Source organism: Cryptomeria japonica, chromosome 7 (genome assembly GCF_030272615.1).
Source record: "Cryptomeria japonica chromosome 7, Sugi_1.0, whole genome shotgun sequence".
NCBI classification, from domain to species: Eukaryota; Viridiplantae; Streptophyta; class Pinopsida; order Cupressales; family Cupressaceae; genus Cryptomeria; species Cryptomeria japonica.
The window spans coordinates 804,556,452-804,628,540 of NC_081411.1; the positions used below are offsets into that span (position 1 = coordinate 804,556,452).

The 72,089-nt window shown below is 35.4% G+C and overlaps 2 protein-coding genes across 2 annotated transcripts; both read left to right on the forward strand.

Annotated features, from left to right (window-relative positions):
• Positions 1 to 28,953: 28,953 nt before the first annotated feature.
• LOC131038626 (antifungal protein ginkbilobin-like protein 1) lies at positions 28,954 to 29,972 on the forward strand. The gene has a single exon (XM_057971114.2). It carries the CDS (start codon positions 28,963 to 28,965, stop codon positions 29,710 to 29,712), a length of 750 nt encoding a protein of 249 aa, XP_057827097.2. The 5' UTR covers positions 28,954 to 28,962; the 3' UTR covers positions 29,713 to 29,972.
• Positions 29,973 to 48,418: 18,446 nt separating this feature from the next.
• Positions 48,419 to 48,802, forward strand: LOC131857011 (antifungal protein ginkbilobin-like protein). The gene has a single exon (XM_059208994.1). The coding sequence runs from the start codon at positions 48,419 to 48,421 to the stop codon at positions 48,800 to 48,802; it is 384 nt and encodes a 127-aa protein (XP_059064977.1).
• Positions 48,803 to 72,089: the final 23,287 nt, after the last annotated feature.

A 72,089-nucleotide genomic window follows, 5' to 3' on the forward strand; every position in this document is an offset into this window, starting at 1 on the left:
TCATATTGTTCTTTGTTTTGACATGTCGACTGTATTGGACATGTTGATCCTTGAATACATGTGGATTTCTAGACTTATGACTTTTATACTTGGCATCTAAATTGCTTGGAGGGGGAAAGGAATTCATGGATGGATATGAATGAAATGGAGTTCTTTTGGATGGATGGAATTTACTCAAGGATGTGTGCCTTTGCTGACCTTGCATAGAGGATGAAGGGATATAAGGACCTAAGATGGATGGAAGGTATGATGGGGAAGGTGTATGTTTTGATTTTGATGGAGGGATACCAACGTCTTGAGAGTGAGTTGTGTAGACATGACCCTTAAGATCTTCTTTGATATGGAGGGGTTCTTTCTCATGAAGGTCTACTCCTTTGCCTTTATGAATATCTTGACTTGTAGGATACTCTTTTCTTTGGGAAGAAGACACAAGTCCATTATGAGGTGGATATGATATGAGAGAAATAATGAGATCTTGAAGTGGATCAGATTGGACCAAAGTGGAAGAACCCATTATGCATGTCAAGGGTTCATGAACATCTTGCACTGACATGTTAGAATCATGAGGAGGATTAGGATTATGTGGTGGACATGGTTCAATGACAGGCTCTTCAAGAGATGGAATGGGAGAAATAATGGGATCATCACAAGAAATATGATCTTGGAGTGGATATGCTGGATTAAGACAAGGAGATGGAGGAACAAACGGATCTTGTGGAGGATTTAAAGGAATAGTTTGATCTTGACAAGGAGGAAGATCATTGGAATCCTCTTTAAAGTTGCTTTGCTCTTGACTTTTAATGGGATCATCAGAAAGGATGGAAGGGATATCTTGATCTTTCTTAGGAAGTGGAATGCCAATGGGATTTGAAAGGACATTTTTTTCATGAAATGGAAGGGGATCGTTTGGGATTGGAGGGACTGGGATATCTTGATCTTGCTCGAGAAATGGAGTGTCAATAGGACTTTGGATAGGATGGAAAAGAATAGGGGAATCATTGCGAGTGTCTAGGGAAATGGGATCCTGGTCAACAATTGGATGGGATGATAAGGTTTCAGGATCTTGATCTTGATCTTCTTTAGGACTCATTTCTTCGTGCTCTAAATTATCCTTTTGACATGAGGTTGGACTTTGGATATGCATGGAGGATTCTAACAAGGGCTCAGTGTTTTGGGATGAAGGAAATGCACCTTGAACATTTGTGATGGATTTTGACAAGGAATCAATGCTTGAACATGAGGAAGAGGGACTTTGAATGGGGTCCTCTAAAATAGGTAATGGCAATAAAGTGCATGGTGGCATTGGGTCTTGTATTTCTGAAACATGACAAGGATGTGCATCATGAATTGGATTATCTTGGCAATCAATTATGGATAGCCCTTGGCTAATTGCATCCTTGGGTGTATTATTTGATGAGGACAATATGGAAGGTTCTTGTGAAACTTCTAGAGGTGTAGGGATAGATGCCACTGGAGAGTCAATTTGTTTGTGTGGGGATGAGGCATTGCTAGACATAATTATATTATCTTGATCTTCTTCAAAGAACTCACTTGGTAGTTTCCTTAAGAGCATTGCAATAAAGCCACCTTTCTTTCGAGGTTTTGACATAGTTGTATTTGGAATTTGAACTTGTTTGGCAAGAATTTGGTCTTGGTTTGATGTCGTGTTTTGATATTGGACTTGATGTTGATCAAATTGGTTTGACATGTTCAAAATTTGGCTTGGTGCATGTTGCAAGTTTTGTTTTTGAATTTGTGATTGTGGTTGTTGACATTGATATGTTGATTGAACTTGTTGATATTCCACCATTGGTTGAACTATTTGTTGACATTGTATAGCTGGTTGGACATATTGTTGAAATTGGATCATTGGTTGTGTTTGTTGGAAATGTTGGAGCTATTGAACAATTGGCTGTGATGGTTGAAAATCTGATTGATAGTAAACACCTTCTTGTTTTTGTTGTGGAGGCACATACTGTTGAAATCGATGTTGTCTCTTTTCTTGAAATTGTTTCATCATCTCTATTTGGGAGAGGAGAGCTAGTATGTCTGATCGTTCAAGAAGAGATCTTACATCAATTGGCTCAATCTTTAGATTTCAACCTGGAAATTTTTGAAACATTTTGGACATTTGTGATCTATTCTTCTCAATGTTTTTCACTCTTTGTTCCAATATCTCCTCTTCTTGAGCTAGTTTCTCCTCTAGTTTTTGTATTTGGAGACTTGTTTCATCATAAAAAGTTTGATCAATGTTGCTTTATTGTTGGGTTGGATAGAATTATGATTGCATTGTCGGTTGATATGTCAAACTTTGTTGCATCATTGGTGCTTGGAACCTTGTTTCAATAGACATGTCACTATGCAAATGCAATATTTTTGAAATTTTTCAAGGACAATATATGATATGGAACTTAAATGCAAACTAAATGAATGAGAATGCAATCTATGGCAAGAATGTAACCTATGTTTTTGGTTGTTTTTCAAGATTTTGACAAACTTTTGAAATGCAAATCTAAAAAGAGACCCTTAGGAAATTGAAATGATGTCTAGACCTCAAAGGACAAAAGGACCAAGTGACAAAAGGACAAAATGACAATGTCTCCCCTATATGCTTGGATACTAAGCTAGGTTTGACCAAATGACAATGATGACAAAAAGACAAAAGGTTTGATAAGGTCTAGACTTTTTAACAATGACTTAGGGTTTATCAAAGATTTGGATTACTCAAGTATGACAAAACCTAGTTTTGACACTATATGCTAAGGGACAATTACTATGCAAATGACCTTAATATGATATGATAATGACCTAAACTTAATGAAGAGACCTAGGGTATGCAAATATGAATGTATGACAATGGTATTACTTTAATGCAAGAGGACACATGCAAATGGATGACCCTTATTGATATGCAAAGGAGTATGACTTAAGATGAAACTAAACCTTGGTACTTGACAATGACTTTGCAAAATGCAAACCTAGGATGAACCTAAATGTAAGTGACATGAATGTTGAGATAAGATTTTGAACAATGTTTGCTAACCATGTTTGAAGATGAGTTTTGAACTTTGTTGAACTTTTGTTGGATGAATGGCTCTTGTGTTTAATCTTATGTTGGATCAATTTGTTTTGTTTTTGAAATGAGATGCAATTCAACTTTTGACAAGTAAAGAAGACAAGATATTTTAACATAGACTCAAGAAAATCATGCTCATTCCCACATTTCTTATGGATGGCAAGGACATTAGGTACTTGAGAGGTAGACTCATTATGGGATTCAAGGAGAATACATAGATGCTTGACCCCACGGGCTCCCCTCCACAACACTCACTTCTCAGGGCAGCCAAGCATTAGTCCCCATGGAAATCTCCCCATGGTGAACTTAGTATCTCTTCCAAGTATCTGAACTTGTCCTTCTCAAGCAACTAGAAGGGTTTTTGGCCTCTAAAAACAAGGTGTTTAGTCAGGATTTCTGTTAAGTGTTACTCCTTGATGTCACGCAAGCGTGATTGAGACATTAAGCCCATCAAGATACCAAAAAAATGTAGTCGCGCAAGCATGATTTAGACCGTGAGGTCCTACTTAGATGTTGATATGAGAAAGAGTTCAAGGGTCATCACTTCCCAAGTAACTGCAATTCCCACGTAACCCTTCCTTCAAAGCTTTCGCTCATCAGGTATTTTTTTATAGTGAGTTAGAATGCCAAGGTATTCTAGCCGTACTCACTTTGGGTCATTCCCTTCTCATGATTATCACTTGCTTACAAAAGAAAAGTGGTCAGGAAGGCAAGCCCTCTAAAGGAGACACACAATCAAAGACACGAGCATGGTATTGAAGATCTGGATTTCTGATCACCCTAAAAAGGATGAGAGCATACTCTCCTACTCCAATGTCACACTCAACAATCAAAGCAAAAACATGTTCATTCCAACCTATTTAGGAATCACTAGGTGCCTAAAACATTAATGACAAACACCAAGTTTAGTTGTTTCTCCAAGGCAACTTGCAAAACCCAAGTTAGAAGTTTGAGGTGCTTATTCTTTGACTATCGATTCTGCATAAAACATGTTAGTAGTTTCATTTTTTGTCTTTGCCATGCATATGCCAAGATGCTGCACAGATAATTAGTACCAAAAACCAAAACACAGAAAATAGAATGCAAAAACAAGACAATTTTCAAGTAAAACACTGCCTTTTTACCTCTGTTCTGGACTTTACACAGGCGCTAAACTCATGACACAGGCGCAGAATGCATGACACAGGCACAAGTTGTCCTTGACATAGGCGCAGAATGCATAACACAGGCGCAGGTTGTCTGACACAGGCGCAGAAGTCCCCAGAAAGCTTTGCACTGCACTGTTTTTGGGTTTTTGGCCTTCAAATCAACTCAAAAGCACTCAAAAACATAGTTAAGGGGTTAGATGGTTAGTGTTCATGTCGGGTTCACCAATTAATGTATGCATAGGAAATAGGAAATCATCACAAACAATATAAACATACTAATCATTAGCTCAATCACAAAAGCAAATTGCAATGATCAATCCTAAACACACTCAATAGAGACATAAAGATAAAACATTCAAAAAGACTATGAAAACCAGATGTTCCCTTCATGCGGCTCCATTGTTCTTCTTTCTTCTCTAAATAGTTTTGTTGTAGATCTCACCTTCAAGTGCATAAACCTAATTGTGAAAGCAAGATTGACATTGACACAAGAATACTCGAAGCGTGATTTGACAAAGTGATTAGAAATTCAATAGTCTGATTAGGGGATTGATTGAAGAAATTCATCCAATTTATAGATAAATTGGAGAAAAGACAAGATTAGCATGATTCAATTCAAATGGAAATTGCAAATCAATTATGTCAATTATGACAAATTAATGACAAATTATGCACCTTCTATGCAAAATTTGTTGATTGATGATTTATGACAAATTATGACAAATTTCTATGTCAAGAATTGATTGATTGTCAATTATGACAAATTTCTATGTCATTTCCATCAATTTAGGAGAGAAATAGGAGGAAATTGAAATTAGGAATTAGAAAATTAGGAAATTGGAAAATTGATGAAAATTAGGAAATTAGAAATTAGGTAAATTAATTAATAATTTGTCATTTATTAATTAATTCACAAAAAGAGGAATAATTAGCCAATTAAATGAACATTTAATTGTGACAAGAAGACTTAGGATAAATAAATAATTTATTAATCCTAGAGAGAGAAATGACAAACAAGGTTAAATGATTAAATCATGAAACCCTAGAAGATGAATTAGAAAATGCAAGAATGACAATTAGGTCTTGACAAAGGATAATTGACGTCAATTCGATTTGATCATGATTCTGAATTGATAAATGATTTGATTGATAAATGCACTGAGGAACAATGACAAATTGATCCAAATTGACATGATTGAGAAGGATGACGATCGATGACAAATCGATGGCAAAATGACAAGATTGACAAGTTGATAAGGATCGACCAAAATCATGACTGAAAATTGGTTATCAACAAGACCTAATTCGAAAGCGAGACAACTGAAAAATGCAGAAGAAGGACTCGATGCTTGCAAATGATAAAGACCAAGTGCGTAACATAGGAGAAATGTTAATGTGACGCAAAAACCTAAAATGAGGCAATGCGCAAATGTTAAAGTATGATTCCGCAAGCGTTGACCATTTTTAGGTGTCTACAAATACACTTATAACATATTATCCCTCTAAGAATATATTTTTCATATAATTATTTATTTCCACCAATAAATCCTCAATTAAATCCTCAAATTATTCCCTCCTAAAAATAAGGTGGGAAAAATAGGAGACCATAAACATAAATAAACATATATATTCCATATTATATTATTTAATACAAACCAAAAGACACATATTAAATACAAAGGGTGGCATGATAATAATTGCACTTAAACTTATAAAATAGAAATTTAATTTATAAATTAATATTAATAATATTTATTCATATACCAAAATAAATCATTAAAAAAACAAATTAAATAAAATAGAATTAATGGGATAAAGCACAATTACTCACATAGCCATCCACAGGATCACATAACCAAAATGGAGACTATTAAATCAAAGGTAAAGAAATCAAGACAAGGTTCAAAACCAACACATGAACTATGGTTAGGTGTGGTAGGGCCTTATCGTCACCTCTGATCAACTACCATTAGGAAAGGAGGCATGCTCAAACTTGTGGAACCAGGTGGAGTTGGTGCTTAGTACCCGCACCTTGCACAACATCAACATTGGACAAACAATATATGTATATATATGTATACATAAATTTATAATAGTCAGGTGAAGGAAGTTTTAACATCACATCCTTCTCATGATGAGCGATGTGATATCATCCATTACACATAGACAATAAAACATCATAAACATAGGTATAACCTAATCAATCAATCATCATCCACATCAAATGAGATTATTAGAATTAGGGTTAGCACAAGATATAACATCATAGGAAGTGAACATAAATCATTGCATGCATGGTTAGACATAAATAATCACAAATATAAAAAACCATAACAAATTGACCTATTGCCTTCTAAAAGATACGAGTATAGACTTGCTCTCAGATTTGTCTAAGCAATACTAGCAACTAGACTACACCAAGAAGAAGGATTTAATCTACATGAGCACAAAATTGAGCTAAATGGGTGCAAGATTAAGCTAGATAAATGAATATTAAGCTAGATGAATTCAAGCAATCATGATTAAACTAATATGCAATAAACTAAGAGGTAATATTCTCAATGCATAAAATCTCAATGAACCTAGAGAAAAAACAACATAATAACAATAGATCTCCAAGGTTTTTTGAATAAGAGATGAGAGCCTGAATTTATAGAAAATCTAGAGAGATACCAATAGTCAAGATCGATTAATGATGAGCAATAGAGATTCTCCAAGAGGAAGCACAATCTAGGTGAATTGATGTGATTGGCTGCTTGTCTCAGCTTTAAAGGAAATTGAACTAAATTTAAGATAAAATTAAAAAAAAATGATTTATTTCATATTTTTATTCAATTTTGATATTTAATTGATTTAATTGTTTTTCTAAGATTTTTCAATTTAATTCCTTTTTTAAATTTAATTCTTTTTTTGCAAATTAATTTCTTTTTTGCAAATTAATTCCTTTTTAATGATTTAATGACAAATTAATTTATTAATTAAATATGCTAGGATATTTAATTAAATAAATAGGATAATTGATTAAAATGATTTACTTGGAATGATTAATTAATTAAATAAATATTTAATTAATATAGATTGATTCCATGTGACATTGATGATTGAGGAATTAATTAATTAGGTGCTCCAAGATTGATTTAATTGTCTTTGGTTAGGACCTTGGTGACGTAGTTGAGATTAGGGGCCCATGGTTTAGGCGACCATTTTTAGGGTATTGCATTTTCCCCCATTTGAATTGATGTGTGAGCAACGCATTGATTCAAAGAATAGTTGATGTCGAAGAGATATCAGTTCTCAACTTGATGGATCAAAAAACTGATCAAGAGCAAGATGTTCAGCTTGATTTGAAGTGATGAAACTGAACAGGTTGATTAGAGCGATATCGATCCTGAACTTGATTGAACTAGGACCGATGAAGAGCAAGATACCGATCTTGAACTTGATGGATCAAGAAGCGGGCACCGATCTAGAACTTGATTGAACTAGAATTGGTTGAGCGAAGAGATAAAATTGATTCTGAACTTGATTGAACAAGAACTGATTAGCGAAATAGAATGTCCAGCTTGATTTGATGCGATGAAACTAAACACCGATTTGAAGTTTGATTCAGATGAGGACAAACTTGATATGCCCTTAGAGATTGACTGAAGTTCGATTAATCTTTGATTGAAAAGATTTTCTGCTCAACTTTAGATGAAGATTTGAAAAATTTCTCAACTTTTGATGATGTAATCACTGATAATGTTGACGCAATGAGTATGCCCCCTCAGGAGCGAAATCGAAAGATAGCGAGATCATAGTGATTTTAGGTAATTTTATTTAATAAAATGATATATCAATGATAATCTGAGCATGACGATTGATTGGAGAATTAATTTGAGATCAGAATTGATTCAGAAAAGATTTGAGCGCAAAGTGATGCGAAGAATGACGCGAAGATGAAAGTGTCAAGCGGTCAATGTTGCAAAAATGTGACTAGAAAATTGACGTTAGATTTCGATTTCAATCCTGAAAATGGACTCAAGACGATTGATTTAGCTATGAGTACAAATTTTGTGTCGACTATATAAGGGGTTGAAAGGGTCATTTTCAATTCATTTTTAGCTCTCAAAGTTCAAAATTTCAAAAACCTTCTCTGGAGCAAAATGGCAATTCCCATTCAGATCACCGATTCGAGCACTAGAGACGACATAATAAACCTCAAAACTACCCAATAGAGGTAAGTGATCGATCTTAAATCTATTCAATTTCTCATTTTATGATTTTTTGTTGAATTTTTCATGCAAAGTTTCATTTTAGTTCGTCCCTAGTCGTTTTCATTGTTTGGCTTACTAGGGTTTGTCGTACGAGTAATTGGTAACTTTTATTTGCCCATATGAAGTCATTAGTTTTGTTGTATGGTGTATACCCTTGAATCATACGAGTGTGTTCTTTAGTAACCATTTTGTCATTTTGTATGGAATAGAAACTCGTATAGGATAGTTTAATCATACGACTCATAACCTTTACTTGTACGAGTTGTTGCTTTTCTGTACTTACTCGTATGGAAAATAGTGTATGTTTTTAATGATCAAAACATCAAATTTTGAATTTTATTCTTGTAAATTTGGATTTGTTAGCACTTTTGACACATTCTTAGCTCAACTTTGATCGCGTAGTGATGATTTCGGGTTCAATTTTGTAGGTTTAGTTGCTAGATATTCAGTTCAGATGTACATATCCACCCATTATGAGATTAGTGCGAGATTTATCAAACACACAAAGAGATCACATCGGTTTGTGTGGATTTGGATAATTGCTGCAGATGCCTAATATCCATGTGAATCACGGGTTGTTGACTATGTTAGTTGAGCGATTTCATAGTGAGAATAACACTCTTCACCTACCGACTACGGAGATGACTATCACTTCTGAGGATGTTTACATGATTCTGAGGATACCATTTGTTGGAGATAAGGTTGATTATGATGCGACTCCACGACAAGGCATTGAGGCACTAACACGCATATTTCAGGATGACACTATCTGGGATTGGGCTATCACTTGGGATGATCTGTTGAGCAGGTACAGAGAACAATTCCCTTTGGTGTGCATTTTGGCTGGCGTTATTGGTTACTTCATGATGCCTGATAGGGGATAATAGGGGTTCTTATGTGGATGAGGTGGGATGCTGGAGAGATTGCTTATTAATCTAGTCAAATTAGTGCTTACTCGCACATATGTACCATGAGATGCATGAGATCTCCTATAGAGGGGTGAAGAGTATGGCGACATGTGTGCTAGTTTTGCAAATTTGGGTCTGGGAGCACATCCCAGTTTGGAGACTGATTGTGGTTGATTCGCGGTAGGATGGCCAACCTATTGTATATAGATATTCTGGTTATATCACACAGCCCCACCCAGGCAAGACTGATTATTAGAGGAGATACTAAGATGACCTGATATAAATAGTATAGAGAGCGTACATGGGTCTAGAGTAGTAGGATGACTGGAGGAGGCAACATAGAGATATGTTTATGACGCGACCACTTTTGGGTAGATCTTCAATTATTATTGAGTGTTTTGTAGTTAGTAGGATTTTGAGGCAGTATGAGAGGCCACAAAGTATCTCCATGCTATGTTCACGGATGAGGAGAGATGAGGATGGGGGCCTAGACTATCATATGCTTTGACCATGCAGGAGTTAGCAAGTTTACAACCGTAGAGATGGGAGTACCTCAAGGATGTTGCAGATGCGAGGGTATTTCCCTAGTATAGAGATTGATTTCAGAGATATCCCTTTCCCCGATTCACAGATCCTAGAGAGCATGCTCCTCAAATAGACGAGGGTGACAATGTGCCAACCCAAGCTCAGAGAGAGATGACAGCTAGGAGGGGTGGAGGAGATCTAGGCATGAGTAGTAGCAAAGAACTAGTAGTAGGGAGACAATAGTGGAGGGGAGAGGGAGAATCATTAGGAGCAGTTGGTGAAGACGTGGGTGGTGATAGGGGAGGAGAGGTTGCAATAGATGTTGAGATGGGTGAGGCAATGAACCCTAGCAGTGAGGATTCTCCGAGATAGGTATGACAAAGGAGAGAGAAGCAGGGTGGTGGAGGTGAGGAGGGAGGAGTAGGAGGTCAGACACCTATGGATATCATCCGTACCTTGAGGGGTAGAGTACGAGTGTTGCAAACATAGATAATAGTGATGCAGGCATATATCATAGAGTGTGAGTGACAACTGCATAGCCCAAGGATAGAGTAGGACCAGGAGATGCAGAGAGTGAGAGTAGAGTGGGACCAGGAGATTCAGAGATTGAGAGAAGAACTAGTTGCCTCTCAGTGTGAGGTCCTTCACTAGTCTAGTCGAGTAACATATTATGTAGCAACTTATAGTGCAGCAATGCTGACAGACAGACATGTGGTGCTATATTCCCAGTACATGGCTAGATCTAAGGGATCATAGGCACCCAGATAGGTTGATGTTCAGCAGGCACCACCTCCTCCAATGGTTGATGAGGGAGAGGGCCATAGCTAGATTTTGGTGTTCTTTGCCATTTTGTTTTATACCCCATTTTTGTAGTTTATACGATTCTTGCACCGATTGACAGTATTTATGACATTTGATATCATTTGTACCCTTTGACATTGATGATATATATATATGAGTCCATGATTTGAGCTCATTTGCACTAGTGTTATTGATATGAGATGATCTATGAGATGTCTTTCTATATGCTATTGTTTTATATGAATGTATTTCTTTTCAGTATGTATGTATGTAGATGAATATGAATGTTTTTGTTTCTTTTCATATGCAAATAAATGAATTAATGACTGAAAATGATGATCTAATAATGCAAATGGTTATTTGTTTATTTTTCATGCAATAATATGAATGCAAATGAATGTGTAATGGGCTTATGGATCTATATGATATGCTCATGTATGCAAACTAGGACATGTATGTAAACTAGGGCTAAGTCACTAGATTTTAATTTCTTTTTATCATCACTGAGCGAAAATGTAGGAATAAACACAAGCACCAAAGCACAAAGAGCCAGGATGACCTAAATGTCACGTCCTTTTTAATATAGCAAGCGATTGTAAGCATCAAGGCATACAAAGCCAGGATGACCTAAATGTTGCTTGCATGCAAACACACCAGACAAAGTGGAGTTCTTTCCTTGTCATATGCAATATTGATTAGCTTGTCTGCAATGACCCTTTTATCGTTCATATCCTAGGACAGATTAAGCATGGATCAAGATTGCATGATAAATAAATTTACTAAAAATAAATAAGGAAATGATGCCAACATCCCTGTAGCATACAAATAAATAGAGTCAAGGTATGTGTGGCGATTCCACCTTGATGTGAAGGCACTTATCACAAACACCCAACTTATGAGATGTTTCTAGATCATCAAAATCACTCTACAAGTAGGAAACAAATAAAAGTATTATGCCCCCAGTCCTTGCTCCTCTTAGTCAAGATAGACTTCCTTGAGTTACTCAGAGGGAATAATAATTGAAAACTAATTGAAAAGACAACACATAAAGAAAATTTCAATCAAATCTCAAACAGTTTTAGTGATTGTTTTCATTGTTCTTGTTTTGCTTGTTTACTTAGTGGTAAAACTCTACAATGGTTTAGAGACAGTTGAATGACTCAGATTGGATGACCTAGTACTACCGACAGAAAGATGACTTAGTTAAACTACCTAGAACATTTAGATTGATCAATCGATTACCCTAAGACTAGGATGTTGATTGGTTTCAAGCCATGATGGTTCCAAAAAGAACCAGGGTGTCACAAAAGCGACTGAAGAATATGTACAAGCTAAAGCAAAAATGTAACACTTCAGTACAAGAAATAAGGCTAACTTGGACAAAATCCAGCAACCATACCGATCTATGTCATTATTTTGATTTGTGTGATCATTGATAGGAATTTCTAGTTTCGAGTGTACCCTTCCTTGTATAAGACATGCTGATGTTTGATAGAGTTTGATAGATTTATTAACAAGACATGCGATAAGTTTGATTGCAGACTTTAAGATTTTGTCTATTGTTTGATTTGGTTTGATGGATGGTCTATGCTTTCTTGCTTAAATGATTTTTCTATTTTTTTGATTTTTGAGTTTTTGATTTTTAGGATTTTGTTCAGGACATTTTATGATTTTTATGATTTTTTCAGCTATGCCCCCAGTATGTAGACCTATATGATAGGATGATCTGCAGAATGCATGTGGAGACAATGAATTTTCGATATGATGTTTGTTAATTATGCAATATGCATGATGAAGATGCATTCCATATTCTAACAAGGATGACTGTGTTTGTTTAGCATTTCATGATACACCAATTGAATCGGAGGTACAAAGCATTTCATAGATAAGCAGTCAATTGATCCTTAAGGTCCCTTGGAACATCCAAATTAACACACTTAGTCACTAGGATTTACAAATGGAGACGCAAAAAATTTCCCCATTGGCTCTTGAAACTTTGATCTTATTTTGCCCAAGTGCATGCAAATGAGTTAATTCCTGCTCTTGTGTTCACTAAAGATCCTTAGCATCCTATATGGTTAGCTACATGGATTATTCTAACTTGAAAAGCATCCTGAATAGAGCCTCGCTGCCAGCAAGCTTTTAGAGCTCTAACGAGGTTATAGACTGTAATTTATCAAATATTGCTCTATTTCCAGTATGCGTCCATAGCCCTGATGGAGTTACTCACATGTTCCCATACTCAAGTTTTTTGTTGCACTTGTATGCGTGATATTGTAGTTATATATCATTGCTCTTTTGCATTGAGATGAATATTTGGCATAACACTTTTTTTCTTTTTCTTGCCTTGACTTGTAAGAAACCTACTTGGGTGTGATAATTATAGCGGCGCTGAAGTAGAATGCTAGATTTTTCAGTAGTCATATGATCAACTAGGTGTCTCGAATGATATAGAGATTTTATTAATATGTTTGAGATATAGCAATTGATAGATTTTGGGTTAACAAGTATCAGACAGTGAAATCACTACCCAACCATAAGTAAAGCATTGTCACAAAGTGATGTTGAAAATGAATGACCTTAGGACCTCAAAGACTTCATGTCTGAATATCTAAGAAAGGATATGACCCTTGTTTGTCTTGAATGCAAACAAATGATAAACTTGGATAATTACCTTGTTTTATTGATGCTGCTATATGCAAATGCAAAAATTTTGCGAATGCGACACATTTAAAAAAAAAGAAACTATATGTGATGCAGTTATTTGAAGAAAATGATATGCAATACAAAAAAAAAGCCTAAACTAACCCAACCCTTAGATATAGTATCGTTTAAGGTGCATGTTATTCATAGGGTCAGGGAGTTTTGTGTAGGTAGTTCATTGGTATTTTTTTGAAGAGTCAGATAAATATGTCTTTCCAATTAGATATAAGGACTCAGTTGAGTGTACATGTTCAACATCTCCAATGTTGATTTATTTAGTTTTTGGATTTTGTGATGAAACTAGGGTAAAGTCTTATGCAAAGGATTGGATGAGGGGGAGGGAAGGGTGAAAAAGAGGTGTTGGATAATGGATCAGATATTGAAAGTTTGGTGCATGAGTGAATGGAAATGTTGACGAGATCGCCATTGGTGCACATCTTGAGGGATGGTGGAGTGATGAAGGAAAAGTGGATCTCAAATTTTGAGATTTAGATGGAGGAACAACCAGGGATTTTGGGACATAAGGATCCAAAATGGATGAAGGAGGTGATAGAGTAATAGATTTGGAAGGTTTGGATGGAGGACCATTTTTGGATGCCAATTTGGATTTTTCCTTAGGCTATTGTGCTTCAAAGAGCTGCTTAGGGATCCACATGGTTTTTGATTTTTCATGCTTTTGTAGTTTCTTTGAACACATTGCTTCTACAAGTGCCTTAGGGACCCATATAACTTTTGATTTTGTTTTCTTTTTCTCTGTGAGACTTTGTGTCCTTTTAGATGGATGGAAGGTGTGCAAAGATGTATGCCTTTGTTGATCTTGCATAAGGGATGGAGGATTACAAGGTCCTAAAATGGATGGAAGAGATGAAGGGGAAGGCATGTATTTGGATTTTGGTTTAGTAGGGATACTGAAATCTTGAGGAATGTCACTGAGGCCATGACCCTTAATATTTTCTTTAATATGGAGGGGTTCTTGCTTGTGAAGGTCTACCCTTTTTCTTTTATAAATAGTTTGACTTGTAGGATACACTTTGCTTTGGGAAGAAGACATGAGTCCATTATGAGATCAAGATAGAATGTAGGGAATGATAGGATCATGAGAGGGATTTGTAGGCATGATGGATCCTTGAGGTGAACATGGAGGATTATGACAAGGAGATGAAGAGATACTTTAATCTTGACATGGAAGAAGACCATTGGATAGAGTAGGAAGGGTGTTTGACTCTTCATTCTGGATATGATCATTTAAAAAGGTGGAAGAAACATCGTCATCTTGCTTAGAAGGTGGATTAGGAATGGGATTTGGAAGGATGCTTTTCTCTTGAAATGGAAGGGGATCATATTGGAACAAATGGAAATGTATAATGGGATCATCATGGGATTCTAGGGAGGTAGGATCTTGGTCAACCATTGGATGGGATGACCCTTGAAATAGCCCTTGAGGGTCAAAATGAGAAGTTTCATTATTAGGTTCATTATTTGAGGGATATGGTATGGATTGTTGTTGATAAGCCTTAGGAGATGAAGGCATCATGGAAGAGATGGAGGCTATATGTGAGCAATTTCTAGACACAGGTTCATCATTTTGATCATTCTTGGTAATGACATATGGTTTCTCCTTAGGTGAATTATTAGGATCTTCAATTTCAATAACACCATCATCAAGGAGGTCTTAAATTTTATATTTTAATTCTATGCACATTGAAGTCTTATGTTTGTTATGCCTATGATATGCACAATAATTACTCAAAATTTCACATCCCCATGTGGTCTTGTTAGGAAATATGATAAAATTATTCTCAAGAATCTCTTCCAAAGCTGACTCAATAGATTTCTTCAAAGGTGTAAACTATCCATCTAGGGGATAGATGTCTTTTTGTCTTGGTGAAAGTGTCTTGTCATCTTGTATGAGATCTAGCTTTTGATTTTCAAGTACTTTTTGTTCCACCTTATATAATTGTTTTAGCATTTCTTGAAGTTTGGCGTTCTTGATATCATGAAATTTGGCTTGAATGTCATATATTTCTCTCTTGAGATCTTGAATTTGTTGGGCCAAGGTAGCCATGGAGATTTATGACAATTTTGATTTGCAAGAAAGGATTAGTTTGTAATGAGTAAGACTATCCTTACTTTTGTCAGAAGAGCTTCTGGTTCAAACGAGCATTTACAATCGACGTGACCGAGAGCTAGAAGTGATACAAAAGTCAGGATTAAATCAAATCTAGTTGTCCGTTTGAGGTAATGATTGAAGAGATGAAGAACAAGTCTGGTTTTAGGAACAATCTATCCTGTATAAGATGTGATCTAAGAAGATCATATTGATCAGATTGATGAGTGGTTGATTGAACTAGCTTAGTTATAACTAATAAAATCGTGTAACACAATGATAGGGGTACACTATCAAGATTTTTTATGATCAAGATTAAAATGACCAGATATACGTTCACTGCAGACTGATTAGGCAAGTATGATAGATCTGGAAAAGTACACAAAAAGACAGAATTTTGGACTAACAAAATCAAAGGTTTGTATGACAGAAAATAATAATCCAAATGACAGTTTACTGACCTCCAGATGACAAAGATAGTTTCTCATACGAGTTGCTCTTTATACTCACATGACAGTTTAGACCTTCTTAGATGACAAAATGACAGCAGTAATAGAGACTCGTACAACAATTTAGTATTGCTTAGACGACAATTATTAGCAAGTAGTACAAAAAACAGAAGACTTGCATGACACAGGACAGAACATGGATGAGTTTCTGACAAGGAAAATTTTTTTACCACTGAGTTTTTGATGTCTTTGATTGTTTTCCAGTTTTAGACTTTTAGTTTTCAATTTCTAGGATAAAAACACAACAAACATGCAAGATCCAAAGTGACTTCAAACACAACATGCTAATTCTAAGGATGTTGGCTGAGAGAGAAAACCTTTTCTTGTAGACTCAGGTACACACCCAATAGCTAATTAGAATATGACCACTAAGTCTCATGCAATAAATTCTCAATGCTATATTAGCCAACTCCAAATGCTAATGGGGGCACAAAATGGCAAGTATCTTGGGAGAGTTACTATCTCTCTTGCACAAAGATTATCCCCCTTTCAGAGGTGAACCAGGTAGCTACTATTTTAAAGTTCTTAGTAAGTATTTCTGTTTGAAATTACCCCTTGAAGTCGCACAAGTATGATTGAGGCCTATAGCCTGACAAGGTACCAAAACAAGATGTAGTCACACAAGCATGATTGAGACTGCGAGGCCCTACAAAATGCTCGATATGAGAAATCTCAAAGAGAAAAATCAAATAATACCATCCCTCAAGACTTTAATCCTGGAAGACCTATTTATTATAGTGAGTTGGAATGCTTGGGTTTAGCTGTACTCACTTGGGTCATTCTCACAGGGTGATTACTTTTTCCCATTGTGATAGGCCCACTAAATGAACACAAATCTCAAAACTAGAAAAGCTTCAAGGGTCTGGATTTCTGATTGTCTGTGTAGACAAGAGAATACTCTCCTACCTTTTAGACTCTTCCCAAACACGAAAAGCAGACTTGTTTATTAACCATATCACAATTTAAATGCCTAGAAATGAATTAAAGAATACAAAATGTTTAGTTGATTCTCCTTAGGCAACCTATAAAAACAACGCATACATAATGTTTAGTTGATTCTCCTTAGGCAACCTATAAAAACAACACATCAATAGTCATGTTGTTTTTAATCAATGGATTATTTGATAGGCGTAAGTTTGATTGATGGATTCTTTGACAAGCGTTCTACAAAAAAATAGTTAGGCTGTGAAAATCTCTCAGACAGACAAAAGACAAATTAGGGTTAGCATTAGTAAATCAAATTCAATTCAAGAAAAACCCTAAAAAGTATAATTTTTTTGAAACAAGAAAATCATAAATTCGTACGACAATTATTACAAAACTAGATGAGTATTCACAGTGAACCAGACGAGTAAATACTGAATAAAATGACAGAAGCAGAATATCATACGATGATTCCCATAGAACCATACGATAAAACTCAAAATCGTACTATGTGATACCAAATCTTGTATGATAGTTTGCACAGACTGTACGAACGAAATCTAGAAAATAAAAGGAAATGATTGCAAGAACAAAAAATTGAATTCTCGGGCCCTACGATGGACGCAAAAAAATTGTGTGTGAAAAGTGGACCTATAAGCTGTAAGACACAAACACTTCAATAAATCATTGTATGCATGGTTAGATAGATATAATCATGAATATTAAAAACCATAACAAATCGACCTATTTCCTTCTAAAAGATGCGAGTATAGACTTGCTCTCAAATTTGTCTAAGCAATACCAGTGACTAGACTACACCAAGATGAAGGATTTAATATATATGAGCACAAAATTGAGATAAATGGATGGAAGATTAAGCTAGATGAATGGATATTAAGCTAGATGAATTCAAGAAATCACGATTAAACTAATATGCAATAAACTAAGAGGTAATATTGTCAATACACAAAATCTCTGTGAACCTAGAGCAAAAACAACATAATAACAATAAATCTCCAAAGTTTTTTTAATGAGAGATGAGAGCCTGAAATTATAGAAAATCCAGAGAGAGACCAACGGTCAAGATCGATTAATGATGAGCAACATAGATTCTCCAAGAGGAAGCACAATCTAGGTGAATTGATGTGATTGGCTACTTTTCTCAGCTTTAAAGGAAATTGAACTAAATTTAAGATAAAATTAGAAAAACTGATTTATTTCATATTTTTATTCAATTTTGATATTTAATTGATTTAATTACTTTTCTGAGATTTTTCCATTTATTTCCTTTTTTCAAATTTAATTCTTTTTTGCAAATTAATTTCTTTTTGCAAATTAATTCCTTTTTAACGATTTAATGGCAAATTGATTTATTAATTAAATATGCTAGGATATTTAATTAAATAAATAGGATGATTGATTAAAATGATTTACTTGGAATGATTAATTAATTAATTAAATAAATATTTAATTAATATAGAATGATTCCATGTGACATTGATGATTGAGGAATCAATTAATTAGGTGCTCCAAGATTGATTTAATTGTCTTTGGTTAGGACCTTGGTGATGTAGTCGAGATTAGGGGCCCATGGTTTAGGTGACCATTTTTAGGGTATTACACTAATCAAGCAATCATCGTCCATATCAAATGAGATTATCAGAATTAGGGTTAGTAGAAGATATAACATCATAGGAAGTGAACATAAACAATACCACCTAAGAAACACATAATCACAAAGTCCATCAAATGTTAAATCCTAACATCATCAAGTAACCCTAAATATAGAATCATCATCATAAATATCATAAGGTATCCACTGATATGAAGAAGTATCTCAACAAGATAGAGAAAATCATGAAAACATGGAGTAACAAGACATAAAAAGAGTTCATCAGTATCCATCACAACCATCAAAAAGTATGAATCATTGAGGGGCACTATAGGTCGCATTCAAGAAACTCCTAACCAAGTAGTTACCATAACCATAAAACCACCTACATGTGTTGTCAATACTTGTAGTGGTTGCATTACTATCTAAGGAGCCCCATCCTAATCCAAATCCGCAAGAAAATATAATCTCCTTAACCACTTAGGAAAAACACTAGAACACATATCCATTTTGGAGCTATTTCACATCTCTCCTATGCATACAAAAATCCTAGAATAAAACTCTTCAAGAGGGTCATATTCCTAATGACATTAATGTAAATCACTTTAAAGACATGATAAGACAATTTTATTGATCATAGTTCCTTACATTTATTGTGAAAGATCATTCTCCTAATCCATCTCGCAACCTACACTCCATATTGAAGCCTTTATATCATAAAACCAAAGTCAAATGTGTCCTTATAGATGGTGTAGCAAGAATTACCATTTGTACCTTGAATCTAGTAAAATAACTGGGACATTTTGATGTTGTTGTTGATCCTTAAAATAATAGTACTAATAAGTCTTATGATAAAGTTGAGTGTGATTCTAAAGGTACCATAAAGTTACCTATATAGGTTGGACTAGTTAAGAGGTGAACAACCCAAGAAGGAGAAGGTTAAGTGTGCAAACTATAAAATACGTAGATATGATTAAGATAAATATTTAAAGAAGTAGATAGATCAACTAACTCATCTTCTAAAATATTTAATAATATCAAGATGCTTGACATAGTCAAAAAAGATCATTAAAAGGGCCTTCTAAGGAAATAGGTAAAAGTAAGGAAAATAAAAAGGGCAAGTCCCTACTTGTAGTTATTTCAAAACATGACACAAGGAACATTAAATTGGGTTATTTGCATCACATGGATTTATCATAGGATGGTTTTGTTGGAGTAAATTAGATTTATTCTATTTTCTCTAATTAAGTTTACCTAGGATAGCTTTATTTGTCACATGACACAATCCTTTAATATTGTTCATGTTAGTTATCTTAGGTTTCATTCTAGATAGAGATGAGTTAGTTTTATGCATTTAATTTTGTTATAGGGTAGTTGTACCTACTCCTACCTACTCTCTCATCTCATTAAGCCACATGGCATTACCTATGCTCTTAATTATCTAGTCTCTTACCTATATAAGCAAGCTCATTTGTACAATGAAACATATCAATTCATATAAATTCATTTTAGGTGCATCTCAAGCATTGCTTCTCGATCTCCATTATTTTTCATTGCTCAAGTTGCAACATTCTCATGTGTGGTTGGATAGTTTCTTGGTTGATCCATTGAAGTGTGTGCAACTCCATGGGCTCATAATTTCTCCAATAGGTTTAATCTCCTTAGAGCCATTGTTTATGTCCACCATACTAATGGATGGTGACACTCTTATGTAAAAACATGTGAGAAGTTCTATCAACATGGGTGAAGGAAATTTTTAAGGCATTCTTTATGTTCCATCCTTGCTAAAAAAAAATATTCTATCTATTTATTAGATCACTCACATTAGCTCTAAAAAGAATTTAGTTCCTTAAAGAGAACCCATACATGAGATATAGCCCCCCTTCATAAGGGTAGGAAACTTCTTCAACTCAAGTGAACCTATAAGTAAAATATTGAATAGATGGATTGATTGGAAAGCATGAAGATCAATTAGTAACCAAAGGATTTTCCTACGTTCACAAGATTGATCCTTTTGAGACTTTTGTACTAGTTGCTTAAATGAATTCCATCTACCTTGTAATGCCGAAGGCGTATTATACTCACATATGGATACAAAATGTTTGTCAATAAAAACTAGAAGTATTTTTAAATCTGATGTATTGGTAACACTTAAATGCATGAAAAGACAAACAAATATTTCAAATTTATTTTCTCCTTTCATACACTCAAATTTTAATTATTTAATGCTAATTATGTCTTAGCTACCACTCACTCTAAGTTCGACTAATGAATCATTTTTGTCTATCAAGATAATAATAATAATATCTTAATAGATTTTTTACTTTGATGAAGAGTTTAATAGAAAAATAAAAGAACAATAATAGTTTGATATTAAAAGTTTTAAAGTCCACAAGAACGACGGAGTCTTAAAAGTCTAATTACGGTTCAAACTTGCTGATTCCTTCAACTTGATCAGGTTGGCAGATTACCCTCTTTAACTTACTTTATATGTTATTCTAGAATCATTTTTGTCTGTGCTCATCAAGAATGAAGTGGACACTGTTAATAACGTCACAGCCTTAGACATGAAACTGCATATGAGACGACCTATTATTACGAATGAACATTCCAAAATAGCAGAAAACTAGAACGAAAAATTTACATTCAATTCAGATATAAAAGAAGGTACACCATCATTGAGTTTTTCATGTACAGCCAAATAAGTCAGTTTAAACATGTACATATTATTTATTTTTAACATAGTCAAATAATACCTTATTCCACAACCTCTTTCTAGAATCCATTTTAAAATTATGTAAAACTAATTCCTAAAAAGACTTGGAGGAGGCATTAAGGTAGATGTTCCACATCATCCTCCTCAGCCTCCTAGTTTTGGGACATAGAGTTGTTTGCTTGAATCAATTTGTGCGATCTAAGAGTTGTAAGAATGTCATAGTCATTCCCACTTAGCATAATACAATTTATAGAATATAGATCTTGTAGCTACCAATTTGATATCTAGTGTTTGTACAACTTGCTTCCATTTTTTTGAGTGCTTAGTGTTGTCTTCCTTCTCATTTTTCTTATCTTCCACTAGATCCACATTAATCTTTGTTGAGTGCACATGAAGGCCAATGAAATTAAATATTCCTCAAGCAAATCAATTTGGAAGGAATCCTCATTTATCCTCTTTATGATTTTGCAAGCTCAAATCTTTGTAGGTTTTTACTTGTTGTAGGCACCTTGGTCATACCTTTCCTTGTCTGGATCTACCATGGTAGTTTTTCTCTTAATTATTTTTCTTCTCCAATGCAAATCAACACTCTTCTTATATTTTTCATTTATGGATTGCAATTTGAGCCTAACTGGTTAATGCACTCTTTGAATATTCTCTAAAAAATTATAATTTCTTGGTTGTTATGTGGGCATATTGGAAAATTAACTAAGTCCATAAAGTTTCTTTAGGATTTGTACCATATACAACTTGAAATGTGGACATACTTGTAGACCTAATTGTGCTAAAATTATAGGAAAATTCATCTTGTGATATCACAAAACCCATTATGAAGGATTGTTACCAACTAAACACCTCAATAGATTCCTTAGACTCCTATTCACCACCTCAATTTGATCATTGGTTTCCGGATGATATGCTAAACTACATTGCAACTCTCTATTCAACTTTTTTCATGAGACCTTTCAAAACTGACATAAGAATTTGCCATCCTTACCAACTTAAAATTGCAAAGACATTACTAAAATATGAATCATTTACATATGCACTGATTTTTTTCTTAAAAAACAACCAACCAATATGTAACATCTCATTCTAAATTTATGATAAATATTTTTAATAGAATTAAACATATTTAAATTGGAACCATATGAACCCTAGGTTTGTATCAATGTTTACCCTCAGTGTTACAAACTTATAATACCTTCCATTATATTAATATTTACACAAAAACATTATCTACCCCTAAATATGCTTCAAAATTCTTTATTTAATACTAAAATAACAAAACATCATTAAATCTACTTGAATCAAGAGCAAAAATAGAAGTTCCTCATTATATTTACATAAATAACAATAAATTACAATGGAAGACAAACTAAAATTTTATTTATGTTAACAATTTTGGAATGCTTTACAAATTTTGGTATTGCAACTATAATAGGTTAAAATACATGTCACAAGAACAACAATCCATGACTGCATAGTCACAAAAAAACTAGAGCTTGCTCAACATTAACAAAAAAAATTAACCATAGATCATCTATTAAATAGAATAAAATTATAAAATGTTACAATATTCTACTATAGCTACTATGAAAAATAGAAAGACAAATTCTTATATCCATGACAACAGTAAGTGTCATACAAACTCAATATCATCGATTTTAGCCATTATTAAAGCTCAAAAGCAACCTCTACATGAGAGCAGTCCTTTAGCTAAAGGAGTTTTATCCTCTGACCATAGGGGCTTCACTAGCTAGGCAATATTATATCACATGCATTTAGATTGGGGGGTTTAATATCCCCCAAAAGAGGGTACAATATATTGCCTATCGATGAAAATAAAGGGGGTTTTTAATTCGGGTTATGAAAAAGTACAATATCTGTTGAAAATAGGGGGGCTTTTCATTCAGGCTATGTATTGGGAGGGGGTGAAAAAAAAAGAGTTTAGGACAATATTTTTTGAAAATAGGGGGATTCTTTAGTATGCCATGAACATATGTTATATAACCCAGGTTCACTAAGCGGAGCCCCTATGCCTAGATGACATGAGATCTATAGGTTTTTTAACCTTTGGCCTCCACAAATCTATGGGTTTTTATCCTCAAATATATATGCTTGAATAATAAGTGCTCATGACGACTTGTAGTAAAGTTTTATGTTGGTTTGTTCAAATATGTTTTTCTTCTTAGATTCTCAACCCAAAACACCTTTTGTAGATGGATTAAAGCTAATATAGAGACCATTGAGTTCCAAATAAGTACATAGATTGGAGACCCCATAGTAACTAATGTTGTTTTCCTTTGAAACACACCCAAATCTATGTACACATGCATAAAAGGTAATAGGGTGTTATGGAAGCATATACTCAAAATTCACAACAACTCCTAGCATTAATGATGTGAAGATTTATGACCACAGACCCTAATTATTGTATTAATGGTGGCTAGGGTAGTATAACTAATTCCCATGACATGAAATAAATATGTAGTCACATCATATAAGTAGATAATTTTCTATTGGCGTCCTCTAATTTTAGATAATTTTGGTATTGATATAGTACCATAGCTAGAGCCATATGTTAAGAATAATCATTATGATGAATTGTGATCTTAGGTGGTAGGTGAGAAGAATAGTGAGAAATGGTGGAGAGATATGATGGTCGATGAACAAGTTCAATAGTGTAATAGGAGAAAATAATGAAGGTAGGGGGTGACAATGAGGTATGCTTGAATAAGGAATTATGAAACTTTAATGGAAGTATAGGATACAATGGAATTGAGAAGAAAGTCATTTACTAAAGGGAAAGTTTTACAACTCCAATGACTTAGATTGACTTAGAAAATTGGCCATGCTTCCACAGTTAGATATTTTGAGGATCTTAAGAAAATACATGGAATTAAAGGGTAGGAAATTGTACAAACATTTGGATTGAGGGGAATGATGGTTGCAGGAAATGGGAATTCTAGACCACATCATTTATTATTGGAAAAGTGGACATGCCAAGTATACCCTAGTGAAATTTTCTAACCAAGCAATTATAAGTGTAATTCAACACCTCCTCCTATCTAAAAATCTTTATAAATTTCACTATTCAATGAGTCTTCCCCAATGGCCTTAGGAAATCTTCTTGACTAAACCAAATAATGCATGATGGCTCCATGTCCCAAACATTTCTATCTTTAGTTTTAATCAAACAATTAAGGCAACTAATCCTCCATATGCCTCTTTTTGATATGGCGATGATGAAAAAATATACAAAATCCCACAAGACTGAAGGTTGCCTCATATGTTCGCCTCCACATTTTTGCTTGTGATTCCTTGCACAAGTATCCACCATTAGATTTATTTCACCACACTAAAGACACACTACTCTTAGTATACATTTGAGGCTCCTCGAGATCTTGTTATTGTATTCATACCTTCCTCAATAAGGTAGATGCATCCAAAATTATTTGTCCTTAACTTTAGATAATATACTTTACTCAATACATAATGGATGGTACCTATGTATTTTTAAATAATGAGGCCCCGTTTTGTAAAAATATTAAAAAAAAAAAAATCATACAAACTCATTTTTACACTTTATATAATGGGCACTCATTACATTTAAATAACAAGGACCCATTATAGAATGGGGCCCCATTATTTAAAATTTCAAAACCAATCCTGCCATGTGCCTCAGGATTTGGGTTGGGTAAGGCTTGGAATGCCCAAACCTAAGCCTTGGCCTACAAGTACAAGGTCGAACTATGCAAGTCACAAAATACTGACTTCTGGCATATCTTTGATGCCCATTTTTACAAAATTATCAGACAAAATTAAAACCCATTAGAGATTACATTGTGTAGATTCCAAAATAATTTTTTTTTAAAGATTTGATTATTTTTTCTACTTTTTAATCAATTTGTACTAGATTTGGTCCATAAACTTGAAATATTAAGTTTTCTTATTTATTTAATAACTTTTTTGTTTTTATGATTTTTGAAAAAAAACTATATGACATCAATCTACAAAGAATTATTTTGATATTAAAATAAACTTAAAAAATGATAAGTTTAGGTCAAATTATGGTGGTCGTACACAAGAGGTTTTTAAAACAACAAATATGACCAATAGAAATTTTACAAAAAAATATTAAAAAAAAAATACAAAACAATATCCTCATCAATATTCAATGTGTTACAATTTTTTTGCCAAAAGGGTCAAGAAAAAAACTTTTATTTGTGTCAAAAAATGGTGGTTGTACACGTGCATGGTTCGGTCCTAAAACAAGCATTTTTAAATACCGGTTTTTAAAAATCCCTTATGAAAGTCAAGTTTTATTATCTGTGTATTAAAATAAATTACATATTTGAAAACTAGAATCCAAGTGTACATTTTGTATTACTAACATTTTTCAATATTCAATCTCTCAGTGCCTCAAATTTTTATGTCAAATGTGGCAAAATCTGAAAATAAGGGAAAACACTTCCCTTTTTTGGCCAAAAAGTGGACTCAATTTCTTGCACACACTCTAAATGTTAGTTCTCAATATAAAATTAGGGTGACACCAACTAAGGTGATTTTTACAAGGAGGCTCACTTCCATAATTTCTCACTATAGGTGAGCTCACTACCCGACTAAAACCGCTAGAAAAAGAAGGAGGGCTCACTGCCTAGAGGAAGAAAGAAAGAATCCACCATAAAGGCACAACTACCACTCTTCTTTAATGCTGAAAGGAACCTTAGGCTAACTACCACTGATACCAAACAACATCAGCAAACAACCACATTTATCAACCACTTTCCATCACCGAAGATAGATCTTCCTTTTACAATCAACTTCCTTCTACGAATCCTTCTATCTTTCTATATGATTTTATATTACAAACACCCTTTATATATATATTGATCTCCAAAATAGATTTTCCAAGTTGGCCAAGGTGATAATAAATCATAATTCAAAATAGGGCTTCACTAAGCATCCCTGTGATGGAAAGGAATGAGAAGTGGATTATTCCACAATGTAAAAACACACTATCCAAATGCCGCAATCACCAAAGTAAGAAGATAGATCATCCAGGGTTAACCGGAGCAGGTAAGAACAATTTTGGAGTACAACAACATGTGCCAAATCAGAATAACAAAGATAAATGCAATAAAAGCATAAATATAGAAATGCAACAAGAGAACTGAAGATGCAGAACAATGCAGAGCTCTGCAAACTCTGATAGACAAACATCATCAGCACAACATCATTTTTTGGAGAACTCTTTCCAGACCACCAAAACATGAGAGAAGAATCTCAAGACAATGTCCATCAATGTGCCAATACATCATGAATATATCTACAATAAGTCAGAACATCCAGAGCAAAAACCAAACACTAAAACAAAATCAATAAATTGACATCAAGGACAACCATATTGAAACATCAAATAACTTCAATTTTGCAACACTATTAAGGAGGAAATTGAATGCAGAAAGGTGAAGCAAAAAAGATTATCAAAGTCTCCCTTTGCAATGGTGGATCCTTCTGACTCACTGGTCAAGGCTACCTCAGGGTTTGGCACTTCGGTCTTTGCAAATAACTCTGATAAAGAGATTTATTTTTCTGATAAAGTCATAGGTTAGTGTAAAGATTGGCAAGAGAGTAATGCCTCTTTCCAGTAGACCAGATCCCTTTGTGTCTTTGGTGGGTGGCTGTTTGGTTTTGTCTTTGGTCTTTGTTTGGTTGTTTAGTGGTTTCTAGCATGTTTTGGTAGTCTATTTTTTGGCTAGTTACATATTCCTCATATGCCCTAAGTGTTGGTGTTTAGCGATTATGTAAAGGTTCAAGTCTATTCCACTTTTTTAAATTAGAACACAACATACAATTATTTATCATTAGTAATGTAATTATTCTTAGCTTTATTTAAATTTTCACTAAAGAAATTCATACATTTTCATTCTTTGATTAGCAATCCCCTATTAACTACCTCTATAGAATCACACTTAACTATAAGAACTTTTTTAAATTGAGGTATACAAAGAATAAGTTCTTCATTAACCTTTCTTTTGAGGTATTCAAAACTCAAAACACACACTATAATCTTTGTCCAAATAAACAACTTCCCTTTCATTCAATTAGCCAATTTTGCATTTATTCTATTAACATTCCTAATGAATATCCTATAAAAGATCACCATCCTATGAAAGCTCACCACCTCACTAATACTTTGAGGAGTAAGAAAATCAAGAATAGCTTTAACCTTTCCTAGATCCATGCTCAATTCATCTAATGTAATAACACTCCCTAAAAAGCTAGCTCATGTTTGTACAATTTACTCTTTTTATGGCTGATAAATAAGATTTATGCTCTAAGTATATCAATTACTACTCTCAGATATCCTACATGCTCCTTTGTATTTTTTCTATAAATCAAGATATCATCAAAATAGACTATGATACATTTTACAATGTGTAATATAAATACACGAGTCATTATTCACCTGAAAGTAGGTAGAAAATTTGATAATATAAATGAGATTAACATTTAAATAATCCATCCCTATTTTGAAGGAAGTCTTCCACTCATCACCCTAAAAAATGTAGATTTGATGGAGTCCACATCTATGGAATGTATTTGAGAATACCTTGATACTTGAGAAGTAATCTAATAACTCATCCATTCTAGGTAACAAACATCAATACTTCATAATGATTTTGTTAATGGCTCTATATTCTATAAATCTCCATTTTTTTTCTTCCTTAAGGGAGGGTAGAGTGGTTGTAGTACATAGACTCATACCTTCTATAGACTCATACCTTCTATAGACTCATACCTTCTATTAATGATAGTTTAGTTTAAAAAAGAAGTCTCCTATTAACATGACTTAGATCACCCATAAAAGTGTGTTCCAAAAGAACCCGAAAAGATACAATCACCTTCCTAGGTAGAGTGTTTCACCTCCCTAATACAAAGGATTTCCATCCTTGGATTTCTTATTACATATCTAGATGTGTGATGGGTAGAAAATAGATTAGGCAACTTCGATTAATGACATATCACATAAACAGTTGACAAAGTATTGTAAACCTCTAGATATTATATGACCTCATATTTGGTGTACCTATTGGCCTTGCCTTCTAAACTAGTTTTCCAGGTTCGAATCGTGTTGGCACATTCCAACTTTATTTGTTAACTCTAGAAGGAGGTGTGGCGGCTGTGACGTTATCGACAGGGTTCGCTTGATACTGAAATGAGCACAAATTAAAGTGTGATTGACTATATTATAGGTGATTACTCGAATAACATAATATCGTATAAGTCAATAATCTGCCAACCGTGCAAACAATCAGCCAGTTTGAACCGTAACTAGGCTTTTAGATTCCGCCGCTCTTATTGACTTTGTGATAATGGAAGCACCTAAAACAAAAATGCCAACTAGATGGTGGTGGTAGCCACGTCCTACGCAAATCCCACTGAGATGGCAATCCCCCAACAAAGATAACTCAGAAATGCAGTGAATTATGAGTTAATATTGCCATGGGTTCGAACTTCGAATTGATCGTTTTGAAGCTTCTATGGATTCAAGTCAGTTATTCTGGCGCACTTACAGCCGGGTCATACTCAGCTCGTTTGCCATCTATTTATAACCTCAATTGCTCATAGTGTTAAACCACATCTTCTTCTCTTCTGTAAGCTGCCCAAATGGATTTCTCAGCGACTGCATCAAAGAGAGTGCTGCTATTTCTAGCGGCTTTGCTAGTGTTATGGACTGTTACTGTTGATTCCGCGTCGGATGAAGGCGAGATATACGCAGCATGTAATGTGGTGAAGTACTCCAAAGGCTCGGAGTTTGATAGGAATTTGGAGGCGCTCTTTAAAACACTGACAGAGAAAGCAGCTGACTCGGGCTTCGGCGCTTCGGTTTACGGGCGGGAGAAGCCAAACCAGCTGTCAGGGCGCCTCCAGTGTAGAGGAGATTTGTCTCCCGCCGACTGCGGCGCGTGTTCAGCGGAGGCAGTGAAGGTCGTCCGCCGCGATTGCCCCAACGCCATTGGCGCACGCGTTCAGCTGGAGCATTGCTTCCTTCGCTACGAGAATTACACCTTTCTCTCTCAGTTGGACACCAACTACTGGTATGGCCTCGTCAACGTTAATAACAATACGGACACCGGTTTTAATGCTGCTGCTCACAGTCTTTTGGCGGATCTGTCGAGGAAGGCCCCCGCCAGTCCTATTAAGTTCGCCTTGGGGTCGTCTGTTGTTTCTTCGAATGTGAGCATCTATGCCATGGAGATGTGCTGGAGGGACATGTCGGGGAAAGATTGTGCGGCCTGCATTTCCAAGGGAATCGAAAAGCTGTTCGACTGCTGCAGCGAAAAGGTGGGCGTTCAGGTGTTCATGGGCAGCTGCACCCTGCGCTATGAAACATATCAGTTTGCCAAGCACTATTAGAGTTTTACCCATCTATCAGATTCTCTTTCTGTATGTGTGGTGAACATGGAGGGCGTACTCGCTAAATAAAGAAATAGTAATAAGAATAATGAAGCCACAGGTGAGATCGTTGCCTGGCCTTTAGTATTTCTATGTTGGATGCTTCAGACATGAATCTGGTAAAAAGAAATAAAAAAGAGAGGATCAAGGGATTTTCTATTCACTAGAACAACATGGAAACATTATAAGTTAAATAGTACGTAAAGCTGGAGATTAAAGAAGAGGAGAGTTCGATTATAACAAAAAATTTATTTGCTTCAAAGACAGTGGGTTAGGCACTGTCTTACTTTGATAGATAGCTATATTGGAGTAGTTATTAAGTTTAAAACCTGATATATTAAGTTTTATAATATAATAGTTTAAGTAAATGATGGATAATATATTTTTAATATTTTATTTCATTTTTATATACAAATATTTTTGATGATATTTTATAATCTATTAAGAAGATAAAATCAGAATCTTTTTAATCATATTATTTAATTTATGGTTCATGAAGTGTGATAATTGAAACAGGTGAAAATATTTACACACTTATCTTAAATGCATTCTAATCATTTTAATATTTACTAATAGATCAACAAAATATTAAAAGCAATATTAATGTGAACATGGATATTAAAATGAAATTTCACAAAATGACTCCTTTTTTAACATCTAGTGATCTATGCATAAGTGTTTATTTAAAAAATTTCAAGAAGAGAACATTTGAACTTAAATGTTTCATTGTAATGAAAAAGTGTACATTATTTATTTTTATATGTTAATTTTATATCATTTAAGTTGAACTTAAATTATATAATAAACATAATATATATGGCGCTGACCCTACAACACAATAGTTGTAATGCTTCATTGGTATACATATTGCTTAAAATATTGCTTGGTGGATGAAGGATGGTCGATTGACGTGGACGGAGGATAGATCAGACATCGATAAACATGCCTTGGATGGCAATAGTAGCAGGTACATTGCAGCAGATGGTGAGAACTTGGCAGTGGTAGGAGAGGTAGGGTGTGATATGGAGATATAGGAAAAAGATTGGAGATTGAAGGCTGATGATGATGAGGAGATCAAAGGGTAGACAATTATGACATCATAGGGATGCCACGTAAATCATATGTAAGCAAGGACAAGAGAGGTGTTAAGGCCTTGATGGATGATGTGGCAAGTGTTAAAGCAATTGGAGGAAGAGGATGATGCACATGGAGGAATGAAAGGTGGAGAAAGTAAAAAGTGGAGAGAAAGAGGACAAGGAGAAGAAGGACAGAGGGAAGGATAGGGAGGATGACAGAGAAGAAGAGAAGACGAGGAGAAGAGGAGAGAGAGAGAAGAAAGAAGAAGAGGAAGAAACCTGCAAAAATTGGTTGGGGTGGTGTTAATGCCCGTTCTTGAGGATGGGGTCCCTTTTGTGGCCCCATTGGTTCATAGCTCTAGTCAAAAGCATTCACCGATCAACAAAAAAGAAAAACATAACATATACCATTTCTCTACAATAAAGGGTGAATTCTCTTTGCATTTCTTTATGCAACTCACAATCCTACACATTAGCTCAAACATAAATTTGTCTTGTGTCATAATCTTCCCTTACCCTTGCAACACTATGTCAATATATTTTTATAAATGAATGAGACTCTTGGAAAATTCTCTCACATGTATCCATACATGAATTGATTTGAATTCTAAAAAAATAATCACAAGACTACTATATGTAAACTCTTTTAAGAATTTTTTGCAAATTTAAAAGTCATTCATTTAGCTTTGGTAACAATATTGTCAACTCCTACTTCAAAATTTAATACATTTTATGTGATCTATATATGGAAAACACCTACACCTACATGAATAACTTCAATTTGGATCAACACCATTATCTCCAAAATTTTGAAACAAGTAAAACCCAAAATCTCATCATATGACCATAGATGCAAGAGCTGCAGAACTACACCCATAATTTATAAAAATAGCTGCATAAATTATAGCACTCACCATCGAAACTCCAATGTGTCATTTTAGCCATCGCATGCACGACACTCCAAATTCCAATAAGCCATCCCGCCGTCACATGCATGACCCTCCATACTATTATGCCATCTTTCTTTGTTTCATACTGTAGACACATAAATTTGTCCACTTAATTAAATGAATATTTAGTATTTATTTGATTATTTAACCATCAATCAATAATTTTTAATTAATTCATCTTAACCCTCTTCTCCTATTAATTAAATAAATTATTCAATTTATTTGATTTAATTCACTTAACCAAATTCAAACAATTAATTAAATAAATAAATCATATTTGTTTAATTAAATTTTCTCTCACATTTAAATAAATTAATATTTATTTAAATCCCCCAAAATCTCATCCCTCACATTTAAATAAATTAACATTTATTTAAATCACCTTTATCCTCCACCCACTTGCATTTTCCTACAAATGCAAGTTGCACAACTATTTTAAATAAATTATTTATTTAAAACCCTATTTATCCTCACCCACTTGAAACCTTTAATGGTTTTCCTTAAAGTCTTCAAACTTAATGGCTTCCTTCTAGAGTCTTCTCAAGCCTTTAATGGTTTCCCTTAAAGTCTTCAAGCTTAATGGCTTCCTTCTAGAGTCTTCTCAAGCCTTTAATGGTTTCCCTTAAAGTCTTCAAACTCAATGGCTCCCTTCTATAGTCTTCTTAAGCCTTTAATGGTTTCCCTTAAAGTCTTCAAACTTAATGGCTTCCCTTAAAGTTTTCTTAAGACTTTAATGGTTTCCCTTAAAGTCTTCAAACTTAATGGCTTCCTTCTAGAGTCTTCTTAAGCCTTTAAAGGTTTCCCTTAAAGTCTTCAAGCATTTAATGCTTTATCTTCCTTTTTCTCATTTAAATAAATTAATATTTATTTAAATATCTATCCAAATGCAAATTAGACTATTTAATTGAAATAAATGATTTTATTTTAATTGAAAATCCCAAAATTCCTCCCACTTGCATTCTCCTACAAAATCCACTTGCATACCTAAATCCCTTCTAGATTCTTCTAACTCCTTCTAATTAGCCTAATCCTATCCTAATCATTGTCACACTCCTAAGCAACTTGGAGTCACTTCTTAAAGCCCTCAAAGTCTTTGAAAGGCATTTAGGGATTTATGTCTTCAAATGGTTAACTTCTAAAGTCTTCCAAACCATTAAAGGCTCTTACATAACCATTTATAGTTAACTCACCTTTTACCTTTGGTTAGAGACTTTCCTCTAACTTAACCATCCTTTTGACTCATGGGTCTCTTCAAAGCATTTATTTCTTTGACTAAGGTAACCATTTAACCCTTGCACATTCATTTATCCCTTGGATAAAAGGAATATCCATTAACCTAACCCTAACCCAACCCCCTAGGGTAACCATCATGTCCCCTCAAGCATTTAATGCTCCTTATTTCTCCTCTCAAGCCTCCTCATGGTGACACTTGTCAACATGGGATTGGGTTGAAAGTCTCACATGGATTGAATATCTTTCAATCCTAACCCTTGTTAAGATTGCTCAATCTTAACCCTTCATTTCCCTATTTCTTCTATAACTAGAACCCTTCTCCTCAAGCAAAGAAGGAAGCATTAGAGTATTGTTGTTATACTGTTATTAGCATAGAGCTTTTTCATAGCATCACTATCTACACTTGCATACCATTTGCTTATCATATGCAACCATCTTGAATCTCCATGTGGCATCCATGGCTAGTGCTAAAAGCTAAGAGCTACACTCATGTGGAACTTGGAGAGGAGAGGAACAAGGGAGGAGCAACTATGAGCATCTTGATTAGCATTTGGAGGAGTATAATTTATCTATTCTATGTTTGTATGCTTTCTATTTCATGCTTAATATCTCTCTTGATATGCCTATTTAGGATAATCTTTTGTTGCTAACACTAACGTTTGTTTCTTTTGCTCTTGTGTGTGTTGCCATCAAATAGATTTTCTAATCCTTTTTGCAGAGCATCATTTGGTGAACCCGACGTGAATCCAACACAAGATTTCTCTACAAAACTACTAACTTTTTTTGTTTAAATTGCCACACAGGTTGTGCTTTAGCACTTTCATGTTAAATAGAGATTCTTTGTTTACACAGAGTGGCGCTATTGTAATAGAGAGTTGTAATTTTTTTTATTGTAACTGAAAATCAAAACCTAGGCTTGTAGAAGCCCACTAATACCTCATTTTATTTTATTTTTTGGACTAACTGTTTGTTTGTTTATGCAGGATTGGAGGAGTTAGATTAGAAAGCATTGAATTCTTTCTTTCACTTTGTTTTCAAAGTTGGATTAAAACAAATTCATTGTCTCTTTTGGCTTAAAAATTGAACCTCACATTTTCATTTTGGATCATAAAAAGAATCATATCTTTAGTTTTGGTTTGTAAAAAGAATCCCACTTGCAAATTAAAAAGAACCACAAACTTCAAAGTTTATTTGCAAGTTAGGAACAATCTTTATTTTGGTGCTTAAAATCAACAACACAACTTTCATTTCTTGCATCAACTTAAGGAAATTCACAATCAAAATTTCATTTTGGGGCCAACTAAAAAGAACAAGCCATTTTTTTCTTCAAAGTTCGAAAGCGATTTTACTTCAAGCAAAAATGTGTTTTTCAATTCAGTTGACCAGGATTTCAAGTTCCTAGTTTACAACACATTTTGCCTTTGAAAGTTAAAAAGATCACCATGATTGTTGGAGCAACGTCTCCAAATAGTTAGATCACATTGCAATGAAAATCAGTTTAAAAAGAACAACTGCTTTTTGTGATTGGCACACTTGTGCAATGTTTTTCGAGTGGTCCTACTTCTAGCACACACTATCCTCTCCCTTGGCTTTCGTGGTCCTAGGTGCAAGAGAAAAGTGTTAAAAACACTCATATTTTATATTTTTAAGAGAGGTCTACCAAGAGACACATCACTCTTGGGAACGACCTCACGCAGTAAATCCTTCAAGCCGCTATAGAAATCAGGTGTGAGCGAAAGATGTAGCCTTGGGTATAGTTGTTCCTACAGTGTAACTTGCCGAAAGGACAAATGGCCCCCACCACAAGTTACAAGGCTCTTAAGTGATTCACTGCAGAATGAACTTATGTCCAAAAACATCAAAAATTACTAAACACCTTTATGTAGTAGCCCACCCGTTCTATTGATTGAGGATATTTTTGATAAATTCAGTGCAAGAGCATAGATGGTTTTGCTCCCAAGATACTCACCATACATATTTCCTTGAGTAGAAACATAACTTTTTGAAAGGTTACTTGTAGCCCGATAAAAGTGGTGAGTCCCCCATCATAGGGATCATCTATTTGTTATGCTCATGAAAGAATTAGTATATCATATCCTTACCTACCACGGCGAGATTCATAAGGTATGCAGTACCAAAGTCGAAGAAATATCAAGATGTGGGCTGAACTTATTGCAACTAACCATTTGACCTTAGGGATAAAGAGTGTTTGAAGTGTTTTCGTTTTTAGTCAAGACCAGTACAAATTGAGCCGACTTTAGGCTTTGGAAAACACCTAAAATACATTTGAAGGAAAGGGTCATAAAAGTCCAAGGATTGAGTTGATCTAGACCCACACTTATTTGTGCCTTTTTTAGACGACATTCTTGTGTTTGTGTGCTTGCTTTGTTTTCTTGTCAAAGAAAAATAAAAAATCAATTCCAAAACAATTATTCATCCAACACAAACATTTTTCAAAAACCAACAAAGGATCAAAATCAAATAGCAAAAATATCAAACTATATGACCATTCTTCACATCTTGAGAAAGAAGAATCTTCATCAACACATCAACTTGAAGAAAAGACCATTGAGCTCAAAGACTCTTATCAAAAGGAAGAAATCTTCTATCTTAATAGACAAATCTTTATCTCTAATAGAGATTTTCTACGTCACATGCATCTCTATCTTCAAGGGAAATCAAACGAGTTTGATCAAGAGTCATTAAACCACCAAGCTTTTATGCAATATCACGCTTTTAGTTATCACAAAAACAAAGGAGGCAAGATCAATCCTGACTTCTTTCCAGATATTTGCATCACATATAACGTAGCTCGGGAAGAGCCACCAACTCCCGAAAGAGAAGAAGAAGAATTTGTCCCATATGTGACACAAAGCTTTTATTGAAGTTAACATTTCATCCATTACCACATTCACATCTCATCAAATCCATTCCAACTCTCAAAACATTAAAGAGGTTTTTGTCCTAAGTTCTATTTTGATATTGCTTGAATCAAACACAATACATCACTTTTTAGAGTGTCTCTACATCTAGGATAAACTCATCCTAAGAGGCATTTCTACGTAGGTTAAAAGTAATCAATGAGTGAATCCTCTCATTACTAGGTAGTTGAGTCTGTAATACATCTCAGATTTCTCTAAACCTTATCACATCAAACTTTGTCAATCAAACACAACAAGCAAATCAAGAAAGAACTTTTGGTAGCATCTACCTTTAGTGCTAGAGATTCATATGCAAAACACCCCACCAAACATCAATATCTCATTTCATCAACAACTCATCATCATTTTCACCCAACTTCAACAAAAAACTGTAAACAAAATGGCTCAAACCAGATCTAGAACAAGACAAATAGAAATTGAAGAAGAAGAGGAAGATAATATCAATGAATTCTAAGAAGCCCCGGGAGGAAACATAAATGACGAAAATCCAAGTACTCCTACTCCTACCATAATAGAAAGGGCACAACACAACCCTCTCTTTAATAAACTGTTTGATGAAATACTCAAGCGTAATGCTGATGCTCACTTTTTAAGACTTGCTCAAGAAGGAGCCAAACTACCCTCTGAATTTGATATTGCACAACTAAGGCAAGCATTAGAATGACAAAGTCACAATGAGGAAGAAAGAGGTCAAGATCACATTAGATACAACCTTCATTAAGGTAATCCACCACCTCCTCCTCCTCCAAATGAAATAGACATGTTGTGGCAACAAGTCGAAAATCTCGCCCAACAACTTCATAGTTGTGTGAAAACTAATCAGTTTTCACTTAATGACATTTGTCCCTATCCCTTTGATAGGAATCTTCATATGCCACCTTTTTTGCAAGGGTTTGAAACACCCAATTTTGAAAAATACCAAGGAAAAGGAGATCCTCATGATCATGTTAGAGAATTCCATTCAGCTTGCCTCGAAGTGGCATACAAGGATACATACCTAATGCGACTTTTTCCCCAAAGCTTGGGAGGAACAACCACATCATGGTTTTCCTGATTACCAGGTGGCATTAGGACATTTGAAGAGCTCATCCAAAAATTCCTGGCACATTACTCACACAATATTAAATGTGATATCACCATGGCTGATCTATGTAACACTAAACAAAAACCGAGTGAGCTATTTTTAGTCTTTCTGCAATGATGGCGTCAAATGTCTAGAAGACGTTCTCTTCAGTTACCTGAACAAGAACTAGTGGAAATATTTATTTCCAACTTAAATGATGAAATGGAATTTCACCTCGATGTAAAAGACACAAACTCTTTCAATGACATGATCACCAAAGGCTTAAAATGTGAGCGGGCTCTCAACAAGAAATGACTTATCAAAATATACAATGAACTAAAGGATGACCCTCATCCACACTTCAATAGTGACAAACCAAACTTCTGGAACAAAAACAAAAATGTCGTCAATGATGGGGTTGTGGATGCAAGAACTATCAAAAGTGCACAACCTGTAGTTCGATTTTGCAGGATAGAATCCCCCACCTAAGACTAACACAGTTGCTCCTCCAAATCAAGGCTGCATCACATCTCAAGATGAACCCAGACATCGTCAACAAAAACCAAAGTGAACATACACTCCCTTAGGGGAACCCATCGAAACAGTGTTACGACAGCTGGTTTCTCAAAATCTAGTAACCTTACCAAAAACATCAAATTATGAACCTCAAGTCAAGCCTTCATGGTGGAGGGATACTGAACATTGTGATTTCCATCAAGGGAAAGGACATAAGACAAGCAATTGTCACAGATTGAAAGATCTTATTTAGGACCTTATTGACCAAGGTGAAATCGAAATCGAAGGACATGACCCAAAGATAACAAACAATGATCATCTCATGTTTAAAAATCCACTTCCATCACAAGATCAAAGGGGTCCTTCCACTTTAGCGAGAAACACAGATACTAATGATTATATGCAAGCTGCGTATAATTACACTATGAATCACCTATATGATGCCAATGAACAGATTGCAACTATAACCATAAAAAATACCAGCTCCACTTCCATTGTTGTTACACGTCGTGATAAGATTACCATAAAAGTAGCTCCACAAGGCACCACATCTATCCCAAAGTAGTATAACCTTGTGGAATAGTTAGACAAAACACCCGCACTGATATCTATCTTAGAGCTATTGCGCCTATCTCCATCTCATAAAATAATCTTGGATCAAGCTCTCCAAGAGGCATTAGTCCCTGCAAACCTAAATACAGATCAGTTCCAAGCCATGGTCAGAAATCTAAGGTCATCACCTTGTCTCACTTTTTCTGAAAGTGACAACACATCCTTACAACAACCTCATAACGCCTCACTCCACATTGAAGGGTTTATCAACCAGCATAGGATCAAGTGAGTCTTGATCGACAATGGAGCAAGCCTGAATATTTGTACACTACAATTAGTCACTGCATTGGGATATGCAATTGAATCAGTGGATCCCCGTAGGAAGATCACAATCAAAGCTTATGATGATGCAGAGCGTTCATCCAAAGGAGCTATTGTACTACCAATCCAAGTGGGCCCCATGGTGAAACACATCATATGTCAAGTTTTGGACCTTCCTCTACCATACAATTTGTTGTTGGGGAGACCTTGGATACACGCCATGCAAGCCGTTCCATCTACCTACCATCAGAGTATCAAGTTCCCACATAATGGTGTAAAAATCACAACCCTGGATGATGCAAACCCCTTTGCATATTGTAATAACATAAGTCATCAACCAGATATTATCATTCCCAACAATAGAGAAGCCATCTCCTCCATGTCATAGGTAGGTCTAACCTCTCTTTTTAGTTCAAACACCACTATACCCAAGCAAGAAAAGCTCAAGATGAAAATAGCAGAGGAAGGTCCTGGGGAATATAATTTGAGCCAAATCTTTTGTGTGGGACAAATGCCTACTTATCCTAGAACACATGGCAAACCTCAACAGTTACTTCAAATGCCACTGGACAAGCCAGCATGTCCTTTGACGCCATTGATCCTGGGAAAGAGTCAAGAAGAAGAAATAAGAGATGAGGACTTAGCAGAATGGATCTATAAAGATCCCATCACCACCGATATTATGCAAGCTAAGCTTCCCACATATCAGTATGGCAAAGGCCTTCTCATTATGCAAAGAATGGGTTATGATGGTCAGAGTGCTTTGGGACCTTGCAAGCAAGGACAACATGAACCGCTACAGCTAGAATTAAAGCCCAAAGATAACACAAGACTAGGCTTTCAAAAGGAGATCTTTCCTAAACTTAGATTCAAAGGGAAACCCAGCAAACCACTATATCAGCCTATTACAAAGAGGTCACCTTTAGTTATATCAGTAGCACCACAAACCACAACAACTGCCCCATTAAGGCTAAAAATCCCAGCAAAACCATCTACAACACCCTTCATCCCACCAATCAAACCACCGATCCCATCAGCAGCAGCAATAACATTAAAAGCACCCTTAACAGCAACAACTATATCAAAACCCACAATAGTATCTACGACATCAGCAGTTCTAGTAGAAGCAGCAGAATCAACGTTACCGATACTCCCTGTATCGGATTCATTGATCCCCATAAATCCTTCCTACAGCACCAATCATTTCATCTACAAAACTGGTCACACTTGCAATGTTTAACTCAAAGGAAATCCTAGTATGGTATAGTAATCGGATACTGGAAAGTGACTCAGAGACTAACTCACATGAATGGGAATTTGATTCCATCCAGCTTAATACTTTAGATGAGGAAGACACATCACTACCTCTACCTTGCAAAGACATCCCTATTTACAGAGAAGCACAGATAAAGACCTCTTGGGTTCCTGAGATGGAAACTTCTTTCATAGACCCTACGTCACATCCTACGAATGATTCTAACAGGGAGAGTACCATCAATGACCTTCACCACAACGTCTTAACCCTCACTGACACATCTAATGAACTTAACCTAATCAATGAAGTAATGCCCATTATCCATCCTGAACTCATCAAATGGAACCAACCTAATCCCCCATGTCTTGACCATTTCCAAAACAATGAGGTGATCATTGACTTTTTGGAACTACAGGATAACATACCAAGTGGGGATCACAAAGCTGGATTTGCCATAGAACTTAATAGCGCACCGTACTTTGGGGTAGATGCCAAACCTTTCAGCTGCAAAAATATAACAATAAAACATGGATCTTCCAGTGAAAACCACACTGTGGCACTATTTGATCCCACAAGAGTAAAAAGAAAGAGTGTATCCAATGGTGAAAACCTCTCTGAGGCACCTGAGGATGAAAGGTTTGACATTCTCCCCTCTAGTACACAGCAGGAACGATCAATGATTCTGATCGAAGAAACAAAAGAATACAATGTGGGGACTCTTGAAACTCCTCACCACATACATCTGGCATCTCTTTTGACTCTAGAGGAACAATCCAAGTTTGTTGAATTCTTCAAAATGCGTCAGATCAACTTTGCATGGTCATATGCAGACATGCCTGGTCTTGATCCTGATTTAGTCATGCATCACCTCATAGTAGCAGTAGGAGCCAAGCCTGTAAAGCAGAAGCTTCGCAAGATGCATCCTCAGATTGCAGTACTAGTCAAAGCAAAACTTAAGAAACTCCTAGATGTTGGTTTCATTAGACCAATTGATTATGCAGATTGGATATCCAATATTGTGCCTGTCGGCAAGCCAAATGGGGGCATCCGTATTTGTACTGACTTTAGAGATCTGAACAAGGCATGTCCTAAAGATGACTTCCCCCTACCAAACATCGACATAATAGGAGACCTAACAGCAGGACATGCCATGCTTTCTCTCATGGATGGCTTTTTAGGATACAATCAGATAAAGATCGCACCACAGGATCAACATAAGACAACCTTCACATGTCCATGGGGCACATACTGCTAGAATGTAATGCCTTTCGGTCTCAAGAATGCAGGAGTGACCTATCAATGAGAAATGACCACCATCTTCCATGACATGATGCATACCATAATGGAAGATTATGTTGATGACTTACTGGCAAAATCACTCACAAGAGAAGGTCATCTAGACATATTGGAGAAAATCTTTGATAGACTGGAACAATATCATGTTCGACTCAACCCAAAGAAATGTGCCTTTGGAGTAACCTCAGGGAAGCTTCTAGGATACATTGTCTCAAGCAAAGGCATTAAGGTTGATCCTGCCAAGGTCAAAGCAATCATGGACATGCCACCTCCAAAGAACATCAGCCAGCTAAGGACACTACAAGGGCGACTTCAATCTATCTGAAGATTCATTGCACAACTGGCAGATAAGTGTCACCTCTTTACACACCTGCTACATAAGAACATCTGTTTTCAATGGGATGCCAGATGCCAGCAAGCATTCCAAATGCTTAAAGACTATCTCATGAATACACCATTGCTGGTCCCACCAGATCCGAGTAGACCTTTATTATTCTATATTTCAGCAACTAATACAGCATTAGGTGTGCTACTAGCACAACATAATGCAGAAGGGAAAGAGTGTGTTGTTTACTACATTTCTCGCACACTGGTTGGCTATGAACTCAATTACACCCCTATTGAGAGAGCTTGCCTAGCAGTAATCTTAGCAACCACTAAATTGAGGCACTATCTGTTAACACACAAGGTACAACTCATTGCAAAGATTGATCCACTCAAATACTTACTCAGTAAAGTAGCATTGACAGGCCGCTTGGCCAAATGGGTGATGATTCTAAGTGAATTTGACATCGAGTATGTGGACCATAAAGCTATCAAAGGACAAGTCATTGTAGATCAGTTGGCCGATGCACCACTCATAGGTGATCATCCCCTTATTTCCAATTTTCCAGATGAAGAGATATTCATGATCACGGCAGCACAACCATGGAAACTATATTTTAATGGTTCATACACTAGGCATGGCTCAGGGGCAGGCATTTTGTTTATCACACCTCAAGGTGACAATATCCCAAAATCTTACAGACTCACATTTCCATGCACCAACAACATAGCAGAGTATGAGGCCTTGATCACAGGACTCAGGCTAGCCATACAATAGAAGTTACAAGAACTACAAGTATATGGCGACTCCCAATTGGTTATTCGACAAGCAACTGATGAATATCAGACAAAGGATGACAAAATCATGCTGTACAAACAAATGGTGGACAAATTAAAGGCATCATTCACTACTACCACCTTTGAATAGATACCCAAAGATCAGAATCGAGCTGCTGATGCTATGGCTACCATTGCATCTCTTCTAGATCTTCCTCATAATTCAACACGCTATGAGTTCTTGGTAGAACAACTTTGGATTCTCGCTTATGATATCCTCGAATCCGAGATGATATGTCACCTTATTAGTTCTGAATCCCCATGGTATGGTGAGTTCTACACCTACCTCCGCAATCACACACTTCCTCCTAACCAATTGAATAACCAACATAAAACTTTCATTTGCCAAACTGCTCGATATACCATTATTGTCTTGATGGTACTCTCCTTCGATGTCTAGAACAGGATGAGATAACAAAGGCCTTGGAAGAGGTACATGAAGGAATTTGTGGAACTCATGCAAGCGGTCCGTCACTAGCCAAGAAACTCATGTGCACTGGATACTATTGGCCATCCATGGAAAAAGACTCCTACTACTTTATCAAAAAGTGCAAGAAATGCCAAGTTCATGGAGACCTGATACATGCACCAGCATAGGAATTGCAACCAATCACAACACCATGGCCTTTTTGTCAATGGGGTCTTGACCTTGTGGGTAAAATCCATCCATCTTCATCCAACGACCACAAATTCATTATTACCGCCACCGAATACTTCACAAAGTGGATCGAAGCTGTTCCACTTACCCAAGTCACCAACAAGCAGATCGCCTCATTCATCCTTAATTACATCATCTGTCGATATGGTGTACCCATGTCCATCATCATAGATAATGGTCTTCCTTTCAAAAATCAGGACGTCCATGAACTCTGTGAGAAATTTCACATCCAACACCACTTTTCCACTCCATATTACCCATAAGGAAATGGTCAGGTTGAAGCATCAAACAAGAAAATATTAAGAATCCTCAAGAAAATAGTCAATGATGCTGGTTGTGATTGGTACATTCTATTGAATGCAACACTATGGGCGTATCGAACTAGCATTCGAACCCCTACAAGCACAACTCCCTACTCACTAGTCTACGTCGCAGAAGTTATCTTACCTATCGAGGTTTAGATACCATCTCTACGGGTTTCCTTGCACAATCTCATCAATGATGAAGCATACAGAGTATCCCGTCTCCAAGACTTAGAGCTACTTGATGAGAAATGACAAGCTGCATACAATCACCTCAAGGCCTATCAGCAGCGCATGAGCAGAAGCTACAATCATTGAGTTAGACCTCATACATTTGAGGTAGGTGATCTTGTTCTTTGAGAGAATCCTCGTAACCAACCCAACCGAGAACATCAGGGAAAGTTTGAATGAAACTGGCTAGGTCCATATGTTATCACTACTGTCTTTGGGTCCGGGGCATATCAGTTGGCTACTTCAGAAGGAGAACCACTAGCAGATCCGATCAACAGCATGCTCCTCAAACGGTTTTATACATAAGCTGCACAGAGCATCAGGCTCCCATACATACCAACAAAAACATCAAAAAACATTCAGATAAATGTCCTGAAGAAAATACAAAAAAACAAAAATAAAATCATAGTAAAGAGAAAAATCATGCATCCAAATGGTGAACAAACCACTCCAGTGGCACCTTGGGTAAGTGAGATGGTGAAAACTTGGCAAACAGACGCCACTCGTAAAGGCTATGGCTCCATTGTCTTTCAGACTTGTTGCGATCACTTCCACTACATTCACTCATCCATTCGTCCAAACCATGGCTCATTATTGATCTGTAATTAAGGATAGTACTTCATGCATCTCGCATCCCACTTTTTCAGAGTCATGCCTAGAACTGGGGTCAATACCCTTAACCTATTTGATGGAAGTGGATTCTGCATTACTTGTGATTTATTGATCTTCGTTCAAAACTATCTCACAAAATCCAAAAACATTCAAAACTATCTCACAAAATCCAAAAAAATTCAAAACTATCTCTCCAAATACCAAAAACGTTGGAAAATTATCTCACAAAATACCAAAAACATTGAAAAATAATCTCACAAAATTCAAAAACATCATAAAGCATCAAAAATCAATCAAAAACATGACAACACATTGTACATACGCATCCAAGCAGATAACCAAGCAAACATTGTGAAATAATAAAACGATGACCTCTTATCAAATCAAAATCAACAATCAACCATCAACACACAAACTGTCTTAACAAGGATGCATCCTTCCTTACCAAAACAAAGACAAGATGAAATTTTCTTTGACAAGAAAATTCTATTTAAGCTATCAAAATACTTGATTGGATTTGTAGGTTATTCATTCATTTATATATATCAGGTTCCTATAGCATTGTTTGTGTATCTTCTGCGAATTATTCTGATGAAGTATTGGGGCATGTACTAATGGTGTCTATGTGGGAAGTTCACTAAGCTATGTGATCATAGGCAAAATACAGTCATAGATCACTACGACTTGTTGACTACAACGTATACCTCGACCATATGAGCATGAACCATTATCGAGGGTCGATATTCTTTATTCTTTATATATGTTGTTTTCTTACAGGTACAATACTCCATCTTTGGTTCCTACTGCCCCATCCAAGCTCAATAATGGTTTTATCTCTTACTACGGTATGAACTTGTCTCAGGATATGATCAGCAAAAGATCAAGGAGGACATTCCAAGTCATGCAGGAAAGGAGATATTCCTTGTCTGTTCTGCAAGCAATACTCAGGTCAACTTGATCCATTATATCAATTTGCTTGTATTGACTTGCTATATCAAAATCTATGAAAGGAATACTCAGGTCATCTTGAATCATTATGTCAAGTTGCTTGTATTTTTCTTACAACATTTTATACCTCAATGATGAAAATAAAGCACTATGGATCGTCATTCCATCTCATCTGTATATATTGCATTCCGTTGCATTCCATCCATCCATACATTCATAAATAACTGCATATCATTCATACATAGTAATGACAATGGATACTCTATTTTCCTCTTCTTCCATAGGAATGCATCATAGGTCCTCCATTTCTTCTATCTAACATCAAACCCCACCCTCACCCTCCCCATCTTGGTAATCAGCATCACATACCCTACATCATCTCCCATCAACCCAATCAAGCCAATTACTCTGTCTACACAGGCACATCGACTCACACACACCTAGACTATCAACAGATACTCTGATCAAGTGTCTTCGGGTCTCAATAGGTAATCGATTATGACAAACCTAGACTACAACAGACATTTATCATAATGACCTAGTCTCAACAGGGCTACTATGATTCACCACAACCATCCATCACACACACACTATCAATTGATCAACCAATCAAACACAATCATAACGGACAATTACATCAATTGTCTAAGTCTCAACGAGTATTTTGCTTCAAATACCTTGACTTCATTGGGCAATTACATCAATTGTCTAAGTCACCATCAGGTCACTTTGATTCACTTACTCAGACTTTATCTTGTCCAAGCGAGCAACTGACATCAACTGTCATGCTTTGACTCGACTGGGGCAATTAAACTGATTGCACCAGATTGTCCAACCAATTTTGATCAATTGTATAGTATCAATCAAAATCACAACACCACATTTGCACTATATCTCCTGCATAACTTACGGGTACTCACTGGCTTGCCATTTCTCCATATTCACTCTGTTTTCTTCCATTCTTTCACCATTATTGCTTATTTCTTTTCTTCTACCTCCCCTCCACTTCTCGTTCTTTTTTGAGAGATTGCCCGATTATTAAAAAAAAAAAGAAAAATCGGCCCATCTCTCGAGGGGGCATACCATCCACTAAATTAACATTTATGGGGCATATTTTTTCATGCCTATTTTTCTTTTTTTGAAACGATGCAATAAAACCGCACCGTCTCAAAGAGGGGCAAATGTAGTCACATAAATCTGTCTACTTAATTAAATAGATATTTAGTATTTATTTGATTATTTAACCATCAATCAATAATTTTTAATTAATTCATCTTAACCCTCTTTTCCTATTAATTAAATAAATTATTCAATTTATTTGATTTAATTCACTTAACCAAATTCAGACCATTAATTAAATAAATAAATCATATTTATTTAATTAAATCTTCTCTCACATTTAAATCCCCCAAAATCTCATCTCTCACATTTAAAAAAATTAACATTTATTTAAATCACCTTTATCCTCCACCCACTTGCATTTTCCTACAAATGCAAGTTGCACAACTATTTTAAATAAATTATTTATTTAAAATCCTATTTATCCTCACCCACTTGAAACCTTTAATGGTTTCCCTTAAAGTCTTCAAACTTAATGGCTTCCTTTTAGAGTCTTCTCAAGTCTTTCTTCAAACTTAATGGCTTCCTTCTAAAGTCTTCTCAAGCCTTTAATGGTTTCCCTTAAAGTCTTCAAACTCAATGGCTTCCTTCTATAGTCTTCTTAAGCCTTTAATGGTTTCCCTTAAAGTCTTCAAACTTAATGGCTTCCTTTAATGGTTTCCCTTAAAGTCTTCAAACTTAATGGCTTCCTTCTAGAGTCTTCTTAAGCCTTTAAAGATTTCCCTTAAAGTCTTCAAGCATTTAATGCTCTATCTTTCTTTTTCTCATTTAAATAAATTAATATTTATGTAAATATCTATCCAAATGCAAATTAGACTATTTAATTGAAATAAATGATTTTATTTTAATTGAAAATCCCAAAATTCCTCCCACTTGCATTCTCCTACAAAATCCACTTGCATGCCTAAATCCCTTTTAGATTCTTCTAACTCCTTGTAATTAGCCTAATCCTATCCTAATCATTATCACATTCCTAAGCAACTTGGAGTCACTTCTTAAAGCCCTCAAAGTCTTTGAAAGGCATTTAGGGATTTATGTCTTCAAATGGTTAACCTCTAAAGTCTTCCAAACCATTAAAGGCTCTTACATAACTATTTATGGTTAACTCACCTTTTACCTTGGTTAGAGACTTTCCTCTAACTTAACCATCCTTTTGACTCATGGGTCTCTTCAAAGCATTTATTTCTTTGACTAAGGTAACCATTTAACCCTTGCACACTCATTTATCCCTTGGATAAAAGGAATATCCATTAACCTAACCCTAACCCAATCCCTTAGGGTAACCATCATGTCCCCTCAAGCATTTAATGCTCCTTATCTCTCCTCTCAAGCCTCCCGATGGTAACACTTGTCAACATGGGATTGGGTTGAAAGTCTCACATGGATTGAATATCTTTCAATCCTAACCATTGTTAAGATTGCTCAATCTTAACCCTTCATTTCCCTATTTCTTTTATAAATAGAACCCTTCTCCTCAATCAAAGAAGAAAGCATTAGAGTATTGTTGTTATACTGGTATTAGCATAGAGCTTTTTCATAGCATCACTATCTACACTTGCATACCATTTGCTTATCATATGCAACCATCTTGAATCTCCATGTGGCATCCATGGCTAGTGCTAAAAGCTGAGAGCTACACTCATGTGGAACTTGGAGAGGAGAGGAACAAGGGAAGAACAACTATGAGCATTTTGATTAGCATTTGGAGGAGTATAGTTTATCTATTGTATGTTTGTATGCTTTCTATTTCATGCTTAATATCTCTCTTGATATGCCTGTTTAGGATAATCTTTTGTTGCTAACACTAACATTTGTTTCTTGTGCTCTTGTGTGTGTTGCCATCAAATAGATTTTCTAATCTTTTTTGCAGAGCATCACATACTAATTTTTTTTTGCTGCACCCACACTTTTTAATAGGGGCGAGGAAAAGCGAAGAATCCATCCAAAGAAACGTGTTTTGTACAAAACCAAAACATACAAATTTTACTCTACTTAGAACAAATTTTAAAATAAAATAAAGTGGAAAACAATGCTGCAGACTGGCTCATTACTCACTTAAAAAAGATATACTCACCTCGGTGGACCAAAATTCAGAATTCTGTGCTGCGTGGATGATTTCAGCGCTTGAAAGTTTGAAGCTACCATGGGCCACTTCCTTTTGTTTCCATCGTCTTTATTTCTGAGTTTTTATTGCAAAACGTTGACCGGGTACTGGCAGAGCCTGCACAAACTACCTGCCGATAATAAAATATATGTAACAGGTTCGAATTGTGCATTCGAAGCTTCTGTGAATTAAAATTATGTTTATGCCCCAGTCAGTTATTCCCTGGTCATACTCCCCTCCTATTTATAAGATGAATTATTCGTAGTGTTGAACCACATCTTGTTCTCTTCTGTAATTTACGAAAATGTAGTTCTCAGCGAGAGCAACAATGAGTGCGCCGCTATATCTGGCGGCTTTGCTCCCCTTCTCTGTTGTAATGGTCGAGTCATCGGATGAGATATACGCAGCATGTAATGTGGTGAATTACTCCAACGGATCTCAGTTTGATACCAACGTGGAGGCGCTCTTAAAAAACCTGACAGAGAAAGCAGCCTACATTGGCTTCGGCGCTTCTGTTTATGGGCTGGAAACGTCTAGCCACGTGTCAGGGCACCTCCAATGCAGAGGAGATTTGTCTCCAGCTGACTGTGGTGCGCGCTCAACGGAGGCAATGAAGGTCGTCCACTACAACTGCCCCAATGCCATTGGTTCCCGTGTCCAGCTGGAGCATAGCTTCCTTCGCTACGAGAATTACACCTTCATCTCAGATTAAGACACCAACTTCTGGTATGGCCTCTCAAATGTCAGTAAGGACACAGATATCCACTGTAATGCTGGCGTTAGGGATCTATTGGTGGATCTGTCTAGCAGGGCCCTAGCCAGTCCTACCATGTTCGCATTGGGGTCATTGGTTGTCTCTCCCAATGTAACCATCTATGGGATGGAGATGTGCTGGCGAGATATGTCAAGGGACGACTGTGCGGGCTGCCTGTCCAAGGGATATGGACAACTCTTCAGTTGCTGTAGCGAAAAAGTGGGAGCTCAAGTTTTCATGGGCAGCTGTACTCTGAAATCTATCCCTTCTCTGAGCATTATTAGACTCTATACTTGTTATTCAATTTGTTCTTTCTAGTTGAGGTCATTGACCACACAAATAGTGGCAGACACACTCGCCAAATAGCGTAATTATAATAATAATAATTATGCCAAAAGGAGATGGTTGCATTGCCTTAATAGGATCTATGTTGCATGCATTACCGATTAATTTCACACAATGAATACAAGAGTATCTCATCAAGGTCATCAGACCTGCAACTAATGATAGGACTATATATAAATATATAAATACTTTAAAAATCTAATGCAAAACCTATTTTTGGGCACAAAAGTGGTGTTTTCACTTCTAATTTAGAACTACAAACCACTAATTTTAATACGAACTTTTGAAAAATTATTGCCTTGCTTGGCAATAGTCTATTGAGTGTAAAGATAAATATGTTCTGAATATATTAAATCGGGAGAGACTCAAACCTTTACATAACCGTGAACCAACGAGCGACAAAAATCAAAGGCTCACGAAGAGTGAGGATAAATTTGTTGATCATGAGTGGTTAAGAATAATTTCCATTTAAATCAATTTATGAATGTTTATATTTAAAAGCAGTATTTATTATCTTTATAGAGGAATGATAGATGTCCTCACAAATGACAAAACTTTTTCATGCACAAAAGTGGCCTATCATGGAAGCAATTTGGAGCATTTAATTTAAGATAAAGTTTGTAAAGCATTGAATAAGACCCATTGATGATGTCCAAATTGTATTTTGTTCAGAGATCTTTTTTTTTTTTTTTTAATTCATCAGATTTTATGTTACTGTTGGTGTTCAAATCTATACTTGAAACATATACTTGCAAGTTGTATATAAATCTGCACCAATACATTCTCTAAAAAGTGAAAGAGTTTTTTATAAAAGAAATCTCCTGCATGTTGGAAAAATCTCTCCTCCTTGCTGCATGAGGAACATGGCTCATTCTCACAACTTTTTCTCTTTTCTGTGTTTACTATAAATTATGGTGTATGAGAGTAACTTATACATTTGAGCATTCTAAGGGCTGGATAACCATTTCCATATATTACTACATACAAAAAATAAAGATTTTTCTTTATTTTATTATATTTTACATCCAATTTAACTAATGAATTTATCGGTTTTGAAAAAATATTATTAAAAGATTTTATTGAAGTTACTCAATCTCACATTAAAAAAGATGATATTTATAACACTTCTTGGTCAGGTCCACATCTTTGTATTAAGCATATCAATCCGTGTAGAACAAAATGGTTTTATTTGATTTTTTCCCCTCTGTCTATCTTCTTCTAATAATGATCAACAATATGCTAGGATCTCAAAGATAGATAGAAGGGAATGGTTGTATTTGATTTTTTTTTTAAGTTCTATCTATCTTCTTATAAGGATGATCAATAATATAATAGGAATACAATGGAGATGTGCTGGAGGGACATGTCCGGGAAAGACTGTGCGGCCTGCATTTCCAAGGGAATCGAAAAGCTGTTCGACTGCTGCAGCGAAAGGGTGGGTGTTCAGGTGTTCATGGGCAGCTGCACCCTGCGCTATGAAACATATCAGTTTGCCAAGCACTATTAGATTTTAACTCATCTATGCGACTCACTTTCTGTATGTGAGGTGAGCATGGGAAGCATACTCGATCGCCAAATAAATTAATAGTAAGAGAATAATAAAACCACAAGTGAGATCGTTTCTTGGCCTTAATAAAATGTATGTTGCAGGTTTTATGCAGGGTTTTTAAAATAACAAAAGATGTGAGCATCTCTGTGCGAGAATATATAGTGACAACATGTATAACTATCTGTGAGCAAGAAGATATATGCATGTTCATAAATTATAAATTTGAGTCAAATGAAAACTTCTGTAAGAGTGAGTGTGACCTGTGCCAACGTATGAGAAGCCGCAATATTTTGATCTGCACAGGTGCGCGATTTACAATACAAATAAATATAAATGATCAAATGAATTTTATGTTCATTAAATAAGAACACAGAGTCTAGTTTGAAAGAGGGAAATAGGTAAGTTTAAACTTAATAGATTGCTATATTGGAGTTGTTCCTATGTTCAAATTTTGGTTTTTGGCGTTTTCAATAATATAGATGATTTTGTAGTAAATATGTAAATGTTTGAAATTAGTTTTCATAATAATTTTGTAATTTTGATTAATAAAAAGTGAGATAGGTTTGAACCTTTACATAACCACTAAAAACAATATCTAAGACGTTTGAGAAATGTGTACTCATAAAAAAATTGTAGTTATTCATTATTAATGTTTACAATTATATGTTATAATTAAGTAAGCTGTAGGAAAAATATTTTTATATCACATTATTTAATTTATTATGGGAATGAGAATAATATTCTTCTTGATCTTAATGATGGACTATAGAGTGTAATATTGATATAAGAAAAAAAGAAAAGACCTGCACATTTAATAGAGAAGTATTATAGTAATTTTACGTTTTACTAATAGATCTAAAAATATATTAAAATAATAATAAAGAAAACATAGAAATTAAAATATTTATCAAAATGATTCCCTTTTTAACTTCTAGTCTTAGACAAAATTTAGGATATTACTCCTTCCCAAGTTCTAGTTGATCCACTTCTGAGGTCTAACGAAAAAGGGAAAGACAAAATTTAGGACACTACTCATCTCTAGGAGGTTAATGCCAACAAAGAGCTGTCCTTCACAGACTAGCTGGAAATTCTCAAAAAAGAATGGCAAGTGGTGAAAGACCTTAATATTTTGGGAATCATGTAGCTAATTTCTGTGTTGGCTGGTCTTCTCTTGGTTTCCTTTTTTATTGTTTTTTACATGGTTCACTTTTGGTGTTAGTTTCTCTTTATTATTTTTGCTTGTTTTGCACCTCGTGAGACCCCTCTATTATGCCTTGATGACTATTTTGTAAATGGGTCCAAACCTTTTCATGCTTTACCTAATCAAAACTACTAGCCTTAGACCTATATATAACTGTGTATTTAAGAAATTTAAAAAGTAGAACATTTAGTTTTAAATGTTTCATTTTTATGAGATAAAGGTTACATTTTTTATTTTTAATATATGTCATAAATATATAAAATTGTGATATCCATTTTGATTTATTTGAGATGCCAACTGATTGAAAATCTATTAACCAAATTCTATTCTAAACTACCACGGTCCCAATTAATCCACATCCTTTGATAAAGTAAGACCGTTGGCATGCACTTGGACTAAGCTACATATTTACCAATGATTTCAAAAGAATAATGATCTAGTATAAGTAAAAATTAATGTCAACTTATAAATAAAATACAACGATATTAAGGTTAAGGAAACTTATTACATCACCTTTCTAAAATTCTATATGAGCTATTAAACTTCTTGCAAATAAAAATCCACCTATTTAATGACTAATCATGCACAAGACCTCCTTAATAAATGCTATAATTTAATGACAATATCCTAAATAAGCTTTTTAACTTCTTCCAAATAAAAATCCACCTATTTAATGACAATCATGCACAAGACCTCCTTAATACATGCTATAATTTAATGACAATATCATCTAAATAGTTAGAGATATAAACATTACAAATATATGCTAATTATATCTACAAAATTTATAACCAACAATTATACATACACATGTGCATTGACGAAAAAAGTCATGCCATGACTTGAATCCAATGAAATTCATATAAGTTATAGGGGATAGAAATAATCCCTTTCAGGGATGCATAATAAAGAGAAAAAACCATAATTATCTATTTCTTTAAAATATTTTCTTAATACCCTCTAAGATAATATAACATACTTTATGGCTCATTAATGGGCTCGGTCGGGTTAATCCAAGCAAGGAGGATACAGAGAAAGTTGCATAGAGCATTTTGAGGGAAGGATTACACAAGGTAAATTTTGATGGTGCTTCCAGAGGTAATCTAGGTCCATTTGGAGTAGGCTTTGTTGCATGAGATTGGCATGGAAACATCTTCACAATAGGATCAAAAAAATTACCTGATGGAACCAATAATATGGTAAAATGGCTAGGCCTCCCCAAAATTCGCCTTGAAGAGGATTCTATGATTATTGTAAATGATATTAAAAATGGGGAAGCCCATGTACGATATATAAATGAATTCATTTCTTCTATTAAAAAATTGCTCCACACCTTTGAGGATTTTGAGGTTTTGCATGTCCCACATGTTGGAAATGATGTGGCAGATGCCTTTTCAAAATGGGCAATAAAATTTAATACTGATGGAATGGTACAGGTTTTGGAGGATTATCATAATCTTATGAATTTATCCCAATTGGATTGGGAGGGAGGCCATTCTCTGCCATGAGTAGATGGAATTAATTTAATGGCATATTGGTGTGACTCCACCCGTCCGAGGTATGTTGGTGTGTATTTTCTTCTTGCATATTTACATCCTAGTTAGTTTCATTCCGTTTCTAGTAGATTTGATAATCGACTATTCCTGCAACCACGAGACTATAGCTCAGTGATTGTTCCTGCAACCAAAGAGAATAATGTAGTCATTCTTGCTAATTAGAAGGATTATTATTTCAGAACTAGTTTTAGTTGGAATAGAATGCAGTTGTTCTATGTTAGAAGTGTTTTCTTTGCAATGTTTATTTTAGTTCAGTTGTTTAAAACTAGGATAGCATAACTCCTAAAAGATCTTAGTGCACAAATAGTGTTGTCCCATTTCAAGCTGTACATCCCTAAGTTTGATAAGATAAATGATCTTAGTGATGAAATCTAATGGCTACTCAGCAAAGATATTATATCTATGAGTTGAGGTCTTATGCCCAGTTATCAATTCATTGCTTGAGTCCAACAATTAGTATGAACGAATACTTATACCCAGTGATGTAGTGGCAAAATTTGTTGATCGGATAGACTACAACCATAAATTGTTTTATTAATGGTGGTATAATGTTTCTCAACATGACTTCTAAACATCTAAATTTTTACCTTACCTGGCCACACCTAATTTTAGCCTACGCTAACCCATTAATTAGATAATTATTTATTATTTATCTAATTAAATCTCATATTTATTTTTATCTTATCTTAATACCCTTAATTAAATAAATATTTATCATTTTACCCTTATCCCATCCCCTTTATTAAATAAATACCTATTATTTAATTAATTAATTCCACATATTTTTATTTACCCATATTCTTGTCTATTTAATCTTGTAGCATCGTAAATTGTCACCAAGCCAATTTACACCTCATGTTTGTGCCCCTACTTTAGTGTGTCCTATCCTCATCGCCTATTTAGGTCCATTTTGTGTCCTCTCTCTAGTTTTTTTCCCATGTACACCCACTGATGGACTTCTTAGAGAGGTACCCTTCTCCCTAGTGCTTCATTATGGTCCCTTTTTTAGAAGGATCATGGTGCCTAGTGCCATGGTCCCTCCTAGTAGGGCCCAATTTTGAAATGGGACAGGGGTCCTATCTCTCTGGTGGAAATTCAACTTTGTGGCTCCACATGATTGTTGGAGGTCAACCTAATTGGTAAATTACCTAGATACCCATATATAAAGATATTTTATCAACCCAATTTCATCTATCCATCCTAAAAAATCAATTCCTAGCAATATTGCATGTGTGAAGCATTCATCATCAAGCATTTCCAAAGATTTTCAAGGTTGCATATTCTTCATTCAATCATTATGGAGAAAAATTACATCATTCCTATGCAAGAATGTGTGTGTGATTAGGGTTTTGTCATGTTCATGCCATTCCATACAACATATGCGATTGCATTCAAGAAGCAAAGTATCATCATCAACAATTGCAGATCTGAGGTATATCTTTCCAGCATTTATTTTAGTATTTGCATTATTTCATTCAAGGTAAATTGCTAAACCAGGGTTTGACTTAGAAAAACCCCTATTCCCAATCATTTTCTAAATTCTATTATGTGTAGGAATGGGTACAAAGGTGCAATTTTTAGGAACAACATTATTCACAGAGACGAATAGGTTCACCTTTGGACAACAAAAAGTATGGAGAACCATGGCGACCACCACCATGGTCCTGACAATTTAGGCCTAATTTCGGGGAGCAGATCCGAATCACATTCTCTTGATCAGATCTAGGTTTGTGACTCAATATAATGACTGTAGCTCACTGTTTATGCCTAATCTCTTCAATATTCATCCATTTACCCTAATTTTAGAAAACTTCAAATCATTTAATTCCAAGGAGGAAAGAGCCCCATTCAAGAGGCTTGGAATTTGATTAGGATCTTAATCCTAGAGAGATTAGGTCTATTAAATTACTCCCCTCCTTAATGCAATGGTTAATTAAGTAAAATTAGTGGTTTTACTACATTTAATGGTGACACCCTAATTTTCACCTTTACAAATCTTATCCCTCCAATTTGTTCACATGGATCATAATATAAATTTTTAGTTATGTGACAAGTGTTCCACCTTGTGTTTTTCACATTTCTAGCTAAGCCTTGTACCCTTTCATTGAACCTAGAAACCTTCATATATGCACACACACACACACACACACACACACACACACACACACACACACACACACACACACACACACATGTATATATATAGATGTATGTATATTATGTATATCTATATATATATATACATGTATATATATATATATGTATATACATATACACATATATATGTATATACATATACACATATGTATGTATATACATATATACATACACATATATATATACATACATACATATATATATATATATATACATACATATATATACATATACATACATACATACATATCTATATTAGCATATATATCTATACATATATACACATATGTGTATATATACATATATACATATATATGTATATATATACATATGTATATATATATGTATACATATATACATATATATGTATATATATACATACATATGTATATATATACATACATATGTATATATATACATACATATGTATATATATACATACATATATATATACATACATATACATATATGTATATATGTATATATGTATATATATACATATGTATGTATATATATACATATGTATGTATATATATACATATGTATGTATATATGTGTATATGTGTATATGTCTATGTCTATGTCTATATATATATATATATATATATATTATTGTGGCTAAAGTTGAACTCCAAAGAAATATCCTGAAACTTGTTAGTCCATCATAAAATATAAAAAGGAAAGCTACAGGAAACTTAACTTCAACCAATGAAGTAAAATGAAATAAACAAGATTATACCTTCCATGATCTACACCTCATTGTGTCCTAACTCCACTGTTCCTGGTTGTGGATAATTTTCTTTAAGACAAGTACCGGTAGCTTCCAAGTGACATATGAAGAATGGACTGATAGTTAACTAATACTATGATATACATATGCAAATGATTTAAGCTAACATGATATTAAGCCATGATAAGAATTATAAAATTGCTAATTGCTTCAAACTCAAACTCACAGATACAAGATCAAAACTCCTAGAATGACTATATGATTAGCTATTAGTTTCAAAATGGCTCAGGAGACTTGTTTTTATAGATTTTTGAGTGCACAAGATTAGGTGGCAAAGATCAACAGTCATGATTGAATCTTGCAAATTGGATGGCTATGAGAAAGAGGTTGAGGGTTGGTAGAAAGTGGGAAGGAGAAGACAAGTGTCACTCATCTCACCTTGATCGAGTTGAAGACTTGAGATGATATAGAATAGTTGGAGAAGATGTAGGAATGAGAAGACAAGTGGACTCAAGTCCTCCTAAGATATAGGGATGTTGGAGCGAATATAGAAGAAAATTAGGAAATGTGTACGTACACAATATTTTATTTATTTTGGAAGTTGGAGATAAGTGGCTAACAAATGATTTAATTTAATTTAATTTTGTTGAATTAATTTAGCCACTTGATGGATGAGTTGGCAAAGAAGAAGTGACGTGGATAATGAAAGGTGAGTTGGAAAAGGGATTAAATAATTAAGAAATTATTTAATTAATGAGACTATAGGATAGTAGATAGAGGAATAATTAAATATTAGATATTTAATTGATTGATTAGAAGAAAAGAATATAACGAATTAATTAATAAAATGTTTCAATTAAATTAATTAATAGAAGAACATGAAATGAATTAAATAAATTAATCTTTTCAAATTAACTATTTAATAGAAGAATAATTATTAAATAAATATAGCCAATTCTATGTGTATACATTTTGCCCCTCTTTGAAATGATGTTGAGACAACATTGTTTCAAATATTAAATCAAGTTTCGATAATGCGCCTGATGGAGATAAAAATCTTGATTGTATGCCCCCTTGGGAGATTGATCATGAAATTATTGAAAAATTTGGATTCAACGATTGATCTCATGATAATTGATTGAAATTTCTGCAACTTTGGTTGATGAAAATGTCTGCTCTTTGATTACTTTGATATTCTTCTTAATTTTATGATTGATAGAGTTTGATTGACCTCATGATCGATGAGGGTAAATGATATAAACTCGAAGCTTTGATGATCTGATAGGATAGAGTTTGATTGACTTCATGATTGATGAACGTCAATGATGTAAACTCAAGATAAGATAGACTAGATGCGTAACCTCATGATGAATGAGCGTCACTAATATGTAGTCAAAGAGATTGATAGAAATCTCAAGTGAGGAGATAGGATAGCTGATTGATTGATCAAAGCGATTGATTGGATCAAGAACTGACATTTTGTTGATATCATGTTGCAAGAGGATCTAGATGTATTGATTCATCTAGGGGAAACAAGATGATCAATGAGGCCTACAACATCTGAAAAGAGTGGTTCTCTTTTTCCTAGTTGACATATTGATATGAGACATTGATTTTTATCATGGAACATTGCATTTAATTGATTATTTCTTTGATATCATTGTATACTTGGACTGTTTATTGTTTTATGATGATATGCAGACATGGACCCTATATGATGCCAATGATTCATGATTTATTATGCATGTTACTCTATATGATGATAATCTATATGCATTGATATATATATATATATATATATATATATATATATATATATATGTTGATCTTTTCTTTCCTTTTTTTTATGATGATGATGTTCTATACATGATGCAATGATGATGAAATGAAAATGCTTTTTATTTTTTATTTTGATGATCATGGATGCAAATGAAATTAATTCTATAATGATTTACTTAAATGATGCAAATGCAATGATCTATATGGGAATGCTTCTAATGATTACGCATGCAAATGAATGTTTTTTTTTTAATTTGTATGCATATAATGGTTTGAAATGCAAATGATCTACATGAAATGTATTTGATTTCAAGTTTGATGATTTTAAATGCAAATGATGATTATGAATGCTATGATTGATCAAACTTAGGCGATGGATGTTTATATGTAATGCTTATGATTATAATGAAATGCTTATAATGATTGTTTATGGTGAAAATGGAAACAACAATATTGAAAGACTGAATAGGTTCAATCATGAAACCCTAGCCTAATAGCAACAAAGATCCACCATAACATATGAAGATTACCTAAGACAATGCAAATCAACAAAATCACAAAGATTATACCATCACATGTCTAATAGGGTTTGGATCTTCATTCTTCCTATCTCCATTGATCTTGCTTGATATATTTTCTCTAAGATTTTCTGTGTGAACAAGAGCTCAACAAAGAACGGAAATGTGGTTGCAAGTAGGCTTGATTGCATATGAAAGTTCGAATGCTAGAATGCTTGGGGAGTGCTTAGGAGTTGAAAAATGAAGGAAGCATCTCCTTATATAGAAGACACCGTAAGAAATGAAGGGATAAGATTAAGAGGTGTAAAAGATAAATGGCCGGCTAGGATTAGAGGGTAGGTAGAGGAAATAAGAAAATAATGAGAGCGTAGGTAGTGTAGGAATTAAGAGATGAATGTCATGTGTCATGGGTAGAAAAGGATAATGAATTAATTAAATAAATAAATATTTATTTAATTAATAGAGGAAGTGGGATTAATTAAATAAATAAAAGTATTTATTTAATTTAAGAAAAGGACAATTTAAATAAATAAAAGGTATTTATTTAAATGAGAAATAAGGCTAGAAGAGGATAAATGAATTAATTAAATAAATAAGGATTTATTTAATTAATAGAAGAATTGGGCTAAAATAATTAAATAAATAAAAATATTTATTTAATTAGATAGGATAATTTTAGGTGTCTACATTTTGCCCCTCTTTGAGACAATGTAGCTTGTCACATTGTTTCAAAGAGGATAGGATGAACTGATACAAAGTTGCCCCAAGATGGGAATGATATGCCCCCGCGAGAGATTGGATGAATATGTCGGAAAAGATCATAGACAATCTCTTGATAAGAGAGAAGGGCTAGAAAGGATTGACAAGATAAGATAGAGTGATAGAGTCACGGGATAAAGAAGACTGACTCAGGAGACTAGGGCTAGGGTAGTCTATAAGATAGACTACAAGGGAAAAAATCCTCATTATCATCCACACACCTAAGAGATTAGAGTGCAGAGAGAGCAGAGAGTAGTCAACAGTCAATAGTGATGACATTGGTGCATAGATTCGATCACGTTCGCCGATATCAGAGGCCAGCAGATGCAGGAGAGCCAGTGAGTACCAGAAAACCTCCTTGTACTTTGTTTCATTAATTGTTGTCATAAATGCATGCTAGGTAGTGCAATAAATGTGCTTTAGGTAGGTTGAAAAAAAATGTCAAGCTGGGGGAAAAACGCCAAGGCGTGTCTGCGTTGGTACCAGGCATGGCGTGCCTGCGTTGGTGCCAGGTGCATCTATGATTCCAGTAGCGTCTGTGTATTTCAAGTGCGTTTGTGTAGGATAGGTGCGTCTATACATAGCAGAGGTACGTTTGTGTGATTCAGGTGCATCTGTATAGGGAAGGCGCGTTTATGAAGTATGCAAGCGCATTTGTGTCGTAAATGCGCATTTATGTCTTCAAGGTCGAATCAACAGTTCTGTGATAAACATACGTTGTCGATTAGATAAGCTGCTAAGAGGATACACTCAAACAGGTCCTATAGTGAAGACTAGGATAGCAGATAGGGCTAGGATTGATAATTCAGTGATAGAACATACGTTGCCAATCAGGAAACTACTCAAGAGGATACACTCAAGAAGAGGCCCTAGGATAGGATAGAGTGAGGCACTTTGTGATGAATAGGGAGTACCCCCAAAAAAAATTGACAATTCTGTGATAGAACATACATTGTCAACTAGATTAGGCTGAAATTGACAATTCTACGATAGAACATACGTTGTCAACTATATTAGGTTGAAATTGACAATTCTGTGATATAACATATGTTGTCAATTGGATAAGCTACTCAAGGGATACACTCAAGTAGGTTCCCTAAAAGATAGGATAAAAGAAATACTTTATGATGAACATGGAGTACCATTAGGATAGAGTTCCATATGATAGATATAAGCACTCAAATAAAAAGCAACACTTTGTGATGAACAGGGAGTACCACTAGGATTGACATAGTTGATTTGCTTGACTGCAGGAGGATCTACCTATGATGGAGTCACGGGAGAGATTTCCTTCGACTCAGGGGCTACGAGCAGAGCTAAAATTCGAGGATAGAGCCATAGTTGAGGCTATGGGCTTGCAATACATTATGTCTGTGCTTGAGTTTTGGGTGAACATGGGATTGCTGACTTCATTAGCTGAGAGATGGCACTCAGAGACATGCACGTTTAATTTGCCAATGGGTGAGATGATAGTCACCTTAGAGGATGTGTATAGGATACTGAGGATACCGATCGTTGGGGAGTTAGTTCCTTATGATCGAGAGGGAGATAGGGATGCACTGAGATGAGTGTTCCAAGATCGAGGACTAGAGATGAGGGTAGGACATGTGGCTTGGGATACTATGACAAGGACAAGATTAGCACTACTGTCAGTGTTGGCAGGAGTTATGAGTGGGTTCCTCTGTCCAGATAGGGTGACACAAGGGTTGGCTGTGGGATGGGGGATGACTTTGGAGACACTGGTGACTAAGCACACTAGGTTTGCATGGGGGTCGTGTCTGCTGGCACACTTGTATTATGAGCTGCATCAGTTTGTGTATCACAGATCAGTAGGATTGGGATGCAGAGTGACATTATTGCAGGTATGGGCATATGAGCATCTGTTGGTTACCCGTCTGATACACTTTAGAGGCAGAGGACATGGGTGCAATTATGTACATTTGTATGATATGATTATGTCATAGCCACTGATTGGGAGGCTGGAGTATTGGCATTGGGTTATTGATGAGATGGACAGTGTGGTATGGAGGCCTTACTTAGACTATGAGGAGTGGGAGGATGATGTAGTGGAGGTGTCACATGTGTTTAGGAGCAGGTATCTGATAGGGAGGACACCATATGTCATTGAGAGGCAGTTGATAGACAAGGTTGATGAATAATGATGAACAACAAATATCCTAAGTGGTACTGAGAGGGGGGGTGAATCAGTACATACAAAAACTTATCCACAACTTATCAAGTTAAAACAATGCTAACCGGTTGTCTTCATCACTGAACTTGACAATGGCAATACCGCTTAAACACAGTAAGACTTTAGACAACTTAAACCAGTAAAACTGAACACTTCAAATATTATTCAACACTTGATAACTACTTCACCAATACACATATGCAAGTGTTGTATCAGTAGTACCATAACCATTAGCTCTACATGCATAATCACTTAAACAAAGAATACTCAATCATCACATGAAAAATGCACAACTCATGACACAGATTTTTCACGTGGAAACCCAAATGGGAAAAACCTGGTGGGGATGAATACCCACAAGCTTGTTTTGAACTCTTTTGAAGTTCGCTCTATTAGGAGCCTAGTCCGGTTAAAGACTTTACAATAGGGTTCTGTTAGGAACCAATCCTGTTAAAGATCACCCGGTTAAGGGATGGCTATATACCCTGTTAAAGGTTGAAACCTTGTTAAAGGTTACCCTGCTACAGGATTTAAAGAACTCAATGAACTTGAGTCACCTGGTTAGAGGTTTTACAGTAAGCCTATTAAAGCTACCCAGTCAAGGGATTTTCCTACTGTTGAAATGGTTAGAAGACAATAGATACAACTCTGATCTAATAACAACACTACATGCTAAGGTAGATCCTTTTCAGTTCCTCTACTCTACAATCACACTCTATAGTTTTTATTCACTAGTTTGGCAAGTATCTCATCACTCGAATACACACACAACTTTTGCCAACACTTACAATAACAAACATCATCAACCTTATAGACAACAATTAGGTCAGTATTATAAACCCTAAACCCTAATCAATTTAGGTTTACAATTACAAGTGGTCCAATCTTGACCATCCAAACACATTACACAGAATGAAACAATCTCAAACAAATCACAAGTCATTCTGCATAGTCCATTCTTCACCACACATAGAAATTAGTAACCCATCACACTTTCTTCTCATATCGCTAAGAAGAATATTCATTCCCAAGGTAGACATTTAATGCAATCGATCTTCACATGCAAGATCCTCAAGGAAATCATTCACATGCACAAAACTGACATGGCATCTTGATCTCATCCTTATTTCTTGGCTAACTCATCACATAATATCACCGGTTGCATCGCACAAGCTAGATTGCCAAACCGAAAACCCTAGAGATGAGACTACCAACTGGTAGTCACACTTGGTGAAACCTTGACATCGGTTCACTACATCACTTCATACCGGTTCTCCAAATTGATCATCAATAACAACTTCTTCCAATCTTCATACAAGTTGACCTGTACTTATTGCAGTAAATGACAACATATATTATCATCATATTATCATACTAGTTCATCATATGTGAAAAAGGGTATGCAGGTAGTTCGACAGGATATAGTGGATGCCACGGGTGTCAGGGATGTATGCACAGATGGTGAGGGATCAGGTGCATTTGGGGCCATTATTGTCTTATGATCAGGCAATGACACAGCTGCAGGAGATGGTTCCCATGCCTTGGGACATTTGGGAAGATGTAGAGGATGTAGGGATGGATGTAGAGTACACTGCATATTGGGGAGAGCATCCATTTCTATGGCTGACGGATCCAGGGGAGCCGATAGAGGGAGATGGTGGAGGTGATGGTGATGATAGTGGAGATGGTGGAGGTAGAGGCCAACGGTGGAGGCAGGGTGTAGTGGTAGAGAGGAGGGTGGCCCAGAGGAGAGACAAGTGCATGTAGTGAGGGGTAGAGGTGGATTGCCGTTACAGGTGCCAGCAACACAGGTTCCTAGACAGGTACATGGATAGGGACAACCACAAGAGAAGCCATAGGGATAGGGTGAGGGGAGAGAGGAGGAGGATGAGCTACTATCCTTGAGGGAGATCTATCAGGGACAGGCAGATGAGATCTAGGACCTGGAGAGGGACACAGATAGGCTGAGGAGACAGATGAGGGACACTGAGTGGGAGAGGGATCAATCTATTCAACACTATATAGAGGTTGAAACAACACTAAGGGCAGGGAGGTAGGTAGCAGAGGACACATGGGCTGAATACGCCTATGTTCTGCGGGCAGGGGAGGAGATAGCCTACTGGCGAGACCTATACTATGGAGTGGTGCCACCAGATTAGCGGGCTAGGAGCTTCCAGAGACCATCGCTGATGATGACAACCACTAAAGGGAGAGACAAGAGACATGCATCTAGCGATGGGGTCATGGGTCCTCAACCACCACTAGATAGAGGGGGTATGAGAGATGATCCTAGGGTGGGTCCTTCCAGGGCTCAAACTCCATCGAGGCTAGCTAGCTCTGAGGGAGGGAGTTCATCATAGCCTTAGAGGGATCCCTATGTATCAGTGTTTGTACCATTTTGTATGATGACACCTTTGGGTGATTGTAGCCATATGATTTTGACATCATTGTATGACACTTATAATTTTAAGATATATATATGAGATGATTCATCCTTGAAGTAGCTATATGCATGTGTACCTATGTGATGTTGCTTATGATATGGATGCAAATATTTACATGATGGAATGCAATATTTTGTTCTTTTATGTTTTATATGTTATGCAAATGTAAATGTGAATGTGATTGTATGAAATGCAGATGAATATGATAATGCAAATAACAATTTACATGATGAGAATGCAAAATGTGCTAACATGTGTTGTGTGTAGGATATGGTGCAATTGTGATATCTATATGTATGTATGGAATGCTAATATGTGGTAATGTAGGTGCAAACTACATGAAATGCAGATATTTTTGGTGTGTCATTATACTCAGTCATGTGATAGCGGGCTACACAGACTCAAGAAGGATGATGGAGGTCAATCAAGAAAGGGGGATGAAAGGTAGAAGATATGGAAGTGAAAGAGCTTCTTGTGCTATTATCATCATTGAACTTTATTATGGCAAATAGGTTATGACAATCGAGGTATATGTTCGACCCAGAAAGTCATTGTACCTATTTGCATGGAGATCAGACAGTCACAAACAATGAATGCCCCAGTTCACACTAGACTCTCAGTGTCCTCATATCCTTGGACAAGTCATAGCATTACTAAGAGACAATCCAGAAACAACAAAGAAAAATAGGTGATGATACCCTATCCTCACCTTTCTAGTTAAAGACATCCTGGAGATAAAATCGCTAGTCAGAGACATCCTGGAAAAGCTGAAAGACATGTCACCAGAAAAAGATAAAATCAAAAGAAAACCAAGACTCAACACTAACATCCACTGTAGTCCTCAAGTTTAGTGTCTCTTGTCACTTGTATAAGTTTATTTGATTGTGGTCATAATGTTTACTTTCACAAAAGGATAGATAGCACTGAACCATAGTGTTGTCTAAGTCTATTGAAAGATTTGATTTGTTGAAGCCTATTACTGCTATGTCTCATCTGAAACTAACTGAATCCATGAAACTGATACTTTATTGCAGAGAAGACAAAACTTTATTGTGGATTTGTGATGCAAGTGTTGCTTTATTATGGATGGTGCCCTGATAGACTGAAGAAAGATAGAAGAAACTGTACTCCTTGGAATGTGTGATGCTCTTAGTTCCACACCCATCACTAGACTTAGGATTTGCCTTAGCCACAGATAGGAGCTGATTTATTATGGATGGAAAGGGTTGAAAAGGGAGGTTTTATTATGAATGGCTAACCAATATTATGTAGATCAATAACAAGCCATGATGAGAATGTGTAAGTTTATTATGAATTGATAGGTTGTGAGTGTGTGCAAAGTGAAAGGATGAGATTGAATCCTAAAGGAGGGAGGAGAAATGTCTCTACACACGCGCTAGTAACCTACTTTTCATCATGGTACTTGCCCAGGACGCCACCAAAGTGGTTTTCACCGTTGGATGAATTTATTTCTCTTTACCTTTTTTTATTTTTTAAAATTATTTTGTGTCACAAGGCACTTGTTTGCCAGGTTTTCACCAAGTAACAATTTTTTTATTTTTATGATTTTTTTGTATTTTTGAATTAGGATATTTTGAAGAGGTATGTGTAAAACCTACGAAGGTGCATGCTATTGATAGGATCCTCCAAAGGTTTTCCCTCTGGGGTTGAAAGCTGGTATGCACTTGATCCATAAATTGTTGTGATGATGTAAGGACCAAGCTAATTTGGTTTGAACTTGCCCTTCTTCTCTCTATCTTGCTGATTTTTAGGATTTTCTTTGAGAACTAAGTCACCTACCTCAAATGTGTGATGCTTTATCTTATGATTGTAGCTGCATCGTTCCTTGACTGAATGATGTGTAGCTCGAGTGACTGTCTTCCTTGATAAAGGAACTGAGATAGAATTACTAATGTGTGGACTACGTTTGCCCATATGTGTGTCACCTAAAGAAGTTTGGGCATCCCTGATAACAAAGTCCTTTGAGGAAGCTCCATTAAAGGTCCATGATGTATCGCTAGAAGGGAATGGATTTGTGGAATAAGTGGATGGGGAATGAAGGCTTATGATTATGAAAAGAAGTGAAAGTAGGATAGCATGATGGAGACTTAGGATCAACAAGTATTCTTTTTTACTTGAAATTTTAGAACTTTTGCCCCCAATTATTTTGATATTAGGGGAGATCATCTCTTGCTCTTTTTTCTTTGTAGGATTTTTATCCTTGACTTTGATTTTTTTAGAGTCTAATAGATTTTGATTTTGATTTGGACTAATGGACATTTTTTTATTTTTGACTTTTATATTTTTCTTTTCATAGCTTGATTTTTGATATCCAATAAGTAAGGGCTTTTATGATTCTTGTTGATCTAAGTCTAGGAGAGGAGTGGAAATGGAAGGAGTGGATGAAGTGGTAATGCTATATGAGTTCTCAAGAGGGTTGGTGATACACTCAATAGATTCTTCGTTGGAATCACTCTTAGGATTATTGATATCAAAAGATGCTTGCACCACTAGAGGAGATTTGCATTCAGACTTAATAGACACAACACTAGGTGCTTCGTACCCAATTCCTTGGCATTGAAAATTGTTTGTAGATTGTTCATGTCGATTGTATACCTTAGGAGATAGTGGGAGTTGATCAACATGAAAGATATACTAACCACATCCCATGTCTTTAATCTTGAACTTTTCTTTGATCTCTGCTTGTTTTGATGTAGAAGCTTTCAAGGATTCTAGATCAACATATGTTGAAGATGGAACAACTCCTGAATTGACTGGTATTGTTATTTCTGATATAGGTCGCAAATTATTGCAATATATGAATGGATTTGGGTCATCTTTGATGGTCACTTCAACTCCATTGTGTGGAAACTTGATACATCAATGATATGTAGATGGTACTGCGCTCATCTCATGAATCCATGGACATCCTAGCAATATGTTGTATGTGAGCTCTAGATCAAGGACTTGACAAACCACATCTTTTATAACTGGCCCAACTTTGAGAGGTAAGGTGATTGTGCCCTTGGATTAGCGCTCTTCGTCGTCATATGCCTTGATGGTAATTTTTTTTGTAGAATTCCCAGCCTTTTCAGAATATCCCAATTGTTTAATAGTGCTCAATGTAAAAATGTTCAAACCAGATCCTCCATCTATCAGGACTCATTTTATTCAATGTTTGTGTAGGAAGGCTTCAATGTGTAAAGGTGCATTATGTGGTTGGCTTACGGATGCGTCGTCAGCTTTGATGAATGTAAGAGAATGTGGAATGGAAAGATATCCCACCATGGATTAAAATTGGTCCACGTTCAGATTAGTGGGGATAGAAGTTTCTCTTAGGAATTTGTCAAGTATGGCTTTATGTGAAGGAGAGATGCATAACAGTTCTAGGATTGAGATAAGTGCATGTGTCTTCCCTAATTGTTCTACCAGATCGTACTCAGGTTTGGTTGCTGAGGAAGTGGTGGTTTTAGTTGGAGCACCTTGCAGGGTGACTTTACCTCGATGAGTTGTGACATTACATTTAGAGGTAGATTCAAAAGAAGGTCCAATGCCTTTTAGGAAAACTTTGGGTCTTTGAGTAGGAATTTTAGGAGTTTTGTCCTTTATGATAATGATAGAGACATAATTGTCCATCAAAATGTGATTAACAGTTGAATCATAGTTATAAGACACTTTTATATAGTTGGCTTGCTCATCTATGGCTTTGGATTTTCCCTTGTCATGTTTAGGGAATTGTTCCTTAAACATCTAATGTTCTTGATTGGATGAATGTCCTTTGATATCGATGTCACCTCTATCAATAAGATCTTGTATAATGTTCTTTAGCCGATGACAATTTCCTGTTTTATGTCCCTTTCTCTTATGATATTCGCAGTACTCATCGTCATTCCACCAATTTGGTTTGACCTTTGGCTCATATGGATGATTGTTTGGAATTGTTATTATCTTGTTTTCTACTAGCTTCTTGAAAGCTGATTCAAGTGGTTCTCTCAATGGGGTGTATTTCCTTCATGGTTTTGAAGTTGTTTGAGTATTCACTTGGTTGTTTGTAGAATTTGATCCAAAAAGAATGATTTTGGGTCTCACTGTGTTAGCATCTACAACACCATCATTTACTATGTTCTTGTTTTTGTTCCAAAATCTTGGCTTGTCTTTTCCTTTAAAGTCTTCTTTGTTTTCTTTGAATATCTTAATTACTCCTTGTTCAATTAGGACCTTCTTTGTTGCTAAGCATTTTTCAATGACGTCCTTGAAAGTGGACAAGCAAGCTTTCCTTTGATCATAACCAATGTATTTGTTGACATTCTAGGTGAACATTTCTACCATTTGTTTTTGTGGAATTTCACAAGAGTATCTGCTAGCTAAATTCCTCTATCTTTGTAAGAATGATGAAAATGACTCTCCATCCTTTTGCTTGGTGTTGCACAAAGTGGTGACCGATATGTTTGTCTATATATTGTATGAGAAATGCTGTATGAAAGCTTCCTCTAGATCACCCCAAGACTTAATTCCAGGTGGAAGTTGGGAGAACATTCCATAGCTTGATCACCGAAGATTTATGGGAACAGTCTCATCAAGTATGTTTCTTCTGTTGCTACCTCAATGCAAGTTGTGAAAAATTGTCTTATATGTGCCTTAGGGTCTCCTTTGCCTCTGTACTTATCAAACTTAGGTGTCACAAAATTTGAAGGAAAATGAGGCATTGGAATTCTTTTGTCAAATGGATAGGGACATATGTCTCTCATTGTGTAAGCTGGCTTTGGTGTATTTATATCCTCCATTTTCTTTTGTAAGTCCTTAATTTACTGTTCCAAATTGTTCTTAGGTGGAGATCGACTTCTTGGACCATATCCCATGCCAGAGCCACCTGGTGGAGGAGGATCATGTTGCATATATGGATGGTATTGATCATAAACATGTTCATATGGAGGAGGTGTATAATGATGTTGAGTATAGGAACCACATAGTATAGAGTCATAATGAGGAATGGAATATCTTCTTTGTCCATGTATATCATATTCTACAAGCATGTCCTGAGTTTGTTCTAGTGTGTTGCCCCCAAATTTGACACGGGGTTTCCTTGTGTCCAAATTTTGAGCATGATTTTGGATATCCAATTGTTTTGGAGGTTGGTCCTTAGAATTGGTATGCAATTGTGTGTACTTATCTGCATAAGACTTCCATAATGGTCTGTGTAGATGGAGTTGTTCACGAGATGCTCTTTCATGAGTATCATAAGCTTGACCATGTGTATTTGGGACCTCAGGTTTTTGAAACAAATATGATGGAGACTCAGGCATGAAATGTGGTCCTCTAGTACCTCCACTATTAGGTCTCCTTTGATCCATGTTGAGTTCAGTTTCTTGCATGGGTCGATTCTCCACTATTTGAGACATGTCAAAATCATGAGGTATCTTAGTTCCACTTTGTGCTATCACTTGTAAGAAATATTGTCTATCTCTTCTCATGATTTCCTCAACCAATCTATTAAAATGGGGATCCATAATAGAGTCTTCCACTTCTACTGAATGTACGGAAAAGTTGTCGGTATTATCATTGTGCATATCATTGTTGTTTGTGTTATCCATGTTCTCAATATTTTGAGTGTTTCTATAAGTGTCCATGTCAGATAATGTTATATGATCAGAATTGAAGAAGTTATCATTGTCATACTCATAGGCACTCATGTTTACGGACTCTTGAGCCTCTTTATCTTCTCTCCTAGATTTTTGGGAATGAGTTTCAACCATGAACTAGGTCTTGACCAAGATGTCAGAGACTAGATGAAAATGGAAAGAGTATGGAAGACCAAGAGTTGAATGGAATGTAAATGAATATGAGGTGTACTTGCAATGTCCAAAGTGTAAGACCAAGTATGTATGTAGTAGAGTAGGTGTGGCTTCCAAAGAGATGATAGATTCTCTTGATGAGGTAAGTTGACCTTGACTCTAAGTAAGACCAAATAAGACCTAAAGGTAATAGACCTTGATGAGGGACCACTTAGCAAGATGTTGTTGTATGTAGTGTGTTGACAAAGCAAGATGAGGACAAGCAAGTGACCTTTTGACTCAAGTTTAGACAAATGTGAATGTAATGCAAGGTGTAAAGCAATGATGAACTTCGTGAGACCCAAAGATAGGTTTAATTCTAGATGAAAACCTGGAGAAATAACCTAGGAAGTTCAATGAGTCTGAAACTGACTGCTCTTGTTTGTTGGACTGTAAGTTTTTTTTTCAATTCTGAACACAGACATGCCTGTATGCTTCACAGACGCGGTTAAATGACATAGACATTTTTGAAAACTGCACAGACATGTTTTTGAGATTTCTGAATGCAGTTTTGCTTATGAGAACACATACACATTTTTGTCCTTCAGAGACACGGCTAAATGACATAGACGCTATTAAATACTGCACAAACACATTTACAGAAACTAAGTGCAATTTTTCCAATTTTGTAAAGTTGTTGTTGTGACCAAATCTGAATTTTTGACTTTTTTTTGTGACAAGAGGACACAATGTTGATGAGGACTCAATGTTTTCAAGTGTTTAGACTCAAAATGACTCAAAAGAAAGTGTGTTGTTTGATGTAAAAATGTTTTGCATATACTTGAAGACACAAAAGACATAATGTTTTGATGTTTGATCTTAAATGTTTGAATGTTTAAGAGAAGACAAGCACAATTCTTATGGATGGCCAAGACAATAGTTGTTGATCCCACATGGGGTTTCCCCGAGGCTACGGTATTCAAAGTGGATACTTAGATGCTTGACCCCACTGGCTCCACCCTCGGCACTCACTTCGCTAGGGTAGCCAAGAATTAGTCCCCACGAAAAATCCTCATGGCGAATTTTGTATCTCTACTAAGAACCGTATGTTTGTGGGCCACTCCAGAGGTTCGACCTCCTGCCCCAACAACTAGGAGGATTTTGGCTTTCTAAAACAAAAAGGTGCTAGTAAGGGCATCCAATCGTGTGGCCATACATGTGACACTTTTAGCTCTGTAAATACAGAGGGATCCTAGCCAGTAGGGGTTATGCCCTACAACTGATCAAATAAATTTGATCAAATGGGTTTATGGGGAGACATAGTGTTGGTATGAACTAATCAACACACATTACCCATGGCTTTCACCATGGACACAATTATTTATAGTGGTTCAGAAGAGGTGGGTTTTCCTCTCTACCACTTGGGTCATTCTCTCCTCACTAGTAGTCCTAATGACCACATGGGGAGACAAGCCCTCTAGAGAATAAACAAAAAGAGCCTATTGCCCAAGACACAAAAGACACTGGTTCAATTTTAGTGCACCAATTGAAGTGTTTGCTAATCTGTGAAAACAAGGCACACAATAAAGATCAAAATCCCTTGCCAAAACTATGAAACAAAGATTTGTTAGTAGTTGTACAATAATACCCCTCTTGCAAGCACATAAGTTAGATAATTTTAGATCCAAAAGACTTTGTGAAATAAGGGCCTTCGACAAGACATTTTTTGACAAATTCAAAGATCTAATTTTTCATGAGTTATTTTGCATGATAAAAAATAGAGCACCTGTAAAATTTCAAGAAATTTCCAGAAATGTAAGAAAATCCGAAAAAGTTTCTAATTTACTCCAAAAATTTATTTTTTTGTGAAAAATCATAAAAAATTCATAGAAAATGCAAAATTGGTCCAAAATATCTAAATTTTTTACTAGAAACTCCTGATATCATTCAAAACATGCATTAAAAAATTCTTGCAAAAATTCCAAGTGGTTTGTGAGATATGATCAAAATAACGCAAAACCCTAATGTTTAAAGATCTAGTTTTTTAGGAATTATTTTGAATCAAAATTAAAATAAATAAGAATAGATCCTGTGTATAATTATGGGAAATTTCCAAAACTGTAAACAAATCCAAAAAATTTTCTCATTTGCTCTCAAAATTAATTTTTTATGAAAATGCATAACAAATTCATAGAAAATTCAAATATGCTTCCAAAAATTTGATTTTTTTACTAAGCATGTCTGA

Excerpts from the sequence above, each read along its gene's own strand:
- LOC131038626 (XM_057971114.2), top strand. The coding sequence starts at position 28,963 with ATGGATTTCTCAGCGACTGCATCAAAGAGAGTGCTGCTATTTCTAGCG.
- LOC131857011 (XM_059208994.1), top strand. The coding sequence starts at position 48,419 with ATGAGTGCGCCGCTATATCTGGCGGCTTTGCTCCCCTTCTCTGTTGTA.